We start from the raw sequence: 72,089 nt of genomic DNA, 5'->3' as shown, positions 1-72,089 counted from the left end.
ATGGAATGTTCGTACAATGTGGGACACCGGGAGAGCCTTCCAAATTGCTGCAGAAATGAGAAGATGCAACCTAGAGGTGCTTGGGATCAGTGAAACACATTGGACACAAGTTGGACAACAACGACTAACTACAGGAGAGCTCCTGTTATACTCCGGCCATGAAGAAGAAAATGCACCACATACACAAGGAGTTGCATTGATGCTGTCCAAACAAGCACAAAGAGCACTTATAGGATGGGAATCTCATGGACCAAGGATCATCAAAGCCTCCTTCAAAACAAAGAAAGAAGGCATTTCAATGAATATCATCCAATGCTATGCTCCTACCAACGACTACAATGAAGACGCTAAAGATCAATTCTACTGCACCCTAGGGTGCAGTCAATCGTCGAGAAGTGCCCAACAAAGGATCTGACCATTCTGATGGGAGATTTCAATGCCAAGGTTGGAACGGACAACACTGGATATGAAGACATCATGGGACGACATGGACTGACTGGGAGAAAGGAACGAAAATGGTGAGAGATTTGCAAATCTATGTGCCTTCAGTAAGCTGGTCATAGGCGGCACCATATTCCCACATAAACGCATACACAAAACCACATGGACTTCACAGGATCACTCTACACAAAACCAAATCGACCATATCTGCATCAACAAAAAGTTCAGGAGGACGATAGAAGACGTGAGAACCAAGAGAGGAGCACATATAGCATCAGACCATCAATTGCTGATCGCCAAGGTGAAATTGAAACTCAAGAAGCACTGGACAATGTTCAATACAGCTTTTCTTCAGGACACTGACAAACTCAACGAATTCCAGATAGTCCTCAGCAATAAGTTTCAGGCCTTTCATGATCTACTCAATGGAGAAGGAACTACTGTGGAGAGCAACTGGAAGGGGATCAAAGAGGCAATCACTTCAACATGTCATGAGGTCCTGGGTCACAAGAAGCACCATCACAAGGAATGGATCACTGTTGATACACTGGATAAGATTCAAGAAAGAAGGAACAAGAAGGCAGCAATCAATACCAGTCGAACAAGAGCAGAAAAAGCCAAGGCACAAGCTGAATACAGAGAAGTAAACAAACAGGTGAAGAGGAGCATCAGAACCGACAAACGTAAATATGTGGAAGATTTAGCAACGACGGCGGAAAAGGCTGCAAGAGAAGGAAACATGAGACAACTGTATGACACGACAAAGAAACTCTCTGGAAATCGCCGCAAACCAGAACGACCAGTCAAAAGCAAGGAAGGCGAGGTAATCACCAACATTGAAGAGCAATAAAACAGGTGGGTAGAACACTTCGAAGAACTCTTGAATCGACCAGCTCCACTGAACCCACCCAACATCGAAGCAGCACCCACGGACCTCCCAATCAATGTTGGCCCACCAACAATTGAAGAAATCAGCATGGCCATCAGACGAATCAAGAGTGGCAAAGCAGCAGGACCGGACAACATTCCAGCAGAGGCACTGAAAGCAGACGTAGCGGCAACTGCAAGGATACTCCACATTCTCTTCAATAAGATTTGGGATGAGGAACAAGTACCAAAAGACTGGAAAGAAGGACTTTTGATCAAAATATTGAAGAAAGGCGATCTCAGCAACTGTGATAACTACAGGGGCATCACTCTTCTCTCAATACCAGGAAAAGTCTTCAACAGGGTATTCTTAAACAGGATGAAGGACTCTGTGGACGTCCAACTTCGTGACCAACAGGCAGGATTCCGTAAGGATGGATCGTGTACAGACCAAATCGCAACTCTACGGATCATTGTGGACCAACCAATTGAATGGAATTCATCACTCTACATCAACTTCATTGACTACGAAAAGGCATTTGATAGCGTGGACAGAACAACACTATGGAAACTTCTTCGACACTACGGCGTGCCTCAGAAGATAGTCAATATCATACAGAACTCATATGATGGATTACACTGCAAAATTGTGCATGGAGGACAGTTGACAAAGTCGTTCGAAGTGAAGACCGGTGTTAGGCAAGGTTGCATACTCTTACCCTTTCTCTTTCTCCTGGTGATCGACTGGATCATGAAGACGTCAACGTCTGAAGGGAAGCACGGGATACAATGGACATCTAGAATGCAGTTTGACGATCTAGACTTCGCAAATGATCTGGCCCTTCTATCCCAAACGCAACAACAAATGCAGGAGAAGACGAACGGTGTGGCAGCAGCCTCAGCAGCAATAGGTCTCAATATACACAAAGGGAAAAGCAGGATTCTCCGATACAACACAGAATGCACCAATCCAATCACAATTGACGGAGAAGATTTGGAATATGTAAAAACCTTTACGTATTTGGGCAGCATCATTGATGAACAGGGTGGATCTGATGCAGATGTGAAGGCGCGGATCGGCAAAGCAAGAGCAGTATATTTACAATTGAGGAACATCTGGAACTCAAAGCAACAGTCAACCAACACCAAGGTCAGGATTTTCAATACAAGAGTCAAGACAGTTCTACTGTATGGAGCGGAAACCTGGAGAACTACGAAAGCCATCATCCAGAAAATACAGGTGTTTATTAACAGTTGTCTGCGCAAAATACTTCGGATCCGTTGGCCGGACACTATTAGCAACAACGTACTGTGGGAGAGAACAAACCAGATTTCAGCGGAGGAAGAAACTAGGAAGAGGCGCTGGAAGTGGATAGGACACACATTGAGGAAAGCACTGAACTGTGTCACAAGACGAGTCCTCACATGGAATCCTCAAGGCCAGAGGAAAAGAGGAAGACCAAAGAACACATTACGCCGGGAAATGGAAATAGACATAAGAAAAATGAACAAGAATTGGATGGAACTAGAAAAGAAGGCCCAGGAGAGAGTGGGTTGGAGAATGCTGGTCAGCGGCCTATGCTCCATTGGGAGTAACAGGCGTAAGTAAGTAAGTAATAAGTAACAAGCCGGTTACGATTGTATGAATCCTGTTCAAATTAATTAGTATTTTCTAAATAGTACAGCTATAGAAAAACAGTATTATTGACGTTTATCACCATTCCCTATCAGGTGTAAGATAAATTATGTTATGATGCTAAGTATATTTCACAACATCATTAAAACTATTATGTCAGCTTTGGTGTAATGTGAGAGTAATGAGTATATGAATTATAGCATGAACTAAGAATCCCAGAAATAACGTAATAGGATCAAGAAGTACTAGATAACCACAAACGAATGTACTGTATTTAGAATTTGAAATCAAGCATTCAACAAGTACAAAGGAATCATTAGTTCATTCAAACACCACATGTAATCGGTTACATTCGTTAGATAAATAAGTTTAACATATTGATACTGTAAATTTTATACATACGTGAATTGTTTGATTATAATTCATTTTATGTACTGCTCACCCAGTTCAGTTTATTCAAAGCTGTTTATTGATCATATAACTAAACGGTCTATAACTAAGAGTATTGTTTTTTAAGGTGTTTGATCAGTTGTGGATTTATTGCAGGTTTATATTAAAATCTTCATTTACAGTTGTCGTAAATTGTATCTTTGTGCCCTATCAAAATATAACATAACGATACTACCATTTAAAGAACAATGACGTATTGACCGAACCATTGACGCATAAACCAGTACGAGTAATTTAGAGATCTTATTGGCCCTTGAGATAACATCTTTTCACCTAACCCAACCGATTCAGTCCAGAACTCAAATATCAGCCTACTTTATATCGAATCATCTATTTCAAACATATTTGGTTTATATACAAGCACATCAGATCACATCATACCATTGTACAAGATCAAGCCAAAAAGTGACTGTGATTGTGAGAAACTGTGACTAATAGATTGAGAATAACTTGAGAATAGTAAATCATGTAACGGTAACCAATAGGTCAAATGAAAGCTTACAATGACAAGAACATAAATATATGTAGTTTAGTTTCTTAACAGTTATACAATAAGAATATATGTATAGAATTAGTCCACAAATAATTACTATCGGTTATCATTCATTTATTCTATTCCAGATATAACAACAATCCTTCTTTCTAACTTTCATCGAGTAACAGCTATCCTTATTGAATTATAACAAGTAACTACATAGAATATTTTTTTCCACTTACAACATTCAATTCTCTTATTATTTCAATCTAGTTTTCAAGTTGTATAAGACTAAATAATCCTTCTTATCGGCAAAGACGGATAGTAGCTAGCAGTGAAATCCAGAACGCGCGTTTTGTCCTCTTTTGTCCTCGTCAGCTGGAAGTACCTACATCCCAGAGTTGATGTTCCACCTCTAGCCACCATCCATCTTTGCCTATAAAGCTTGTGACTTAAGGCAATATTGAGGCAGTCCGCACAGGATGTGCATATACCAACAACAGACTGATCAATTGCAGTCCTAAACAACAACATCAAAGGGACTAATTGCTTTAAACAATGGGAAGATACGAGCAAACAGCACCAAGTGAATTTAAACTTCACCCCATTAAGCAGGTAAGTGAAAAGTCATTTTTATAGTGCAAATGTAATCATTCAACGTCAAATAAGTGATAACACACCAACCCTTTAATAGTAGCAATTTATGCGAAATTAGACAGCAATCACTCTTGTTGAAAGACTTTTACCGTTTCGACTAAATACAACCAGATGAATAAACATAATTTGGTCAATATTCTCCACATGACCTTGAAATGTCGATGGTGTAATAGTTTATTAAAAAGAATGGGTGGTCTTAAATGAATATTGGCAAGCAAAGAAATAAAATAAGTAAGGTTTAACGTTTTCGATTCACGAAACAATTTGGTGTGAGAAGGTGATAGCATAAATAGTAATAACGTGATCCTGGTTCCGATGATCTCAATAAAGATAAATGTGACTCCTTTGATACCCATATGAGAAGGATTATCACTAGACACCTTATTTTCCTGAAAATTGAATTATTTCATTAATTCATGATATGTAGATACACCTATCAGTAATCTAAGTCATCAGTATAGTTTAAAGATTAAATAATCATCATTAGTGAGTAGTCGTAACTATGTATTGTACTCTACAATGTTTAAGAAATCAATAGCTCTTCAAAATGTAGAAACTTTAAAACCTGTTGTTATTAAAATTACCTGCTAAACTGTTTGTTACTAAATAGAATGTTAATAATGTTAGGGAAATTTTTCTTAATTATAATAAGTATTTAATAACATAATTTCATGTTCGATGTTATGTACTTAAAGACAATTTACAAAGTTGCCCCACCGTACACCATTGTCTTCAGTGAGTTGATATCTCACAGTAGAGCTGGTTGAACTCCACTGGTAACGGCTTCTCACTAGAACTCCAAGAGTATCTCTTGAAGTCAATCACTAGTAAGCAGATGATTATTATCAGAAGGGGTACCGGATTCGAATCTCGCGGGGTGCAGGATCGTGGATGCCCACTGTCGGGGAGTCCCATACTAGGACGAAACAGCCGTCCAGTGCTTCCAGGTTTTCCATGGTGGTCTAGCTTTAATTGACTCATGATTTCAATCGGTGAAATTTCTAAAATCTCCACAAAACCCCTTCTGATATTAAAGACAATTAGCAGAAATAGTAAGAACTATTTGTGATTAATACTTATCAATAAGATGAATCTGCTACCGGAGTTCACATGATCGGTATGATTTGATAAGCATATAAACTAGACTTTAAATGACTAGCCAATATGGGCATTACAGTTACATGAGACCCAAGTCGAGACCAAGAATTCAGTGATAATATTTCTGACATCACTACTACATTTGGAAAGACATCTGTTCTCTCAAAATCTCAGTATTATCTTTTTTATAAATACTAACAACTGGAAAATCCTAAATCTAAGACTTTCCATAAGTTACCTTACAATATGTAACATTAAAATTGTCACATAATGATGACAAGTCACACCAATGTAATCCCATTACGTCTTAATGAATAGAATTCGATTCACTCTGAGGTTGAAAAAACATGACATCAATAATCAGTCAATAAATTATAAATGATGATTCATGCTATCAAAACGGTTACTGGTAAATAATATCATTTATACTGGCTCATTCACCGAAGAAATTTTATATACTTTATTTTAATCAAAGATAGATGGTGGCTAGCAGTGGAATCCAGAACGTGCGTTTCATCCTATTTGGGACTCGTCATTTGGATGTACCTACATCTCAGAGTTGATGTTCACTCTAGGACTCGAACCCAATATTGTTCACTTCAAATGTCATCATATTATCCACTTAACTACTGGGTTATAATACCTACCATCCAACAACAGACTGATCAATTACAGTACCAAATAACAACGGAAAGATACAAATGAACAACATCAAGTTTATTTTAATGTTTGTTACTTCTGTTATTTTGATTGTCACGTTACTTAGATTGATTTCTTTTTATATGACCTAATTCTTATTATTTCCTTATTTACTAATGAACTTGTAAGTATACAATTGAACTATTAAATATACATATAAAGAATAATTTCAGCATATTTTATTTAGATTTTATACTCTTTCATTGTAATCTATTATATTCTTATATAAGTTTTTTTAACTAGATACACGGATCTCAAAATGTTTACAAAAGACTTATCCTAATCCCAATCAAATCGTTTTATTTTGTTATAATTTAATCAAGATAAAGTTTGATGTATTTAACTTAAACAGTTGAGATCATGAGTCAATTAAAGTTAGACCACCAGGGGAAACCTGGAAGCACTGAACGGCCGTTTCGTCCTATTGTGAGACTCCTCAGCGGCGCGCATCCACGACCCCGCCTCGCGGGATTCGAACCCAGGACCTATCCGTCTCGCGCCAGGCGCTTAACCAACTAGACGCTTCTGATATTAATATTTAACTTTGTTTTTTTATTTCTATGATTATCACTATACTGTGGATAGAATTTATTTAGAACACAATTCATATGAACGAAGAATATTCTTTTCAATGAATTTCTCACCAGGTTCTACAATTATAAATCCAAATTAATAATCCATAACATTAGCTAGATTCAAGGCAGAGCAAATCATTTGGAACTTGTAATATGTGAATTAAGGATAGTTGTTTGCTATATAAAATCAATTCAGATCGTTAATGTTGGGGTTGGCTAATATGAAGTTGTTGACTTGAATCAGTTTATAAGTGAAATGGAATTGTGAGATAAATAATGATCAGAATAAATATGGTCGACATGGGTTGAGAGAGAGAGAGAGAGAATAATGGAATAAAAATCAGAAATGACGTAATTTGTAGAATAATATGAATTAGGTCAGATATAGTAGATAAGGGTGGATGGTTTGTAGATTTCTCAAAAGGTTATCAAGTGTAATGATAATAATAATAACAATGATAAAGATGATAATAAGTTTGGAACGTTAATCAAGTTACGTCACCATATTATAAGGTTGATTATTAACTAGTTAACCCCAAAGTTGACAAGGATAAAATGAGTGGCTGAACATATTTCTTTTGGATGCAAAGCTCTGGCTTTTTGATCCGAATAGCAATTGCTTCAGCCGTCTGTAAGATTCTCAGTCTGACGGAATTAGGTAGATTGCTGTTAACACGATATATTATTGCGAAAGATTGCTCCATGTTGGCTGTATGTCTTGCCTGCAATAAATGGGCTAAAAAGGAGCTGTTAACAGTTTTGACTACACCTTTGCTTAACCACACGGGGAGGTGCTCACGAGTCCGAATGTACAAATTCCTAGAACATCTGCCAATATAACTTGCTCCACAGGAGCAGTTGAATTGATAGATATCGAAAGAAGTGGCTAGTCTAGGTAATTTATCTTTCAACCTTAGAGTGATTATTGGACGTGTAGAAAACATTAGTTGTAGTTTACCTGCATGAAAAGTCCTTTGAATTGATCTACTTAACTTCAGTCTTAGCATTTCACTAGGTACATCACCTCTGAATTGTAAGCGTATATACAGAGGTTGTTTATTTACAGTTAGGCATTCTCTATGCTGTCTTTTATTGGCTATGTTTTTATTTATAAATTTCTCGGGATATCCATTCACCCTCAGGGTTGTGCATAATGCCTTTGTTTCATCTTCAACCGTATCCAGAGAGCATGGTCTTGATTCTATGATTCAGTGTCTTAATAAGTTTTTTTGTATTGCAGAGGAACAAAACTAAGAAAGTTTGTATGTTGACCCGTCCAGGCAGTTTTCCTGTTTATGTTTCTTCTTATTGATCTCTCTTTCCTCCTTGTAAGTAGAACATCTAGAAGGGTTATTCTAGCCCCCATTTTCCTTCTCCCATGTGGATTTTATGGACGAGTGAACTGTATTGAAACGCTCGAGTGTTTCTATGAAATCCGTATGGCTGTTACAAAGGATAAATGTATAATCCATATATCAGCAGTAAAATGAAAAATTGTTGATCTCTTGTGCCAGTGGGCCGTTTCCTAGTTTAGAGAGAAAAATGTCAGCCAATATGGGACCCAGGGGTGAACCCATTGAGACACCATCTATTTATCTGTAGATTTCACCATTGAATTTGAAATGTACATTCATAGTACACTTTAGTAATAATTCTTTGATGATCTTCACAGGGATTGTCGTTTTTAGTTCTTGTTCTCTAAGTTGTTCACAAATATATTCTACAGTTTCTCTGAGTGGGACATTCGTGAACAATGACATTACGTCAAAGGACATCATCATTTGATCTTTCGTGTTTATTTATTTTAAAGAAAAAATGTCTCATCTAATAGATTTGAAAAAAATTAATTTTTATTACAAACTGAAATCAAGTTGGGAACTTTTTAAAACTGGAAAATATTAATTGACTAGTTTATCCTTATTTAGGTTATAATAGCATTGAGTATTTATAATATCAAGTAAGGTGAAATACAAACCTATATAGTGGTCTTGATAAACGTCATATTATTGAGTCATTAAGTTAAAATCTTATAGTTGAGATCATGTGTTAATTGAAGCTAGACCACCATGGAAAACCTGAAAGCACTGAATGGCCGTTTCGTCCTAGTATGGGACTCCACAGCAGTGAGCATCCACGATCCTACCTCACGAGATTCGAACCCAGGATCTTCAGTCTTGCGCGCGAACGCTTAAAAGCCAAATAATTGAACCGACATCTAACGGTGATATAAATTATTTTCACATGGTTACTAAATACAGAGTTAAACGAAACTGCAAAACATACTTTAGTTTTAAAACACACATAATTATTTTGACGTTCGAGTCCCGGGGTGAACATTAACTCTCGGATGCAGGTACATTCAGCTGACCAGTCCCAAATAAGAAGAAACGCGAAACAGGTATTTCCTGCTGTTCTAGTAAAAAGCAGGAACCGGTTCTGTTATGAGATAGTAACTCACTGATGACAATGGTGGATGGTGGTGCAATTTTGTGGATTAGTTGAAGTTAGACATTAACAGCGTTCGATGCCGGTTCAGTGGTCTGGAGGTTAGGCTTTCGTGCGCGAGACCCATAGGTTTTGGGTTCGAATCTCGTGAGGTGGGATTGTGGATGCACACTACTAAGGAGTCCCATACTAAAATGAAACGGCCGTCCAGTGCTTCCAGATTTTCCATGGTAGTCTAGCTTCAATTAACTCATAATCTCAACTATTGAAATTACTACAATCTCCACAAAAACCTTTCTGAAAATAAAATTAATCACACACTGATGTCAGGACTGTAATTTATATATCCAGCTATCGTTATCTTAAAAAAATTCACTGAATGATTTCTAAACATTTCACCACTAATCAATCCCCTTCTTGCTTATTTTTCTTTGGTTACATCGCAATTAAAACATGTCGATGAAATGAGTCGCAAACTGAAATGTAATCAATTTCGGGATATACATCACAATGAGATATTTCAAAGTAATTTTGTAGGATACCATAGTTTTTCATTGAAGTGCTTTCATAGCGATTAATGACAACGTTAAAATATGTATATGTAGGATGAATTATTAGAATGTATAGTACATAATCGAGTGATGACATTTTGTAAAACACAACTGGAATGATGGTGTTGACTTCCTGAACATCAGGAGTTAGGCTAATGAAGAGGGAAAAATATCTTTTGTGATATACTACAACTAAAAATAAAGCAAAAAAAGTTAAAACTCATTTAATATATTTATATGCTTGAAGGTTAAATGTTTTTTTAGATCAATCAAAAACCAATGAAATTGTAACTGGGCTAATAAGTTTAATCTTCATCAATCATATCGGTTAGTACTAAATTTTTATTACAAAAATAAATTGAAAGAGATGAGTTATTTGAACAATATTGGATTGTTATATTAAGGCGAGTAAAGAAAGATATGATTTACAATCACTGATGAGTTTTTCGATTTAGTATCTATCCCTTGTAGCTAAACAATTACAAACGGTAATAGGAATTATTAGAAGCCTTTAGTATAATCTGTTATATCCTAGTGAAGAATAGATAAATAATGACCGTTAAGAGTTATTTATGAACTGTTATTACAAATATTCTTATCATATAACTATTAAGTAACTAGATTGTATATATTTGTATTTGTATTATTATAAGCTTTCATTTGATCTTTTAGATACCATTGTAAGGTTTACCATATTTAACATATTCTTAATCTAATAGTTACAGTCTCTCACACTCACAGCCACATTTGGCTTCGTCTTGGATAATTGTTTTTTTCTTATTTTACGGTGTGATGCAATCTAGTCTGCTTGTATATAAACTACATATGTCTGAAATACATGATTCATACAGTGGAAGCTGAGCTTGCGTTCTGGACCCAAAGAGGAGGGGCTAACAGAGGAGAAACAATAAGGACTCAGAGTTGAATCTAGGCTTCTCGTACTGATTAATGCTTCATTGGTTAAGCACAGGGCCAAGGATGATAAGTCAATGTTCTGATTGGCGATCATGTCACGTGGTAATTGACGGTCTTTAGAACGTGACATAATCATTGTCTAAGAAAACGCTCATAATATATATTTGGAGTTTATTAATCTCAACAGAGCCTATGAATATCACAATTGATTGATCACTGGGTGGTGATCAATGTCATGTGTGTCAAGTCCTTCTTGGTGCTGATCGAATGCTATCAACCACGTTGAAATGTGGCCACCAGTCCAGATGACTCGACATTGCGTGCACTATATTGAGATTAGATGGTGGTTGGAGGTAGTCCACAGGAAACCTATAAATATAACTAAAATTCACTGGTTTCTGTATTGAACTACTTATCATCAAAAAGTTTATACAAAAAATATATATATATACCAGCCTAGATGTATGACTGAAATTCCATCTCAATGTTTAGGTAAACTTTGCACAAAATAAATGCCTTCCAAATACAAGTATTAATTATCAACCTTCATTTTGGCACAGTGTAGGGATAAAAAGTGGTAAGCGATTGAAATATCATTGTAGGAAAAAAAACTGTTAGAATTGTACAACCAGAAGTAATCCAGAAATATGAATAGAAATATAATCTAATAATTTTTTTGTACATTCTTGTAGTGTAAATTGTACTTATATATGACCATAATTCGTGCAAGATGATAATCACTCTCAAGATGCTTCATTTTATACATGATCAATCAATAAATGCCAAACTAATTACAAATTACTGACAATTGAATTAGTAGGAATAAATGTAGCAGTTAATCATTATGATTGTCATTACAACACATTAGATTCATGACATATATTTGCGTGGAACGGTTATGCATTTTCTTTTTTAGAGTACTATGAGTGATTGTTCAATAAATGTCTGGAAAATGTTTGTTCACCTTCATTAAAGGGTAGATAGGTATTGTGAATCGTGAGTTGGCTACTCTAAATTCTACCGACTGACTAGCTTCAGATATCCCAGTTCGACCCCAATACTGTTCCCAATCTCCAATATATCAGAACACAAACCGTAGATGGAAAATCGTTTATGGGGTCAGGAGCAGCAGAATAATGATTTACAAACAAATGCATATTTATACAGTTAGGATTACTATAAATATTGACCAACAGAAAGATGACACGTTAAATAATATTGACCAATAGGAAAATGACACGCGAAATAAATATTGATCAGTAGGGAAACGACCAATAGGGAAATGACACCATTTAACGTTCAAGGGTAGCGTTAGACTTAACCGGATAATTGTTTTTGGGATATTCTTCTGAGTATCCCAACAATAGGACTTTGTCCAAAATATCAAAAGTATTATAATTAGACATGTGTTAAAGCAGTATACAGAGTATAAATTGTTTAAGAGAAAGTAACTATTTACTCAATAGTTAATTTACTGTTCTATACCTTCTGCTAAATATTGTTCTTTAGTATGTTCTAGATCATTTTCACATAATCATCATATTCCAAGATGAGATGCTAATAGAATTTGACAGAATTTTTTAAGCTTTTACATATATCATCAAAATTATGTTTGTTTCATAGCAGAAAATAGTAACTTCTGATGAAGTGAATTATCTTTTGTTATCAGAAATTCTAGCCATAATTCATCAAAAACTACTAAACAGTGTGTTTAAGTGTAAATAAGCTTCAAAGAAAAGCAAGTTTATAATAAACTGATTTTAAACAAAGTACATTTCATATCAGAAGGGGTTTGTGGAGACTTTAGAAATTTCACAGATTGAAATCATGAGTCAATTGAAGCTAGACCACCATGGAAAACCTGGAAGCACTGGACGGCCGTTTCATTTTTGATATAAACAAATTGATCAATTATCCTGTGATTATCCTTTGAATTATACATTTACATGATTTTGAACTGCTTAAATTATTTTGTTACACGAAGAGTGCTGTAGATGAGACTAGAATTTATGGACAACCTTTGAGCGAAGTTAGACTGACCTTGAGAGTGTCCACCTGATAACTAGGACCAAATGAGGGTTATAAATTAGTGTGAGAAATTCGAATTATGATTTACAGTTGATGGTTAAGGTTAGGAAATAGATTTAGGGTTTTCATCACGAACTGACATCAGCTATAATGCCAAAACTCTATTTAGCCAAATGGATTGAGTGAATTTCGCGTCAAAATCCGAGACCTGTTATCTTATATCTGATTGGTTCGTCCATTATACCAGTAAAAATGTTTATGAAAATTGTTGTTTAAAAAAGATATTTTAATAATAACGTTTTCGTCAGTGGTCATTGAAATCACTTATTTTTATTCAAAAAGGCATTTAAGTATAACCATAAAGGCTTACATAAGACCTTAATAATTCATTTCTGGCATATCAGTATTTGTATTTATTAAGAAGTCGTTAAATATTGTCATGTAACAGATGAATGAAGATATGAATTCTGAAACTTCATGTGATTTGTATTGCTATTAGAAAAAATGTGGTTTATCCTACGGTTGGTGTTTTTGTTTACTGAGTTTTGATCAGTGACTATCCAAACTTAGTAGATTGATGAATACGCATCGGGCGTTCAAAACGAAGTCATTAGGTTTGAATCACAATGTAAAAATTAATACTAGGATCCAGGTATATCATGTGACCAACAAGTTACAAATAGGAAGGAACCCGTGTCTTGAATCCAATTGATAGCCATGATTTAATTGTCATGCAAAACCTCGTATACTTTGGTTTCATTTAGAGAATTCAGTAATTTATCTTCATGAAGTTTAATTTCAACTAAATGCATTTTTTATGGTTTAATTCAAGTGCCCTATTGAGTAGAGTGTCATGTCACGTACATTCAAATAATCAGGAGACCTCGAATGATTATGAAACGTGGACACTAGTATTGAATTAAACAATGGGAATAAGTTTTTTTTTAAAAACCCACTGTTACTAGTATTAACGTTTGGTGGATTAAAGCAATTTACTATTTTCTCGTCTTTCTGGCTTCAGAAATCTGAAGAAAGTTAGTCGGAAGCATAAATCCAGGATGAGACAGATGACTGAGATATAAAATACATAGCAATCTACAAGAATGGTGAAAACATCATCACATTAAACGTCAATTTAAGAAATATGCCAGTTATTTTACAAAAGAAGGATTATAGTGAAAAACATTTCTAAAATTTGAGATAGTGGTAAGGATTCGTAGTTCAGAGAACTAAATTTCAAATTCAAAGTTTAACAATTCACTTTCTTCAAATATGAAATGTAAATTGATTTGCTGATAAAACACGATCTGAAAATATCCAAAGAATTTGTCAACTTCATTTGAATGGCAACCGTATTTAGACGATTTTTCTTGTCTTGAACTTACAGCGCCAGCTATCTAGAACACCAGTCCACCAATTCATTATCCCTAATTTTAACTTTCGAATCACATTATTTGAGATTGAAGACTAGAAAATGATTAGAACAAATCGCGGAATGGATCAAATGACTTAAGGTAACAACTTAAATAGCATACCGACCATTAATATCTACTTATTACACCTCAAAAAAACAACAACTTGAGTTAGTATAAAACTTAGTAGGAGTATGATATAACGAATGAACGTTAAACGCTTACGAAGTTCTTTGTCTTAGAATAAGAGCTTGGACAGAATTGGAATTAATTAGCCGAGTAAGCTTCGATTCTCGCCAGATAATTTGATTTTTTGTGAAGTCCAAACGAACTAGTTTCAAGAATTTATCAATTTATTTAACCTATTACCTAGGTGAGGTCATCCCATTTTTTACGCAAAACCGAGTTTACTAATCAGTGATACTGGACCATAATAATTAGTTTTGAATGAGGTAAGAATATTGTATATCTTTGACCAAAGCTACCTTTAAATCTTCACTAACATATAGTAAAACCATTAATTTTAAAACAAAACAACTATCATCTATTAGCGTTATGAACATGTATATCTGCATGGAATGTGAATGTATTATAAACTTTATAAGCTTAACCAACAACACCGTCTAGAGTTGTATGCTGGTCGGGTTAAGATAAGGAAAAAACACACATAAACGACTGTCTTTTGACTGATAGGCATTCTATAGGACAGTATTTCCAAAATACATTTCACATGTTTGAAGTTTGTTGTTAAATATGAGGTTACTATGATTAAACTTAATGTAAAGACATAGTTATTAACCTAACTTGTTATGCTCACTCTAAAAAATGACACTTCAGTAGATAAAGAAGTTACTAATATGATTTGAGAAAAACGATTTATAAATCTCTGATACTTTAGTGGCCCGAGATCTGACTTCATTTGAATCATCTGAATGATTGTTATTGAAATACACATGTCGCTTACACTTGTATGTAATTATCGACTTAGATCGCGTTAGTGAATAATGGAATTAAATAAGTCAAATAAGGGAATGGATTTCTAAATGCGTATATTTTGTGCACTCATTGCTTTGAACAGACAATTAGAGGGACGATGCGAAAATAAGAGAATGAAGCGAAATGATTTGCTGTGGAGAAGGTGTGTGAGCCAACTCCATTTAGTCAAGCGTTAATCGATATTTATAGCCAAATAAGCTACAGACATGAGATGAATAGGATAAGAAGTGCACACATACTTTCACATAAAAACAGTCATGGTTGATAAGCGAATAATTGACAAGATCAAAATGTGAATCAAGAAGAATGAATAAATTGGTGTGTCCGGAAGCTAGAATAAGTTATGTGGGCTTAATATAGTAAACGACACTACAAAACCAATAAATGGAATAAGGTATAATACTTTGATTATTGTGTAGTTTCTATGCCAAAGTTAATTGTTGGCATCTCTTTGTAGGTTTTAAATTAATTACTTAAATAAAAACGTATAAAATGTAGTCACTTGAATTCCGCTATACTATTAACCATGAAGTGCACTAAAACTAATGAAACTGTAGTGGAGGTGAACACAAGTGAGGACATCCTAATTACATTTGACAAGAAATTACAGAGTTACTTGGTAAAATAGAAAAACCATACTATAATACTTAATTTGCAAAACGTTCAATAATTGTCTCGAATTTCTTTGTTCTTGCATTTCCATACGAATTGCTTTCTATTCCCGCTCTTCCTTTCTTGATCTTCTCCATCTTCTGCTGCCAGACTTTAGATTCCTGACTCGCGTCATATACTACTTATATCAATATAAGTAGCACGCACCACAAAACTAGCAAATGAACATATAAGAAATTTCCATCAAAGATTTGTCACTAAGAAGTAGGGGAACGCAGATGTATTGGATAATAGTAAGTTGATGATTATAATTCCTTCCATTTTTCAGGGTTTTTTTCCAATAAAGGGAAGTATTTATTTGAGAGTATACCAATTTATATTAGGGTCATGAATAAGTCTTTGATCGTTGCACATAGTTTTCATATTATTTGTTTACAAATCCATTGAATGGTCAATGAATTAACATTTTGAGTAGTTTTCGCTTTATAATGAATCAACAAACTTCCATTTATCAGTCTTAAACATTTTACCGGTCTCGTTTACAAAAAATATGCATTAGGTAAGTAGTATTGCGTAATATTACATTTTGGATTATGCACCATTAACTGTATCTTAAGTTTACTTTTCAACTTAGAATGATCTAGCTCATGTGTCCAAATGCATTAAAATTTACTTACATTGTTTATCCTGATTAATAACAGAATTGTTTGATCAACATTTGGTAATCAAATCCAAATAGAAACATTAAGTTAACTAGTTGAAGGGTTGAGAGATGCATTAATATCAGTTAGACTGTACAAACGCTACATAAATTACCAGATGTAACTATGTATTGTTTGATTTGACATTCGTTTTTTTTGACTAGTCATTCAATTCATTTTAACAGTTTTCTCTATGATTGTTAATAATTGTCATATAAATATAAGCAGTATTCTTGATGTCCTATACAGGTGAATTATACTATTGTTTGCTTATTTATGTAAATGTATTGTTTTTGGTACAATATCATCTATTAATTGTAATTTCATCATATTATCAATTAATGTTTAGCAAGAGTTGGAAACTGAATATTCAAGCTATAAACTAACATCACTTGGACACATTTAATGATAATGATTCGAGTGTTTTCAAAGTCTTGATCGTTGATGTAACACTTCATTAGGATCATTTCATTCAGTAAATCCTTATCATAGACCTTTCTAATAACATTTTACTTATTTCTATAAGTTGGTATGTGCGTGAACGATGTAAAGTGAGCGAAATTAATTTATCGGTTTACACTAGTCTAGTGTCAGATTTTAGTGTCTAGTATTATACCAAGCCCATATGGGTTATTCTAGATCCCGGAAAGACTAATTTATTTGCTCTTCTTGAGTAACATCTTGACCTTACTAACCTTGACTGTTTTTATATGAGTGTATGTGTATATTGTTTACCATATTCATCACTTGTCATTGGCTTATTTTTGTTTGGCTATAAATATCGAGTCACGCTTGTTGAACTTGAGTCGGCTCACTTACCTTCTCCGGTCTGCCTCTCGAAGTCTCTTCCTCGCCTCACATTTGTGATGTCTGTCTGAAATAAATTCGTTTCAATTTACTCGTATTCGCTTTTTTATTATTGTTGTCACACAAACGGGATTAGCCAAGGTGTAATGAACGGAGTTAAATGGAAGATTTACATTAATGGAACATTCATATATTCATTCAAATTGGATTCAGATCAATGTGTCACAGAAAATACTTTGACTATTTCAGATTCCAGATTATTCCAGAAGTTGTAATAATTCAAATTTATTATGTATGGGAAGACATTCATTGTTAGCTTAGTTGTTAGTGATGAATTAATTTATAATTTATATAATGGCCATTACCTAATGCGATTGAATTTAACTAACGTTTTTATTGGATACCCGTATTTTTGTTTATAGGCCTCAATAAAAATCAAAGAAAGATAATAAACAAAATTTCTAAATGTGAAACAAGTATATTTTATATTTGAAGTAGTTTTATTTAAAGAACAGAGTTCATTTAACTGGCTAATTCTGTGAATACTTTTAACATAAGTTAACAATATCTGAAAAACTTTCACAAACTATTTATTTCACTGATTGAAATCATGAGTCGATTGAAGCTAGATCACCATGGAAAACCTGGAAGCACTGAACGGCCGTTTTGTCCTAATATGGGACTCCTCAGTAGTGTGCATCCACGGTCCCGCACCCCGCGAGATTCAAACCCAGGACATATCAGTCTCGCGCCAGGCACTTAACCAACTAGACTACTGAGCCGGCATCCAACGGTATTAATGTCTAACTTCAACCAATCGCAGAGGGCGGGATCGTGGATGCGCACTGCTGAGGAGTCCCGTATTAGGACGAAACGGCCATCCAGTGCTTCCAGGTTTTCCATGGTGGTCTAGCTTCAATTGACTCATGATTTCAACGAGTGAAATTTCTAAAAATCTTCACAAAACCCATTCTGATAAAAACGATTTATTACTGAATAATACAAGCCATTTATAACCTCAAACCTGACTGGGTCAATAATGTCCAAATGTTGTAGCTATCATGACTTAACTGAAGCTTAAAAGTCGTACTACAGATAATTTTTTTGACTTAATACTATGTTGAAATTACTTTTTAACTCTTAATCTGGTTCATATTTCATGGGTTATTACACTATTAAAACTATTGGGAAATCTATCTGAAAATTAGATGTTAGTGACCATACAGTCATTATTATTTATCAGAACAGTTTTTTTCTAGAAATTTTGTACAATCAAAAGTAGATTCGCAGTTTACATTTAATTGACTACATTTCAATATTTTAAAAAAATGAGTGAATTCCAAATAACACATAATAATTTTAGTAGTTGAGATCATGAGTCAATTGAAGCTGAACCACCATGGAAAACCTGAAAGCACTGGATGGCCGCTTCATCCTATTGTGGGAATCCTCATCAGTGCGCATCCACGATCCCATCTCACGAGATTCAAATCCAGGTAATAATTACTGAAAGACTCTCCTGATACGTTATTCATTTTGCTAGGGTTGAAGCTATCACGAATTCACTTGATCTGCGAGCGAGAAAACAAGACTCGGTGACCAAAGACCAGTAAGCTAGCTACTGATACGTCCCAGCACCGCTAACTAGAGGGAGAAGTCCAAGCTTGTAATACGGAAGTATATTCTACAAACAGCCAGAAACGAGCGATAACAACAAACACAATTCAAAACGTATATATATAGTACAAAACCGTCCTTGGGGAAGAGTTACCAAATAGTATACTAAAAGACGCAACGGACCAATATCATTTAAGATATTTCCCAGTGGGAAATACGACATGAAGGTGACAAAAGCGCCTTTGGCGCGAAAACAAAGAAATTTCAAATTTTTCCAAATAAAATTACAAAATTAGGTCCTTTCCCAGGTGAGTTCTGGGGATCTAACGTCCCCAACACATTTCGTAGTTTTATTCTAGACAAGAGAATAGGAAATTTCCCTTGAAAAGAACGAGTGAAAATTAACTTTTTTTTTAATGAATGTAAATCAATAATTGATTATCTTTTACTCTAGGGATTATATAACTAATAAGGGGTATGTATTGTTTATGAAAAAAGTTTTTGTATTTATAAAACTTCATCTTTGTTATTGTTGCTGTTGTTAATTGACCTCATAATTCACTGATTTACTAATGTATAAATGTTTTTGTTTTCTGTGAACAAATGACAAATAAACATCTTACAATGTTTGCGCATAAAATTTACCTGGTAATTAACTCATATTGGAATATTCAAAGCTCATTCATTGAAAGTTACTTCAGGTCTACAATGATATATATGTATATCATAAGAATAATAGAATTCTTACATCGTTACATAATCTGATATTGCAAAATGTTAATCGTTTACTTGTAAGTTTTAAAATGGAGCGTTTCTTTTCATCAAAAAGTAGGTGAATATCTAAGCGAGTAATATTTGATTAATTTAAAAAACCCATAGAATATTGAAAAAAAATGAAAACGTATTTGAGCGTACGACTGCTTTCAATGAATTCATCTTGAACTATGTATCATGGATGATGAGAGTATTTAGTAACGTAAATGTAAAGTAGTGGATTTCTTGTCAGTGTCATTGCAAAAAGATACAAACTGAGTCATTATTTAGGTCAAATATCCATATAACAAAGGCTAAATGTAAGATGGGAAGTAATAATGTAGTGAACAAGAACACGAGTAAGGCAATCAAATGTATTTGAACACGAAATTACAGAATATCTCACTAAAATCTGAGAACCATACTGTAAACAGTTAATTTACAAAATATCACTCAATTATCTCAAACTTTTCTGTTCCTATCCTTTCCTTCTCGATCTTCTACTGAAATACATTATATTCCTGACCATCGTTATGTACTACTTTTGTGGCTATAAGTAGCTCACACCACAATGATCTGGAATAAATACGATAATATACCACAAAGGTTAAGAAATTTCATATCGCGTTCTGTTTAATAGCAATAATAATCATATTATGTGATTTAGCGGCTCTTTTTTCTCATTAGTAACGTACATTTTTTGCGGAAAAGGAAGAATTAGTCCCTTTGGATGCAGTGAGGGTAACTAGCTGACTAACTGATATATACGTTGATAACTTAATCGTTAGTAAGTTATTCTAGATTTGTTGTTCATGAAGGACTGATTCAGGTGATGTGTAACCAATCGACACTGAGTTTCTTTTTAATAAACCTATTTTGTTACAGACCGATTGTGCTGTAGCCCTTCCAGGGTTACTGCTAGTCCTAAACACGGATATAGGAAAAGGGTTGAGCATGGGGTCGACAACCACGGATCGTAGGAAATAAACTTGCCAAATCAATGATATCCAGAGAAAAACAATTTAAGGCGCTTAAATTGCTCTAAGAGTTAAATGATCTTCATTTAGAGGAACTATGTCGCCTCATGGTAAAAGTTGAGATTCTTCGGAACCCACGAGATCGTTGTTTCTTCCGATAATCAGAACAACCAATATAGATATTTATAATGTCTGGACAGTGGGGGAGACTGAAGGGGGAGATCAGTCAAGTGACTGCAGAAATAAGGAGATACAACTTGGCGGTTCTCGGAGTAAATAAAATCCATTGGACCCAAGTTTAACAGGAGAGGTTAGTGTTATATCCGAATGAAGGATAGATGAATGGTAACTGTTAAGAGTTATTTATGGACTGTTACCACATAGGTATTTATGCGATAAATATTAAGCTACAAGAGTATATCTATATCCATATTCTTTTTACAGTTTCCATTTGATATATTGACCATTGTTATACAGTGTACCATTCTTAATTTATTACCAATCTATTAGTTAGTTTCTTATACTCACAGCCACTTTTGGCTTGATCTTGTATAATTATTATTTTTCATTTGATGGTGTGAAACAGTCTGGTCTGTCTGTATATAAACTAAGTATGTCTGGAATATACGATTCATATAGCGGAGGCTGATATTTGTGTTTTGGACTGACCGGTGGGGTTAGACGAAAAACTATTAAGCAGAGGGCCAATAAGGACTCTTAGTTGACTCTAGGCTACTCGTGCCGGTTAACGCATCATTGGTTTAACACAGGAACAAAGTCACAGAATTCGGTATTCCTAATAGGGACTATGTCACATGATATAAGACATAACAATTTGGCAAAGTAAATATTGAAAAAAAGGTCATAACAATTAGATTCGGGAGAGAATATGTTGTACTCTGATAACGTAGAAGAAATGAATGTTGTCTAGTGCGATGCACCCAACAATGATACCAATGAAGAAGATAAAGGTCAGCTATATGAGGGACTGCAATCAATCATAGCGAAGTACCCAAGAAAGGATCTCATCATCCTGATGGGAGATCTAAACGTCAAACTTAAACTCTGTCTTTCTAGTTGAAGGACCTTCATTCAGAGGATTTATGGCACCTCATTGTGAAGGCCGATATTCTTCAGAACTCACGAGGCCGATGTCCCTTCTAACAACCAGAGCAACAATTAAAATATAGGCACATGGAATGTCCGGACAATGTGAGAGACAGGGAGGACTAGTCAAATAGCTGCGAAAATGAGGAGACATAACTTTACAGTGCTCAGAATATGTGAAAACCATTGGACTCCACCTGGATGGAAAAGATTAGATTCGGGAGAGGTGCTGTGTACTCTGGTCATGAAGAAGAAAATACTTCGCACACACAAGGAGTTACACTGATGCTGTCCAAAAAAGCACGTAAAGAGCTTATAGGATGAGAACCTGATTGACACGGGATCATCAAACCATCCTTCAAAACAAAGAAGAAGGGAATTAGGATGAATGCTGACCAATGTCATGCACACCAATGATAGCAAAGATGACAATAAAGGTCAGTTCTATGAGGGACTACAGTCAATCATAGCGTAGTGTCCAAGAAGAGATCTGACCATCCTGATGCGAGACATAAACGTCAAAGTTGTTATGGATAACACAAGATATGAAGATATCATGGGACGACATGGACTGACTGAAAGAAGTGAACGACAACGGTGAAAGACTTGCAAATTTATGTGCATTCAATAAAATGGTTATTGGTGACACAGTATTCTGCCACAAAAGCGTACACAAAGCTACAAGGGTGTAACCAGATCACACTACATAGAACCAGATCGACCATATTTGCATCACCAAAAAACTCACAAGGTCAATGGAGGACGTGAGAACCAGGAGGGGAGCTGACATAGATTCAGATCAGCATCTACCTGATCGTTGCCAAGATGAAACTGAAGCTAAAGAAACACTGGACAAACAGCATTGCAAAGGTTTAATACAGCCTTCGTTCGACCTACTGACAAACTCAATGCATTCAAGATAACTTTCAACAACAGGTTTCAAGCCTTACAAGATCTAATCAAAGAAGACACTACTATGGAGCACAGTTGGAAAGGGATGAAAGAAGCATTAACTTCAAAGTGTCAGGAGGTTCTGGGTAGTAACAAGCAATGTCGTAAAGAATATATTTTTATCGACACCCTGGTCAAGATTCAAGAAAGGAAGAACAGAAAGACAGCAATTAACTACAATTGAACAAGAACAGAGAAACTCAAGGCACAAACTGAATGCACAGAAGCAAACAAGCAAGTGAAGTGGAACATTAGAGGCATCACACTACTATCACTACCAGGAAACGTTTAAAACAGAGTGTTGTTGAACCAGATGAAAGATTCAATAGACGTCCAGGTTGGAGATCAACAGACCGGATTCCGTAGGGGTCGGTCGTTCACAGACTTAATTGCGACACTACGAATCATTGCTGAACAATCAATTGAATGGAACTCAACGTTATAGATCAACTTCACTGACTGTGAGAAGACGTTTGATAGTGTGGACAGGAGGACCTTATGGAGACTTCTTCGACACTATGGTGTGAATATCTGAGAAGATCGTCAACATCATCTGGAAGTCATACGACTGACTACAGTGCAAGGTGGTGCATGGCGGACAGCTGAAAGATGAACTGCAACTGATGACCGGTGTCAGACAAAACTGCTTACTCTCGTCATTTCGCTTTCTTCTGGTGATTGACTAGATTACGAAGACCTCCATATCTGTAGGAGAGCACTGAATACACTGGACACCGTGGATGTAACTAAACGGTTTGGACTTCACAGATGACCTAGTTCTTCTCTCCCATACACACCAACAAATGCAGGCCATGACAACCAGTGTAGCAGCAGTAGCTTCTGCATCAGTAGGCCCCAACATACACAATTTAAAAAGCAAGATCGTGCAACTCAACATGGAGAAAACCAACCCAATCCCACTTGATTGGGAAATTGTGAAAAGGGGTTGAAAATTTCACGTGCCTGGATAGCATCATCGGTGAACAAGGAGAATCTGATGCAGATGTGAAGGCGGATTGAGGACAGCATTCCTTCAGTTGAAAAACATACGCAACTCAAATCAACTGTCTTTAAGCCAACATCAAATTCTGAATCTTCCATACGAATGTCAAGACAGTCAGTTCTACTGTACGGAGCTGAAACTACTAGCTGAGAACTACAGTTACCATCAAAGTGGTACATATTTTTCTAAATAATTGTCTACACAAGATACTCAATGTCTGTTGATCGGACACTATCAGCAACGGTCTAATGTGAGAGGGAACAAACCAGTTTTGAGTTGAAGAGGAAATTAGGAAACGATGTTGGAATCAGATAGCACATGCATTTTCAAAATCATCAAACTGCATAACGAGGCATGCGCTAACATGAAATCGTGAAGGGAAACGGTTACGTCCTTGATCTGTCTACCCACTTTTCGTGCTGACGATAACTTGATTAAGATAACTGCATTAAGACCTTCACGCAATAGGCTCACCGGATTAACCTTCAGCCTAGTACGCGTGACTACGCGTGAGTGGATTAGAGTGAAGAAAATTATTCTATCACCTGATTGGTTGGCTGACAAGCACGCGAGTGAGAGAACACAAGTCGACTGGAACAACACTCGATTTATTCTCAATTCCGATCCCGTTCCCGATTTCACATCAGTGTATAAAGAAACATGAATAAATAGATGACTAACCCGACCACAACATACAATAATTAGGAAAATACAATTATGCCGAACAGCTGAGAATTAGTGTAGAAAATAGAGTACAGAATGTTGTGTTTAGATTAGAATACGTTTGGAACAAAGTGAACTATTGCAGTGAATCATACATCAAATGAAAGCTTATGATCTGTAGAATAGACTAGCTATAAAAATAAATGTTAATGTTTTACAAGCTTTGAATGAACTGAAATAACGTCATTAAAAATAGCTTCTGTAGTTTGTCAAGGCTTCTTATTTCTCTGTTCACATCAGAAACAGTAAAACGGAAGATTAAAGAACACACTGTGTCAAGAATTGGAAGCAGATATGAAAAGGATAAATAGCAAATGGAAAGAAGTAATAGTAATTGCACAGGATAGAGTTAGATCGAGAATACTGGTGAGCGGCCGATGCTAAACGATGGGAAACTGTCGTAAGTAAAACAATTAACTAAATAAATTAGAATGGCACTAGGTAAGCTACAGTTAAGCTGATGTCTTAACCAGAGATTTTCAGAATCAATATGACTCTTTGAGGATAGATATATATATATATATCTCAGGTCTATATGGATACTGGTTATTTATTTCAATGCAGGATAAAGAACAATACCCTATGGATAAAACGTAAATGTTTGTTATGCATAAGTTGTCGAGTTGTTAAATAGATTGATTTTAGTTGTAGAATTCTGATACGCTTGCATTTTTCTTCTGTTAAATACATTTTATTGTTTGCTAATGGTAATAGATGCTATTAGATAAACCCAGAGAACCAGAGACACATACATACATACACACATACACACAAGTATGTATTCGAAAAGATACTTGATGAAACAACAATGAACCATTGAAATAAACATCCCAAGGTAGATATTTTATGACGGTTACTATTCCTATGCATCATACAATATTTCATTATTCACAAAAATAATCCGATTTTTGAAAATAATAGTTGTTAACTGAAAGTGATGAGAAAATATGGTGGGGTTTAACGTATGACAATTATTATTATTTTAATTTATATTCAAGGATTCTAATTGACTGGAAATTATGCATTACTACTGAATTGTAATGTTATGATATATGTAAATTTTTCGTGTTGTTGACAATCTTACTATAAACAATCTAATTTTGAATGTGATGTATTCTAGCGTACAATATATTGATCATATATATATATATATATATATATATATATATATATATATATAACCTAAAAAGCTCTATTTCCTTTTCTAGATGTACCAGAATGAGATTTCTAAACTGCTTTAAAAAAAAGAAATTATGAGTTTACATCATAGACTGAATCACGAATACAATTTCAATGAATAATCGGCAGAAAGATACTAAGGAAAATAAAAGAGAAAATATAATTTCTCCTTGATTATACAAGTTAGATTAATGTAGGAAACAAAAAAAGTAGCAAGTTGGTGAATGAATGATAGAATGAAAACGGATAATATCTCTAAATGTTGCTTCCTTGTTCACCAATGTACCATTAACTGAGAGTTTGTGTCCCAACAACTACTTGAAAAACAGATCAATATTGAAATTCTCAAGGTTAGACTCAAACAATTATTCCTAAAATGTGCAATGAATTTCCATATGATAAAAAAAATTGATGGTATAGCGATGGGTTCACCTCTAGGTCCTATCCTTGCTCATTTTTCTCTTGAGAAACTAGATAACGGATCTCTTAAAGAGGTTATCTATAAGTTTGACGTCATTTGTCGTTATATTGATGACACTTTCATTATTGTCGATCGGAACATTGAGAAATGAAGAACTCTTAGAGCTATTTAACAATAATCACTCAACAATCAAATTCACGTGTGAAGAAGAACTTGATGATAAACTACATTTGCTTTGCTTTTTGCTAAATAGAAAAGAAAACGGTCCCCTCAGTAGAAGTGTGTACAGAAACTGTCCTTCAGCAAGCCAGTACACACATTTCTTGAGATTTGTACCCTTTCATTATAAGAGGAAACGCTTTAAATATCTTGTAAATTGAGCTGAGAAGATATACTTAGTCGATACAATAAACAAGGAATTAGGGCTCATGCATAATATGTTGATTGAAATGAGTTATCCAAAAGGTTTTCTGAAGAAATAATTGCATATAACAAATAAGATAATATAGATATCAACGGCTAGTACGAAATCTCTATTTTGAAGCTGCAATTCGATGGAGATATAGCTGGTGATAAACTACAGGATAGGCTGACTAGAGCAGTTAAGAGAATGTTTAATGAAGCTAACCTCTGTCTATGGTACTCAACCCGATCTATCGTGATTCCTCCACTAAAAGATAAGTTACATGGTATGCCACTTCTATATTTATCTAGAAATTCAGCTGCTCCTGTGAAGAAGGATATATCGAGTACACTACCAGACAATTGAGCCAAAGAGTTAGTGAACACCTCCCTTCGTGGTTAGGAAAAGGTAATATCAAGACAATATACTGCTCGGTTCTATCACACTTGATCGATGGAGGTCATGTAGTAGACAGAAATACATCATTTAATGTTATTTATCTTATTCCTACTAATTTTCCTCATGATATTCGATCTCGTCTCTTGCACATAGCAGAAGCTATAAGAATTTGAGCCAACAATCCAAGTCATTGTGTTCATAAAAAATTTGTAACACCTTCATCTCTCCTTTGGCCTTAATAAATCATTTTATTCATTATTATTCTCTATACTCTTTCTTCGTTTATTTTTCTCCAACTTCAAGCTTCGCGATCCAATTATCTGAACACTTATTATAACATAGTCTTATAGATTTTATGAATGAAATTTCAGTGTCTATATTTTTCTAATCATTCACTTATTTCCTGTTATGTAACACTGATTCAATCCTTCATTATAATTATTATTATCACAACTAGTCGTACTCATTGCTGGACCTGGGGTAGAGCAGTAATGCCTGAAGCCAACCTAAAAACCACATTGCCTCACGATCAATTAACCGCAGGTTTCGGTGTTGGGCTGATCCATGTTCACTCGCAGTTACAAGGGGAATCCTTGTTAGTTTCTCTTCCTCCGCTTAGTGATATGCTTAAGTTCAGCGGGTAATCACGTCTGATCCGAGGTCAGGGTCAATTATACAATTCGTGCGTGATACACACACCATCGGTACAAACCATCGACCGAACCATAGAGACAAGATGAAGTGATTAACGTAGTATACGGTAGGTACGATTTTTCCTGAGCGTGTATAATATCATTAAGCCACAACTCGAGCACAAACCACCGCAGCATCTCAATCAAGTCATCTAGACCGGACTAGGCTGTGGCCGGATTATTAAGACAGAGCCTTTGACCAGCAACTCGCGTTGATATACGGGTATACACGCCGGCAGGCACTCACCCAATCCACGACTTAATGTGCGCCGTGACAGATGAAAAGCTGACTCTCGGACAGGCGTGGCCACAGGATATCCCGTAGCCGCAATATGCGTTCAAGATGTCGATGTTCAAAGTAGTATGCAGTTCACATTAATTCACACAGTTGGCTGCACTCTTCATCGACACACGAGCAGAGTGATCCACCGCTCAAAGTTGTAAGCCAATAATCCCATACATTGGTTTCCCAAATACATAGAACTAATGGTTAACGCTGCAGCTTAGGATATTTACCACTAAGCCAGCTTACATGCAGTCCAGCACGAAGCCAGGTGCATGCCAGGCAGAAACCCGTGAATGGCAAGCCAAACCGGATCGCTTCGACAGTGTAAAAGGTTTGAAGTAGAAACAACTAGTCCTGCTTCGGTTTGGGCACCCGGGCAGTATCACAGCCCTCACACATATCAAATGAAATCTGTGTGGCGCATATGTATTTGGTGCCCCTAAATTACAATGAGAACTACTGAAATTCTATAAAAATAGTTATCAGGAGGGTATATTAATTTGCATGAATTGATGAATAATTGAAATACTAATGAATATTTATAAATCAGATGATGGAAAATGAATTTGGCAGTGTTAAGTTATTTTTTCATTATAGATAATTGAATTGTAGTTAATAATTACAAAACAAAAATCCGGCAGTAAAATAATTAAAACTTCATGAATAGAAGTGAAGTTGTAGATCATCTGTATTTAATTCAGTGATGCAAAAGTAAATTACATGTGTTTGGCATGAGAAGCCCAACCGAAATGTCAGTATGCTCTCTTGAAAAGTTTTTTAATTATAATGAAATGGATAATATATTTTTATTTAATTTCCAACGAAAATACATCAAGACTAAATTTTACCAACGAATAATATTTCTTTTCAAGAATTTCAATTGAAGTTAGATCACCATGGAAAACCTGGAAGCACTGGACGGATGTTTCTTCCAATCGTGGGACTCTTCAGCAGTGCGCATCCACAATCCCACCTAGAGAGATTCGGACCCAGGACCTATCGGATTTTAACCGAATTCTTAGAATAAATCTATATATAGCAATTATAGGTGCATGTTTAATTAGTTTCAAAGATATATGTAATAGTTGAATTAATGAGTTGATCTAAGCTAGACCATCACGGAAAGCATGAAAGTACTGGAAGATGATTTTGTCTTAGTATGAGGCCCTTCAGAAGTGTGCATCCACGATCCCTCACACAGGATTTCAACCCAGGACTTCCGGTCCCGCGGGTTCGCGGATGCACACTGTTGAGGAGTCCCATAGTGAAACGAAACAGCCATCCAGTGCTTCCAAGTTTTCAATGGTGGTTCAAAATCGACCCATTCATGAGCTCAGTCAAAACTCAAGAATCTTCTCAATCCTAAACTGTTAAAGAAATCAAACCAAATATCACTCGAAATATAAATATTACTAAAAAGTTATATAACCAAATATTAATTTTATTCGAGTAAATATTTTACGTCAGTAGAAGGGTTGAACGTGAATATTATGATTCGAAAACAAAATCAACTGTCAATCAAATGAAAATGATTCAGTGAAGCGATATTTTGTTGAAAACACTGGTATAACCAAACTACCAATTTATTTATTTGTTAGTTTACTGAATATCAGCATAATAGTTATTTAATTTAATTTAATGCCTACTAATACTACGACTACGACTACGAATGTAGTGAAAGAAGACCTGGTAGAGAAAATCAAATTATTGTTTTATGCAAAATTTGACATTGCATGTCTAAAATGTGATAATCATATATTAAACACATCTTTGGCACATCCTTCTTCAGTTGTCCCTTACATACTTTATTATTTTTCTAATTCCGTTTTTATCCCGATTTTCGTCCGTTTCCCTTTCAGTTCTCTTCATTTCAGTCTTCTGCTGGTGTAAGCATTCCATATCCTATTGGCGCTATATACTACTTTTTTTTGTTCACATAAAAAGCGCACACCACACTACTACTACTTTGCCTGTAATTATGTTAACAAGTAATTTTAGCTTTTAAATTCTGTCAATTTGCTTATTAATTGTTTATATTATTTCGGTATGTTTTATATTTCTGTGCATAACTATAACCGTTCTAGTTGAAGAGAAATAAACATTCATTATAGATTTCAATATATGTATTCTTCAAAAGAATTTCAGATTCATTTATTATAGCAGGATCTGATGAGTGTTAGTTGTGAAATAATCTATTTTCACAGATATTGTACAATTTCCTACACCAAAATACATCATTCCAAGTTTTAAAAACAATATGAATCTCAAAAGTTGACGGTCTTTTCAAATTAATTCAGTTTGATGTTAAATGATAATAATCACTATGATGAAATTTGTTTTCATTCAAAAGAAGAATCAATAAATAAAATCAAATATATGGAATAAATTTTGTATAAAAATTAATTTCCATGCACTGAAACCAAGGAAACTATGTTAGAATGAATGTTAAATAAACAATATCGATATATTTATCAAATTAAAATATGTAAATGAAATAAAACTATCGATCAGTACGAGGGTGACGATAAAAAATTATTTTAATTGTTGAATTCATGAGTCATTTGAAGCTAGATCACCATGGAAAACCTGGATGCACTGAACGGCCGTTTCATCCCAGTATGGGACTCCTCAGCAGTGCGCACTCACAACCCCACCCCCAGCGGGGTTCGAACCCAGGACATATCAGTCTCTCGCGCGAGCGCCTAACCATTAGACCACTGAGCTGGTATCCAACGGTGTTAATGTCTAACTACAACCAATCCGCGAAATTGAGTGACAGACTCACCATTGTCTTCAGTGAGTTGCTATTTTACAACAGGTATTTCCTGGAGTTCTAGCGAGAAGCGCTTCAAATTTATTTGAATAAAAAAATTGAACATACGAAACTTACATTGCGGTTTATAGTAAGTGAAAAAGAATATTGAAAAATTCTCTTTTGTAAATATACTCTTGACTTGTGTTGATATAATACAATAAAATTGTTTCATAATATACAGATATTCTCCTGTATATAGTACAGTACTTCACTGTAGTCAATTAATCGACCACGTATATATTTTTTAGAACATTATTATTATGATTATTATTATTATTAATGGCTTTCTTCAATATTGTATTTTTGGTACAGTGAGGGATTCTCAGCGCAAAGTATTTCAACACGTTTCTTGCGTAAAAAAGTGAAAGAGATTGATAATAGCATACATATATACATAAGTTAAATAGATAGACTATCTGGAATTAAATGAAATGCTTTTTTAAATGGTGGTTTGAATCTCCACAAATTTTATTTAGAAACATGTTTAAGAATACAAGTTGTTGACTACTTCAGCCCTAACAACCTGTTCGTTACACTTGATATTTGCTAGATAAGGTATTTTAGAGCCTTTATACCTTTGCTTGCGTGTATAGATTATAATGTATTGACTTCTCCTTTAACCAGAATATACACGATAAAAAAGATACGAATGAAGTGAATGATTAGTATCTGATAAGATAACATTTGCCAGGAGTTTGCAAGATTTTGGATATCCATCTACAACCATATTGATAATAACCTCAAAAGACTCAACACACACTCTGATAACTGCCTTCAGCGTTCTCCGCAATATAACAGTCTTTCCTCAAACGCCCGGGAAAGGATAATGGAGAACAGTAAAGAATAATAAGTAATATGCAAGAATTAAAAAATTGTAAGGGTACATGTTGAGTAATCCCGAAATCATGCAGCCTTTATATGTAGTAAGTCAGACGGAAAACTTTGTTCGATGACAACAAAACATGAGAAGATCAAGAGAGATGAGAGGAAAAATTTACACCAGAATAAATGATTTCTTACTGTGCTTATCAAAGAGTCGCCAATAACACAAGCTTTATGGGATTCCAACAGGGTGTTTACGTGCCATTAGTGTCTCAGGTTACGGCTAACAGTTTTACATTTAAACGGATTAAATATGAGACCATTATCAAGGCGCGTCCTGGATTCCACTGCTAGCCACTATCCATCTTTGCTTAAAAAGCTTGTAACTTAGGGTTATAATCAGGCAATCCACACAGGATACACATATGCCAACATGAGACTGATCAATTGAAGTCCTACATAACAACTTAACAACATCAAGTGAATGTAAGAAGATGTTTTTCAAAGTATTTTCAGAAGTTATTTCACAGTAAAATCTGACTAAAATATCTTGAATGACTTGTAACATCAAATGAATTTTAACGTTTATTTTACACAGGTAAAACATAATTACAGTACTCATATTTATATTTATAAGGATAATAATAATTTGGTTATTCAAAAAGGGCTTTTTTATTTTTTCAAAAAAACATTTGTTTTCCAAGATTTCTCCCTTAAATTTCTAGGGTATGTTGATTCGATGAATTTTACTTTTATCTAAATGAAATAATAATCATGTCCATTGAAAATTATTACTTCCGGTCAATGAATATTTCAGACTGATCCATAATCATAATGCATTATTTGAGTTATATGAATAGTACATTTCATGTGTAGTGTCGCTTACTGTGTTATAGCCCATAAACCTTATTCTAGCTTCTGGACAGGCCAATATCTATTCTTTCTTCTTGAGTCATATTTTGACCTTATTAATTATTCCCTTATTAATCTTGACTGTTTTTTATGTAAGCGTATGTGTATGCACACGTCTTATCCTATTCATCACATGTCTGTAGCTTATTTTTGTGTGACTATAAATATTGGACAATGCTTGGTTAAAATGGAATAGTTGGCTCACAAGCCTTCTCCATCGCGCGTTATCTCTCTCGACTCTCTTCTATTCGCTTCGTTCCTCTGATTGTCTGTCCCGATCAATGATTGTGCAAAATATATATGTAGTCGAAATCCTTTCTCGTATTCGGCTTATTTAATTCCGTTATTCACTGACGTGATCTATGTCCATTATTAAATAGGAGGATTGATGATATATATATCTCAATAGCAATCAGAAATGATATCACTGGAGTCAGATTTTGGGCCACTAAACATGTAATTTAGTTTAATGATTAAAATCTTGATAAAAAGCATGTTATGAAATATTTCTTAACATTTACAAAGTATAAATTAATACAATTGATTATATAAGAAAATAATATTTAGATTAATTCAATTATTATTAAATTAGACAATTTGTTTTAGGAATATAATTCTTCAATTTAGTCTGAGTATAAATTCTATATGAGGTTTCATTTGTAGTATAATTGACTAAGGGTCGTATTCCTATAGTTGAAGAACATATGGAACGAAAAATAACTGTTTGTAAGTCAATATCAAATTCAAAATCTTCTATACGAACTTCAAGACAGTCAGTTCTACTGGACGGAGCTGAAACTTCTAGAACTACCACAACCATTATCAAAAATGTACAAGTATTTATAAACAATTGTCTACGCAAAATGCTGAATGTCCGTTGACCGAAAACTATAAACAACAACGTACTATGGGAGAGAACAAACCAGTTTTGAGCCGAAAAGGAAATTAGGAAAAGATGTTAGGAGTGGACAGGAAATGCATTTTGGAAATCATCAAACTGCATCACGAGGCATGCGCTAACATGGAATCGTGAAGGGAAGCGGAAAAGAAGAAGATCAAAGAACAGACTGTTTCGAGAATTGGAGACAGTCATCAAATGGATAAATAGCAAGTGGAAATGATTGGTTGAGTAAGAGTTGGATAGAGACTGCTGCTGGTCGGCCTATGTTCCTCAATGAGTGTTAATAGGCTTAAATAAGTAATAATTTAATATAAAGAATAAGATATCGATTAAAACTGGTGATTACTTTACAGAGAAGATAGTTCTCAAATTACTACACAAAAATATTTGAAATCCTGAATACGTTGAAATTATTTTGAAAGATATATAGTTTACTAGGACCTGAATTAATATGATACCATGAAGGTTGTAGCTTTTCAGATAAAGTCCTACTATGTTTGTGATATTTTTATTTCAAAAATATCGGGGTAAATTTAAGAAAAAGGAGTTATATTTTAAACTTACAATGAAATTACTTTTTAATGATTTTGTTAGTATCAGAAGGATTTCAAGATATTTTAAGAGGTTTTACAGCGCTCTATTCAGATTTATAAAAAGTGATTTCTAGTTTTAGGTTGCAAATGGTTCACAGAAAACTACTCAGTTCTTTCATTGTTTTAATACCTTCACTTTATTTGTCATAACTTTAATACGAGATAAATCAGTCATTAGCACTGTGGGCATCTAGTGAAAGCAACTAAGTAATATATATTAGTGTTCAGACGGTTAGAATTAGAAACACTTTCAGTAGTGGCTTGAGCAAATAACTATTCTGTTAGTAATATCGTACGGTTTTACTTAATTATCTAAGTCGTCTTTTATTATCAGTAACTCTGGTATTATACAAAGTACTAATAATATGAGGTGATATATTAAAAGGTAAAAGTTTCATTAACAGTAAATAATTTAATACTGAGAATAAAATGACTGTATCTATTAAAAGCAATGAGAAAATATTGAGTGTTAATTCTTCTACTCTAATGGGACACTTTTTACATTCATTTAAGATTTTGATTCGGCAAATCAAACACGCTCTACAAATAATGAAAATATCATCCATATAGATGGAATCTCTCAATTATTGGGCATGAAACAATCAGCCAAGAGAGGACCCAATGGAGAACCCATTGGAACTCCATCCATTTGTCTATAGAAATTATCGTCAAATCTGAATTGCACATTGGTCGTACATCGTAGAAGTAGTTCTTTCAGATAATACGTTTTAAGTGAATATGAGACATTTTATCCACATTTTAGTTTACTATGGGGAGTTTGTGAAAGCTAATTATAGGGATAATTAGAAAGTCCAAGACAAACACAAAGCTTATCATCATTATTTAAGTTTTTGGACTTGAATCCTGGTGGGATTAGAAGTTAGCATTATTGAAAAGCCTCATAATAGAGTAGAGTATATGACTGTATCTCATGACTTTCAAAGAACATTAATCAGACAATTTTTGACAGATGAACATGTTGCATACTAATCTCAAACACTTTCTTGGTAACAATTTATTCACATTTCGTGTTGTAAACTATAAATTAGCTGATTCGTGGCATGATGAAATCAATTTTTGATGAGTACTTTAAAAAATCCATCAATGTTCAAAATTTTTTCCCTATACATTTGCTTAAGCTGAACAAAAAATGGGACTACTTTTTCTTCATGATCTAAAAGTTTCTACATTGAATTGTATTTAGATTTAATAACATTGTTTTGTAGATAGTGAATAGTGAATTAAAGGTTTAGTTTGTAGTGACCTACTTTTACCAAGAGAACGCGATCGATTTAATGGAAACAATCATTATTATAACCAATTGTACCAGTGATTGTTTTACTGTGCTCATTTGTTTAACTGTGCTAAAGACAGCCATATTACTGCTCCATTATCTTCCGATTGTGACCTTGCGCGGGTTCGGTTACGCTCGGTAACCACGCTTGTACTCCTTAGGTACGATCTCGGTATCCTTTCGATACCACAAGATCGACAACAAATATATCTCGAATACAGCCATCAACTGCTTTCTGATATTTGGCTTACGGTAGATTTTATCGGTTAACTGGCACGTAGTCTTCTTGTAGTGGTGTTCATAGTCAATCGCGACTCGACACCTCGCTACAAGTTAAAGAAAATAATCATTTCAAATGGTAACTGATTATAATGTATAAACCAAGTTGATCTTAAATGCTCCTGAAATGAAAATTGTACTATTGAATATTGTATTAATTAGTCCGGTCTATAAATTATGTTGATCTGAAATATGTAAGATATTTACGCAATGTATTTAAAACAATCTGACTGAATAGTCAATAAAATTTCTATGTAGTGGATTAGCTTCGTTAATCAATCACCTTAATAACAGTTATTATATAAATTTTAACAGTGTTTGAAATCAAAAGGCAATAAGAAGTGGCAACTACAGTTTATTAGCGAATAGCACAAATTACAAAGTTACAAGAACAGAGAGCGAATTTAAGGCAGAGAGGCGAATGTGTGTATACGAACAAATACACAGGCAAATTCATAGTCAAATCGAATCAAAGCGCAGCAAAGCAAGGCAAAGGCTAAAAATAGGATTCGAGTACATATATACATGGGAATGGACTCGTCGATCGACATTTAAGTGATTAACATTTCAGGTAGAGAGAGATTCGTGCGTAGGCTGTCATGTGATCAAGCGTACACGTATATACAGACAAGATAGTGATCATAAGAGTACAAAGAAATATGTGAATCTTTACCATTCGAATAACATTATCTGTTAAGCTAATAAAAGCGCTTATCAAAATTTAACCATAATTGAAATTAGTTGTAGAAGACTTGCTACATCTTCTCACAACTTAAATCCGCTTACGAATACACATAGCTTGTTATTCTAACACACGTTTTGTTACAAACCACATGTCCCATACGCACTACGTCAAATACTTACTTTAAACATTCTTAAAATGATTAGATGACCTGTTCAGTATATAGTTAACCGGATACTATGTACCTATCTAGATTCGATAATTCTGATATTTGATCATACTTTCTTGAAAAAGCTTGGATTAGATTATCGAGCGGAAAGTTAGATTTACTTAAAATTCAATCGCTGAAATTGTTATCATATATTCTTTCTCCTTAATGAACCAAATTAGTTTCATTAAGATATACCCTAATAAGTAGATGTGTGTAATCATTTTATTCAAAATGTACTACATCATATTGTTTCCGGTCTACTCCATTGTCTCATTATACTATCGAAACTAATTTTGTTGTTACAAAGATTAAATCTTTCAGATAATCGTTATTCAAACATAATTATTTGCCTGATTGAAATCATGAGTCAATTGAAGCTAGACCACCATGGAAAACCTGGAAGCACTGGACGGCCGTTTCATCCTAGTATGGGACTCCTCAGCAGTGCGCACTCACAATCCCACCTCCTGAAAATTCGAACCCAGGACCTGTCAGTTTCGCTCCAGGCGCTTAACCAACTAGACCACTGAGCTGGCATCCAACGGTGTTAATGTCTAACATCAACCAATCGACGAAGTTGCTCCACCGTACACCATTGTCTTCAGTGAGTTGATATCTCACAGCAGACCTGGTTGAACTCCACTGGTAAAATCTACACAAAACTCCTTTTGATAATAATTATTTTTCATTTGAGTTTTGCTTCATCACATCAACCCATTTAATATTATTATTCTTTTATATATCAGACTGATAGTTATTGTGTCCTATTATGTAAGAGAAAGAAATATTTCGTTAAAATCTTTCGTGATATCTCTTCTACATATGTGAAAATGTAAATAAATTACCAGTTGTCATTCTGATAACTAGATAACTGTTCGTGTACAAACATGTAACTAACGCGAAGACTAAACACGCCAAATGGAGAAAATGTCTTATCTATTCATGGATACAATGACTCTAATCAATAAGCTTTAAGTAGACTAACTTAAATATCTGTAAATTAGTAATAATAGTTTCTATTCTTTAGAAATTTTATTAGAAGTCTATGGTATTTCATTTTTACATGTATTATCAGTGTTAACTTCATTTTCATACAAAGGAAAATATGTTTATAGGAAAGACAAGTGAAGAAATATACAAATTTCTTTTTAGAAAAAAGAAACTAAGATAAGCTTCATTGAAGTTCAGTTACATCTGATCGTAAAGTGATTAACCGGACAGTAGGTTTACGTGTATTATTAGTATTATTATTAGCAAATTTAATCTCCCAACATGGTGTAATGACATGAATAAAACTTCGACGAAATTTAGCTCCCATTACACAATAAACAATAAAATTAACACTTGAATTAACTACAACTAAAAAATTACGTAATTCTGATAATGCACACCAACCATATGGTAAAACTTTTGGTGATACAATACCAAAATAAATATTAAATACTAATGCTGGTAATTGACATGCAATAAATACACCGACTACAACAATAATCATACGTGTTATACTTTTATCTGCTTGTATTGCTAATCGTGTTGGACCATATAATGTAAATGGAGTTTTTAATGATTTACATGATTTACAATGATCACTTCGTTGAAATCTCATTGGAAATTGTTTAGTAATTGATTTGTTTGATATTGTAGAAGTTTTTGCATAAATATTTGAATTCACATCAACTATTGTATTAGTATTACTATGTGGATTATCTAAATATTGTGTTGAATGTAATGTTTTACATACAGCAAAATCAGATCTACGCAATGCATACATTAAACGAATATTCATTACTAATAAGGCAATTAATGGTAATAAAAACATTACTAGTATATATCCCCATGTATAATAAACAAGACGAAATATTGAATGCCAATCGTATTGTATTGAATATTGTGAAAAATTTGATTCTTTTATTAATTCAGTTGTATTTACAGATTGTGTTGTAATTTCAAACCATCTTGGTATATTATAAACAATTGCACATATCATACAACAGCATACAACTAAACGAGATTTTGGTACAGATGATAATACATTTGCATGTAAAGGATAACATCCAGCAATATATCGTTCCACTGTTAAACTAACTGTAATCCATATTGCAGAAGTTTGTGCTGTTAATGCAATTGGATAAATGAAATGTGCTTGAATAAGTGCATAAATACGATGTGCTGTAGTTATATTATTGATTTTTGTATGATCCGTTATATTGTTTACTAATTTATTTAATGTGTTAACATGATCTACTGTTGAGGAATTATGCATTGATAGTAAAAATGATGAATTATCTTCTTCAGCAAAAGGATATTCAAAAAATAATACAACAGCACAAACCAGTAATAATATATCAAATACTGATAAACTGATTAAATAAATTGAAACTGGCGATTTCATACGTCGATTTCTTAATACAATAATAGATAGTACATTGCCAATTATACCCAAAATGACGATAAATGGTGCAATATGTGTGTTGAGGAATCGTAGACACAGGCTGAAATAATAAAAAATATTTATAAGAAACAATGAAATAACTGGAAGAAATTCATTTGTCTTATAGCAACTATCGTACAACCAATTTTGATTATGGTTAATTCCGGTTAAGCCCTTTTATTGACTTACTTAATAGACAATGTTATTTGAATAGTAATAATTCGTCTATTTCTTTGTACTTTTATGATCACTAGATCACATGACAGACTCTAGCTAAAATGTTGATCGCTTAAATATCACTCGATGATTCATTCTCTTCCCCATGTATATATGTACTCGAATCCTATTACTAGCCTTTGCTTTGTCTTGCTGTGCCCTGGTACGATTTGATTATAAATTTGCCTATGTATTTGCTGAAATACATTCATTCGCCTCTGCTTCAAATTCGCTTGATGTGCTTATAGTTTTGTGATCTACGCTGTCTGCTAATAAACTGTAGTTGCCGCTTCTTGTTGCCTTCTGATTTCAAACACCGTTGAGATTTATGTAATAACGGTTATCAAGGGGATTGATAAACGAAGTAAAGCCATTACAGTCTATTATATTAATAAAACATTTTCTAAACATTGTTTCTTACATGGTAATCATACCTGGAATTAAAATTGATGTTATGGTTTAGTTATTTCTTCAGTTTTGCGTTTATAACTCATGGCAGACAAAATATCAATAGTTGTAGTTGTCAAAACGTTTTCCATCAATTTAGCGAATATTACGAGTATTAGGTTTGACATACAAAAGTGTTCCAGACTGGGTAGAAATATTAATCTAATAATCCAGTGAACTAATTTTAATAAATACTTTTCCGAGTAAGTAGAGTATTTAAAGTGAATGATCGTTATCAGTGAAGTTTTCATCAAGCTATGCAGTTATAAGTTCAAACATGATAACTAATATGTTATGCGTCCACTCTCTAAATCTTAGGTTCTGGGTTAGCCTCCCGTGTATACGGTTGGTAGTGAGTGATGTTGAGGAGTCCCATACTGGGACGAAACGGCTACTCAGTGCTCGTAAGTTTTCATTGATGGTTTAACATTCATGATTTCAATGAAACTTAACTATCTCCACAACCCTCTACTTAGTATTATTCTACAATAGAAAGAACATTAACATTGGCCTTATTCATGGTATAAATTGAAAGTGACACATATCACGTCAATTGATTCTTAAGTACTACAAATTACTATCAAAACAAACTCACATCATTAGTATTTTTAAATAAGTATTGTACATGACGGATAAAAGCAAATAACCGCATTAAGGAGACGAGTTGTATTCAACAAGTTAAACTGATATGTTAGAATACAAAATCGTTATTGTGATACTACTACTAATGTAATGAACGAGAACACAGGTGGCGAGGATCAGATGCACAACATTACAGAATATCTTGATAAAATCTGAGAATCATACAGTAAATTCTTCATTTGCAATCTGTCAGACTAGACTGTTCCTTCGTTTACACACCAATCACTCTTTGTTCTTGTTCTATTTTGTTCAATCTTTTTAACATTCTCTCGCTAGGTATTCCATTTTCGGTTGGTGATACATACTACTTATATCTGTCGACATCAGTTGCACACACCACACTACTACAAACAGTCTCATATAACAAAAAATGTTTTCGTCATTTCACTTTTTCTTAGCATTAATATAAAATACCCGGATATGACATTGTTTCTAAATTAACCAGAATGTTACTGATAAAAATTAAAAGGACAAAGTATCATAATGTATCATGAATATAGAAAAGATCATACATCAATGAATTGATGTCTTTTCTCTTCATATAGAATCATAATATTCTTTACGAATTGTTTTGGTGTTATATGTTAATAGAAGGTATTGTTATCGTTAAAAACACGAATATAGAGGAAGTTGTAAGCTATAATGAAAATGATAGATAATAATACAGGTTTTCTTCTACAATGTAAATTATTAGAACCATATTATGCCGACTAAAATATTCAGAAAAATAACTGAATGAAATATGGAAAAAACAAAGAAATCAACAAGATTTTGGGTGAGACTATAATTTATGGACGAACCAATCAGATTGAGGATGACATGTCCTAGATTTTGGCACAAAATCCATTCACCCATTTGGCTAAATAGAGTTTTGACATGATAGCTGATATCAGTTCGTGATGAAAACCTTGAATCTAATTCTTAACCCCAAACCATCAACTGTAACTCATAATTCTGATTCCTCACACTGTTTTATTACCCTCATTTAGTAGATAGACACTCTCAAGGTCACTTTAGCGTCTCTCAAAGGTCGTTCATAAATTATAGTCTTACCAGATTGTGTTTATAAACGATTGGTATTATGTAACTTTTGTTGTTGTAAATACGTCTTATTCTTCATTTCAATAATTTTTTACATTTAATAGGTATTAATGTCAGTCATTATTATAAATTTATGAACAATATAAAACAAAGCTAAATCTTATAATGTTTAATAATTATTTAATTGAATGTCTAGGAGATATTGTAATGAACGAAAACACAGATTGGGATGACCAAGTGTAGGTTAACTCAAATATGATAGAGTTATTTGAGGAAAAAAGTCCGTTAATTATCTCAGACTTTATTGTTCCTTCATTTCCATACCAATTACTCTTTGTTCACATTCTCTTCTATTTGATATTCTCAACCTTCTACTACCAGGTAATCCACCTTCGGTTGATGTTACATACTACTTATATCTGTCGACATAAGTAGCATACATCACAATATGTTCAATTTATAACTGGCTTTTCTGTTAAAGTGATGCTAGTGTTCGAAAGAGTTGGCAGAAAACCTCTGACATCAGTTTCGTGCTAGCTACATTATTTAAGGTACTGATGTTCTGTTTTGGAATTGTAAAAATCATCACAGTCTGAGACTTTATTATTGAGCTTTTCAAACCTTTTCTACTGATAAGGTCATTAGCTAGTGACCAATGTCAATTTTGTCATGCCTATCAACGCAGATCAAATTCTTTCATTCAACTTGTGGTGTATTCACTAGTCTGAATATCTTTTCATCTCATGCACTGTACTGAAACGTTTGGTGGCTGTAGTCGAGTCAGTTTGATTAATAATAACATTGCAATTTGGTCGATGAAATTTTTAAGTATCAAATTACAAGACATATGTGATATTGGCCACAACCCAGTTATCAATCAATTGTACAAAGAACCAGCATCAGCCTGCAAATCAATAAAAAACATATGTTCTAGCTTACAGTTGAACATATCAGGTGATAGTCATATAAAACCATAAACTAAGTCATACCAAGAACCATTTGGCATAAGTCTTTAGTTCGAATCCAATGATCTACGTTTTCGGCTAATATTAGTTACCAACACTACCAGGTTCAGTGCAATAGATTAAACACGTTTTATTACAAGTATATTTGGACAATATTAGTAGACACATTTTATTAGAATTTCTCACATTTCAAGGACTTTAAACAATTTTATCAAAGAGGGATAAATATCAAAGCAAAATCAATAGACAATGAAATCAAATAGACTAGTACTCCTTCGATTTTACTGTAGGTCTAAATGGAATAAGCTAAGCAACAACATATGTCTAATTGCAAAAATCGCTAGAACCCCAACAAACAATTTATCAAGAGAAATTTAAGAATATTGAAACATTTAATAGGCTCATCTAAACACTCCATTAAATCTCACATACAATCCTTAGAAAAGACTAGGGAGATTTGAACCAACAACGACGAACTGATGATATCCTTCGATGTAGCAGCCTTATTCACTTCGATTAAAAATTGCTTAGCAAAGGAAACTCCACCCCTTCTCCTCATGAACGAAACAAATCTCAATAAATAGATGGAGCTTCAAAGTAAGAGTTTACTAGAATTAATCGATTTATGCTTAATAACACATTTTCAATGCAACAATAAAATTTACGAACAAACGTAAGGAACACTGATGAGGTCACCAATAACAGGGCTTATTGCAGAAGCAGTGATTCGGAGACTGGAAGCCTTGGTCTTATCAGAGACCAAGCCAAAAATTTGGATTTGTTATGTTGATAACACATTCGTCATCATTTAAGGGGACGTGTTGTAAAACGCCTATAATCTGATCAACAGCGTCTTCGATGACATAAAATTCACAATGGAAAAGGAGTTGGACCACAAACTTTCATTCTTAGGTGTACTGATCACCAGAACCGACATAGGATAACTGGAGAATCAGGTACACCGGAAGATAACACACACAGATCAGGTTTCCAACTACAGTAGCAAAAACCCAGTAACTCACAAAATCAACTGCGTACAAACTTTATTCATGAGGATGAAAACACACTGTAGAACACTAGCAGGGCGGAAAAATGAAGAAAAGTATGTAATCACTATACTTTGAAAGAAAAGTTATCCACACAGCATCAAAAAATATCAACCCGAGTCATCAACATTTACGAACTCATGTATAGAGACCAGCAAACGGATCATTCTACCATATTTAAAGGCCGAATCATAAATTACAACTAGATTACTGAAGCTGTTGGAAATAAGTGCAACACAAAAACCAGCAAAATCACTTCAATCTGTCCCTTGCAGACCAAAGAACGAAATGACAAAAAAAGAAAACTGAACGTCATTTACATAACAAACTGTTCGATTTCCGAAAAACACTATACCGGACAAAGGAGACGCCCCCTATTTGTTCACCTGCATGGACATCAATTAGCGGCCAAACTCCATGACAAATCTTCGCTTATATCAATGCGTGTAGATAGCTGTGGATACACATTCGACTAGAAAAAGGTTGAAATCTTGGATAGAGGACGTACTGAAAACAATATGGGAGTTTTTGGGATACTAAAAACACCAGAGAATTGTTAGAAGCTTGGCCAGCAACCAACAAACATTGCGAAATCAATCCAATCTATCGATCAATTGGAAAAATCATGGATAAATATAAGATCAAGACTCAGATCGAAGGAAGATAAAATCAAAATAAAGAGGTAGATAATAACAGGGTAAACGTCAATAATAACCAACCAACATCGAGGTTGATAGGACAAGCTGTAAATCATATATGGAGAAATTCGAATATTTCATTCCTCTTGGAAGATTGTGTTGATGATGTTGTTTAAAAAAACAATGAAATCTCCACGAACAAACCATCCAACTCGGAGCATGAAAATCCACCAAAACAAACGAATATACAAGTATATACATTAAACACAATGATTTATACCATAACTTTCTTTATAAACTAACATCAAAACTCAAGTGTTATAAGAAGCTCTTAGGAAGCGAAATGTGTGTGCTGGTTGTTTTCGAAGTGTTTACAATGACAGACCTGATTCTTTCATTCATCTCCTTACGAGCTCTAAAGGGAGCAAAAACAGCTATATCAAAACAACATCCGCCGATTCTGAGTACATATATATTTATATAATCATTAACAAAATGAGGAATTATTTGACTCATTATTTTTGAATGCCATTTTTACTCGACATTAATCTATATAACTTGACATAGCGATTATATAATTACTTATATAAGACTTGTATTAATAAGCTTATAAACACATACCACTTTTCAGTAAAACTATCGCCCTATTTATTTGCCTTTTGTTCAGCCAAAGTTTGTTCAAGTAATCCTATTTTAAATAGTACATTTTGTAATGATTATTTATGAAGTATATGCTTTAGTGGTTATAGTACATAAGGATTTTTATTGTGAATAAATGAGTACAATCAACTGATGTTTATTATTTTGATCAGTCACTTTGATCAGCCTATCACAAACATTTAGGTCTATGTTTTCTTATAAAATGATAAATGCTAAAAAATTAATCTGTACTTGTATAGATAATTAGAGTTTAAAATAATTATGTATAATGTGCATACATTCATTGGGACTTAATAGTCATATCATTTATAGTATACAAGTGGTTTTATGATTTGTCACCCGAGTTTATAGAAGTGCGAAAAGCCTGATTCATATAAAACTGAATATTGCATTATAATTGAGATCACGACTAAAATTCTAGTATGGGACTCCTCAGCTGTGCACATCCACACTCCCACACACATGATTCAAGCTCAGGACCTTCAGTCTCTTACGTGAACGCCTAACCTGTAGACTATTTATTTTAGATATATACAACACAAACAGAAAAACACGAGATTCAAGTAGTTCTATCAATCTTCATACTATTGATTATATTTAGGAATGACGACCATTGAATTCTGATCCATAGTCTAACAGTGATTTGCTCACCTTCAGGATTTAGTCATTAATTCAATGTCTGTCTTCGAATTGAATGTGACAGACTCAGGAGTTCCAAACTAAATTGAAATAGCCATCTTAAAATTCTTGCTTTTCGACGATTCTTTAATTAAAATCAGTCTGTGACACTAACTTTCTTCAAACGCTAGTTTCCCAATAAGATCACAGTTACAAATGTTAGTCAAACAATAAAACATCATAGCTCTTTAAAACAATAGGCAGATTCAAGTATGGGTTTTAAACAAAAGAACACAAATGTAACGTTATTAAATCAATTAGAAGTCAATAATTTGTGGAAGGATTATTAACTTATCTTTCATTATTTTAATTGAATTAACATCCATTTCGCAAATTATATCCGCGCGACCATCGTAACCAATGATTGGAGACTCTGGGCAACATCCCTCAGAATTGATCACGATGGCTTAGGTGTAAGCACTCTTTGTCTTCTATTAAACCGTGAGATTAAAAATTACTTTATACCTTTCTTTCTATAAACTAATTCTTCCTTACTGTTTTTATCCTCATTCACAATGTTTCTTTTATATATATTACTACCATTGAAGTAACTTCTTCTATGATTTTGGTGTTCATCTTATTGTGCTAATGAGGTAATGGCAGCTTGGACCGATGTATAATTTGTGCCTGATCCTTCGTTGTAGATGATTGACTGACTCACAATATAGTTTAATTTTCAGAATATGACAACCGCTCATGTTATGCACATTTTACAGATCCTGTTATGTAAATTTTTTCAATTATAAATCAAATTAAAATAAGATTCAGTTCAGTAATTTTTATAGTCGAAAGGAAACGCCTACGTGATGTTTATTAATTTAAACATCTAAAAGAAAATAGATTGATTTCATTTTCTGACATGAACATGATTTATAATGATAGAAGGTTATGTCGGAAATAGTTAATGTTTACAATGTACTTTAGTCGATACGAACTTAGTTGGTTAGCATTTTATTAAATGAAAGTATCAGAAAAGATTTACTGCTTTCATTAGAGATACTCATTTTAAAAAAATAAGTAGTAGTCTGTGATAGAAACTATAGAATTCAAAAGTTTATCATAAGTATCACCGAATTCTTATTCATGACCAATAGTGTCAGAGGATTCTCGAAATTATCATGAAAAGTTGTGGCTATTGAAGTTCTGTTGTATTGAATTCGAGACAAATATCACCAACGTCTATGAATAATGATAGGGTAGTTTCGGTGACTGATTTAAATTGTACACGAAAACCATCGTAAGCTGGTTCGGTAGTTATAAAGTTAGGCACTTAGGAGACCTGATTGTTTTAGGTTCGATCCGTGATAAGATGCTAGAGCGCACTTCTGGAGAATAATTTACTACGACGAAACATTTTCCAAACGCTTCCTAGTTTTCAGTGAAGTAAACTATGAAATTCAGTGATTTCCGCAACACCATAATAAACAAAATTTTCTTGGTGGAAATTTCTTCGATTGAAGTGAATTAAGTTCACTGTTGTGTTCAGCAGTTTGATCTTAGGAGTATCGGAGGACATCTCAAAGAGGTTTAATAAGCACAGTATGTGTTTATTTCACTAAACGATAGTAAAAAATCAAGGCGGCGATAACGAAAGTCGACCAACTAATATATCAATTGTAGTTCTGCATAAATAGGCTTGACGACTAAACAATTGAAAAGAAAAACGAAAGTGTCGAATCAAGTACTATGATTTAATATTTGTTTAACCATTATTTTGTCGAGCGTAACAAAATATAGGCGCGTGTGCAATTAGATAATTATTTTTTTTATATCCACATATACTTCTGACAGGTTCAGTTTAGTTACTTGCCAGGACGATTATTGTGATCCACATTATAACCTAAGTCAACATATGCTCATAGGATTTAATTACAAATGATTTACATGCATGTACATATTTTTGTATATCGTAATTTGCAAACATTTAAATTCAAGTGAGGCGAATTCGTATTAAAACGGAATTCAATATTTAAAAATGGTTGGATAACTGTTAAGTACAGAGTTGTTTTCATGAGAACTTTTGTCTCCAAAAGTTTTAATGTACCAGAAGACGCTAGGGGTAGGTTATCAAGGGAAACGTTGAGATTATTTGATTTCAGTCATCGAAACTTTTACGTATATTATTTCATTTTCTTAAGATGTCTTCTGCTTATTTAGAACCCAACTATCACAAAACTAATTGTTTCAAATATTGGTGTAATTTCTTTAAGTTGAATGAATCTTTCGCTTTTGTAATCGACAACATCATGAAAGAAAACTTGATTTTATAACTACACTAAATGAGCATTAACTTCTTTTAGTAAACTGAGATGTGAATGATTTCCATCAGATATCTATTAGGTTTATCACATATATAAGGATGCTCTTGTAGATTGAATTTCCGATTTTGAAATTATTCACCATGATGATGATTATTTTAATTGATTAATATTGTGTTGCGTGTGTGCTGCTGATGTGCTACAGATGTAAGTAGTATGTAACACTAATCGGAAGTGGAATACTTGGCAGCAGAAGGTTAAGAAGATCGAAGAAAATAGAGTAAGAACAGAGAGTGATTGGTGTGTAAACGAAGGAACGGTCAAGTCTGACAGATTGCAAATGAAGAATTCACTGTATGACTCTCAGATTTTATTAAGAGTGTTCACATACATTTTGCCGTCCCCAATGATGTTTTCCTTCACTTCAATATAATTACCATTAAATTAAAATGTTAAAACAAAATGATCAGTTTGATTTTTATTCCAGTGAGAAATAATTCATCCGGTATTTTTACAAATTTTTATTTCCAGATGACTGGAACAACAGAATTGTGAACGATTTTTTCACAACATTATGTGAGTAGTTTTTCTTCGTTTATCAAATTCAAATAATTTCAGTATAATCAAGTGGTAGAGATGACTATAGAATTTTTGAAACGTTATTTCACTGGGATCACTCTTTGAATTTAGTAATTTCCTCGCCAAAGTTTCCAATGATTCCAGTTTTTCGTTTTTTTCTTCTTAGAATTTATGATTCTATTGATTAGCATATGTTTTACTATGATATTTTAAGGGTATTTTGTTCCCTGAGTTATACGATCCAATGATGAAACTTTCATTATTTCTTCAGTACCTACCGCAATAAGAAGTACCTGACAAATAACTAGCTTCATAATATGTTGACTTATGATTTGATTAGCTATTGTCCACAGGTGAGCGGTTATTTTTTGTGTGTTGGTTTTACTACAATATTTTGTTACCCTATCTTCAAAGGTCTTGGAACAAATCTTCTGCACAAAGTTTTAACTTCCTTCTCAATGTAATAATCAAAGAAAAAGAGGGTAGAAACTAGTACCACTTATTGTAATTGAAGTCGAAGTTTAGAATTATTACTTTGCTTTGTAGATACTTGAATACTGTTAGTACCGTAGTAAACTAATTACTTCTATTATTCACACGACTTAGAACGAAAACTATTTTGGAGCCATTGGATTTTTTTATATTTACCGGTAATTGCTGTAACAAGTGGATATTAGGTGATAGTTAAAATTTTAGTCAAAGATATAATGTTTATTATTTTAGCGCCTGGAAGCCGATTTAAACTAGGCCATCATTGAAAACCTTGAAGCACTGAACGGCTGAGAATTCTATATTGTACCAATCTATAATATTGAATAAAGCCATCAATAATAATAATAAGTTTCGTCGTAGTATGGCACTTAGATAGACTCGCTGATTCAACTTTTAAAATACTAAAATCTCCACAAATCCTCATACTGAAAATAAATTAGTGTCACATATGATTGAGTATAATTCTTCACCTTCCTTTACGATTACCTGATTCACTTTTTTGATGTCATTAACCGATCAAAGTTAGACCATCATTGAAAACGTAGAAGCACTAAACGGCCGTTTTGTCCCATTATGGGACTTCTCAGTAATGTGAATCCGCGATCCCGTACACGGTATTTGAATACAGGACCTTCGGTGTATGCAATTAACGCTAACAGATATAAGCATTATGTAGCAGCAATCGGGAGTAGAATGCCTGTCAAAAGAAGATTTAACTGAAGAGAATGGAAAGGGAAAGAGAGAGCAATTGTAATGACAACAGAATTGGAAGAATCATGAAGTATCTAAAGAACGACCAAAGGAAGATGTACAAATAATGCATTTATTGTATGGTTTTCATACTTTACAAAGGCACCATATAATTTTGCATAAAACAGTAAATTGGTATTCCCCATCTGAGTTCTCGTTCACTACAATAGTTGTACTACAAAATAAATGCTTATCATACTGAACAGTTGATATCTATGGTTTATCAGATAACTAACCACAATATGGAAGAAAAAAGTAATAACTCATGATCCCTTAGAGATACTTTTATGGACGAATCTTTTAATTATATATATATATATATATATATATATATATATATATATATATATATATATATATATATATATATATATATATATATTTAACGATAAAAACAGAATACCATATTTTGATTAATTGCAGTCTTAAAACATCAATGAGAAGATTCAAACAAACAGTATATGTGAATTAAAACTAAAATTTAACCCCACTTCACAACTCAGCGGCTATCTGAACTCATTAGTTGAATGGATGGTGCGATGGAGGTTGGAGCAAATAGTACTGGGTTTAAGTCCCGAAGTGAACATCAACTGTGGAAAACAAATGTGTTCATCTGACTAGTCTCAAATGTGCGTACTAGATTTCACTGCTGGCCACCATGCATCTTTGCTTCAAAATAAGATGATCTGGCTCTCCTATCGCAACTGCAGCAGCAAATACAGGAGAAAACGACCAGTATAGCAGCAGCCTCAGCAGCTGTAGGTTTCGACATACACAAAGGGAAAAGCAAGATTCTCCGATACAACACAGCATGCACCAATCCAGTCACAATTGACGGAGAAGATTTGGAAGATGTAAAAACCTTTACATATCTGGGCAGCATCATTGATGAACACGGTGGATCTGATGCAGATATGAAAGCGCGGATCGGTAAAGCAAGAGCAGTATATCTACAACTGAAGAACATTTGGAACTCAGAGCAACTGTCAACCAACACCAAGGTCAGGATTTTCAATATAAATGTCGACACAGTTCTACTGTATGGAGCGGAAACCTGGAGAACTACGAAAGCCATCATCCAGAAAATACAGGTGTTTATTAACAGTTGTCTACGCAAAATACTTCGGATCCGTTGGCCGGACACTATTAGCAACAACGTACTCTGGGAGAGAACAAACCAGATCCCAGCGGAGGAAGAAATCAGGAAGCAGCGCTGGAAGTGGATAGGACACACATTGAGGAAAGCACCCAACTGCGTCACAAGACAAGCCCTCACATGGAATCCTCAAGGCCAAAGGAAAAGAGGAAGACCAAAGAACACATTACGCCGAGAAATGGAAATAGACATGAGAAAAATGAACAAGAATTGGATAGAACTAGGAAAGAAGGCCGAGTGGGACAGAGTGAGTTGGAGAATGCTGTTCGGTGGCCTATGCTCCAATAGGAGTAACAGGTGTAAGTAGGTAAGTAAGTAACAATAGTAATTGATGTGTTTTCTAAATGACCATAGAGTGTTTACATGGCAATATAAATGATGTACATAGAGTTTCGATGTACTTAACCACTGTTTGTAAAAAGAAATGAATTGAAAGTACAATCTTACTATTCACATAAAGCAACTTAACAAAATTAAAATTATAGTTATTAAGTGAAGTTATTTTTTTAGAAAATTCACTCTTTTTGTGCTTAAACACAAAGTTCAAACGCATGAGAATTATCATCAAACGATCATCGTGAATATTTAAAATCCATCAAACCTAACTTAAATAGTGGATAGCAATAAAATTCAGGGCGAGCGTTTCACTTTACTTGAGGTTTGTCAGCTAGTTATAAGTTCAGCTCAATGTTATTATTTACAACAGAACTCTAACTGAATATCGAGGTAATCCGTTCAGGATGTACATATACCTAAAAGAGATTGATCGATTAAGATCTTTATGAACAATAACGGGAAGATTTAAACAACCCTTACCAATAAATAAATAATATAACTTCAAAAGTTTTCAGTAAGCTTTGAAATAGTATAAAAATAATTTATTGTTATATTAGTTGTTTGAATATTCCCATTGATGTTTAGGACTACAATCGATCAATCTCTTATTGACATATTTGCATCCTATGGGAATTACTTTGATACTGCCTTAAGTCATAAGCACTATAGGAGACTAATCAATTTTATTTTTAAACATCAATGGGAAGATTCAAACAAACCGATACAGTAATGGGTTAAAACTTCACCACACTGCGCAAGCTGATGGCTATCTGGACTCAGTAGCTAAGTGAATAACGTGTGAGCGATTGAAGAGAACGGTGCTGAGTTCGAGTTTCGGAGAGAACATCAGCTCTGGAATGCAGATACATCCAGCTGACGGGTCCCAAAAAGAATGAAACGGGTATCCTCGATTCCACTGCTAGCCACCGTTATCTCCGCGTTTATAGTATAAAAATATTTTGCGAAATATTATTTATTATAAAATCACACTTCAAGTGAATCATATAAAACGGAATATTTTCGACACGTAGGCTTTTTTATGGAAGGAAGTATTCACTTTATTTACAGTTGTATACAAAATAAAGACACATGGAAAAAACTATTTTACTGTTTTTCCTACTAACAGATTTTTTTCAAACTTAGATTTCCCTCTTGCTTCATCCCCATATGCATATGAAAATAACATTTGGTCAATCATATTAGTTTATAAATGAATTATAACAATGATGCTTTTATTATACACATGATGAAATTGATAACGATAGTAACTGTAATCATAAAATTACAGGTAATTTACAGGTGATATAAACAATAGAGTCTGTCTAATACATTAAGCACACTTGTCAAACTTTCTATCAATGTAGGCAAGTAGGATTATCAACTATAATAATATGATAGGATAGATTATTTGGATAAATAAACTTGAACATAAACGAAATAGAGAAAATATGTTGGAAAGAGAAACAAGTAAGTAAAATTGGGAAGCTGATATATGTGTTGAGTTTAGACACATTAGAACTGGTAATGAGAATTTCAACAATATTCACTACTTATAAAACATGTTTTCTGAAATTAGTAGAAGCATACAAAAAAGGTGAATTATTTCAGACTATTATAGGGCAAATGATATGATAAAGTCTGAATAGACTTCATCCGATCCTCTTTAAACTAACAAAAAGGACTAATTACACCTTAACTAAGTTACGGAATAGAATAGTTGATGCAAATATCTCCAAAAAAGGAAATTATTTGAGGAGTCCCACAATAGGACAAAACGGCCGTCCAGTGCTTCCAGGTTTTCCATGGTGGTCTAACTTCAATTGACTCATGATTTCAACTGTTGAAATTACTACAATCTCCACAAAACACCTTCTGATACTAACTATTTGATTATTGTTATTGAAGAACCTAAAGCATTTAGTTAGGACTGACATTAGACTGTAAAGTATTAGAAAATACTATCAACCTTGAAAATATCTAACCGGATCTCTTTATTCCTCTTTTCTACATCTATACAGAACACCTCTCGATAATTGCGTTTTATAGGTATTGTCATGTATCAACTATTGAACTCTGAGTTTGATTTTTCAAGTTTTCAACTGTTCAAATATTCCCATTATGTTAGGACTTTGATAAAAATCTCACACGGAGCAGTTCAGAGAGCTTTTGGTCAATGAAAGTCACAATTAATGATTCCCCTTCAACCGGTGCTTATATTAAGAACAGAAGCTGAATAACTTAGAATAATCACCTTGCATATTTGATAATTCCGCTGCTTCTGCAGATCAAGCTAAATTACCTTATGTTTTAGGGATTTTTATTTTCATGGCTAAAGAAAGTTGTGGTTCAGATGGATATTCTACTGAATTATGGATGTGAACTTATAACTTCAGAGTTTAATGAGAATTTATTGAACAGAATACTAGTTGGTTGTTTTTGTCATATAACGATCTCGATTTGGTTACCATTGAAAACCAGTAAACGTGAATAAGATCATTCGGTGACAGAGACAACTTACAGGTTGAAGCATTTTAAACAAAACTCTTCTTCTTCCATATATCTGTGTTTTCGAGTAATTTTTTATCAACATGAGTGAACATTCACTGTGGTTAGCATAGAAGTTGTTTAGAAGAATGAGACGAAGAAAGTAAAATATATTTGATCTATTGAGGGATTGACAGAAGGTTTGAACCTAATCGGGAAATCCAAACGTCTTGGTTACAACTAAAAAATAATCGTAACTAATGGATAATGACTTAAGATGACAGGACTCATTGTCAGATGCTTTATTTCAGACATCTCAGTAGTTGATCTCCGTTAATTAATTTTCCATGATTTTTATTTTTTCCTACCGAACCAAATCGTTAGTATTAAAGAGGTAGGTGGGTTTTATATAATTTACAACTCTTTCGACTTCGGGTGTGTACTTTTTTCGGTAGCCACACACTAGAATGAAACAGTTGTAAAATGCTTCTTTGTTTTTGATTGTTATTTAATTGAAACCAATTCGGGATTTAAACTATAAGTATATTCTTAACTTTCGGCCTTTTCTATCATGATTATTGATATTAATTATATTATCGTTTATTTTCATTATGCTTATTTCCTACTTTCTGTATTGACGTGGATAGTAAAATCTTGTATTGTCTCAATGATAAGATACGTTCTACATTTTCAATAATTGAATGACTGACAGATAACCACCAGAGAAATCGCAACAGTACTATTATTATTCGTCCACGGACCAACTTAATTGTATGAATATTTGAATGAGAATTATCGCTCATAAATACACGGCTGCACATACACTTAATGTAATCCATAGTCATAAGAAGTAATCAGTAATCCCAAATATGATTGATATGATCCAAGATCTGTATTCAGAATAATCGCATAATGTAAATATCAGTATGAGCTGTAAACGTGTAGTGAGCGAGAAGATGGGTGGGGAAAACCAATTTATTGTTTAACCCAAAATTACAGAGTGATTTTATAAAATATGATAACCACACATTTTATACAATATTTGCACATCTTCCTTCACTTATCCTTTGCGTGCTTCATGAGTCTTTCACCTCTGTTGTCATTGTAATTGCTCTCTACTTTATCTTTCTATTATTTTCAGTTGAATCTTTTCAATCTTCTCCTGGCAGGCATTCCATTACCGATTTGTATTACATACTATTTATATCTGTCAACATAATTAGTATACACTAGAAACGTAGATAGGAAATATATTAGATTACTGATATCACGTCAGTTGATAACCGAGAATGAGAAGTGTGTGCAGCATTATATTTATGACCGATAATTAGTGTATCATATCAGAAGAGAACAAAACGGTTACGAAACAACAAGGTTAGATTTAATTAACAGTTATACAGTCAATAATGGTAATTGCGCAAATTATATGAAACTATGACAAGTGTGAATAATAACAAAAACTACTTACAAGACAATTTCATGTTAACTATCTCCACAGGAGTAAACAGAATATGAGACAGACCATTTAATACAATTTTTTTATCATCAATTACAGAACTGCAAGAAAGTCTATATATTAGTTCAGTTCATCATAATAAGCACCCTTGAATTTAAATGTTTGTTAGTTAACTGCCTTAAATGAAAAGAGGAAGGTCAAAGAACACATTACGCCGAGGAATAGAGACAGGCATGGGAAGAATGGAAAACGATTGGATAGAATTAGAACGGAAGGCAGAGTGGGTTGGAGAATGCTGGTCGGCGGCCTATGCTTGATTGGGGGTAACAGGCGTAAGTAAGTGAGTAAGTAAGTTAACTACTTAGGCGTAGATGATATTGGGAATCTGTGTAGTTTTAATTCTAAACAACCAGTGCTACTTTAGAATAGTTGTTTGAATTTAGCCGGTGGATTTTATCGACGTTATTTAAAGTAGACATTTCGATAATACAAAAACTATGAAATTTCATTTATTATCGTTGTACAAAGGATCAGAATTCAGAGAGAGAGATCGAGGGAGAGATATCTAATTATTGTGATACAGGATAAATTTTTTAATCAATAAATAACCCCAAAAGTATTATAGCTAACCAATAATAATCTTAAGTAAGCATTCCTCACTTAAGTTCAGCCCCCAAATGCCCTGGTACGTCAGGGAGTGAGGAGAGTCAGCTCTTCCTCTCGAAATGCTCTCAAGTGGCCACGTGCATACATCCACTGTCAGAAAAGTCCTACTCACTACCTTTTCGTGGCGGGGGTGTTCTTTACGAAATTGAGAGGACGAAAAGCGAATGTCTGGCGCTTTAACCGGGTTGATAGAAATGGAGGATCCACCTAGGAGAGTTGGAAAGCCCTGATTCCAAATCAGTGGTGTACATGGGCTCCAATATCCTGAGGGAACAAATGGTGTATGAACCAATTGTTGGCCACTGGCTACCATGGGAGTGAATCACCTGAAGTTTCTTCACTGCTCTGTGGATCAGACTTTTAAGTCGAAGGCTCTGGGTATGGCACTCTAATAAAACCACTTGCTTCGGTTCGGGCACCCGGGCATTATCCCAGCCCTCACATAAATCGAATGGCGCGTATGTATTCAGTGACCCTTTGTACCAATATCTATGTGGTTAAATAAATAAAAATAGAAAAAATAAAGTAGAAGTTCACTATATCTTACATAACTATATCTATGACTTAAGTTTACAGTATATCGGGTCAATGACCAGTAGAAATTCGGTCGTTTATTTCTATTTAATATCAAGTATTTCATATTATAGGTACACTTTATTTTCCAAAAATTGTGTAGTTTTCACACAGAACCACCTAATTTACGCCATTCTCTTTTATAGGAACTGATATTCTTTTTTTATAGCAAAGTCCTTCATTCGATCAACCATCAAAATAAATGTTTTCATTAAAATAAGCTATGCTATTTATTCTATGAATGAATAATATATTGGCCTTAAATAATAACGTTAAACTAAATTAGCCGTTAAAAATTAATCGAATAAAGCCTTCATATAGAGATACTGTGAACAAATAATGTGATTCAAAGTTCAGTATATTTCTTCATTAGGACACTTTGATTCACAACTTAATAAAATACTCTATTGGTAATAATCAAAATGAGTATTATATTCAAAGGAATTACAAAACACTCATGTTTCTTTAATTCACCGTAATTGAAATATTTAACTCCGCCAAAGAACACATTACGTCGTGAAATGGGTGAATAAACCTGGAAAGAGTTGGAAAGGATTGCTCAGGACAGGGTTGGATGGAGAATGCTGGTGAGCGGCCTATGCTCCTTCAAGAGTAGTAACAGGTGTAAGTAAGTAAATAATTGAAACATTTAAATTATCGTAGAGAAAATATCTTTTTTTGTTTTATTTATTTGTTTACATTAATTGATTTAGATCATGAATCGATTGATGTTAGTCCACTATGGAGAAACCTGGAAGCACTGAACATCGATCGATTCATGATCTTAACCAAAAACGTATCAACCTCTACAATCCCATAACGATAATCATATTCATTGATACAAAAAATGTTATTCAACTTTTAAATAACTACAGTCAGGAATATAAGTGATTGTAACATCACGATCAAAGTCAAAATCTTCAATGCGAACGTAAAGACAGTTATATTTGTTGTACGGAGCTGAAACTTGGAGAACTATCAAAACTGTCATCAAAAAGTACAAATATTTATAAACGATTGTTTACTCAAGATAAACAATGTCTGTTGATTGGAAACCATTAGTAACAGCCTACCATGGGAGGGAACAAACCAAGTCCCATCTGAGGAGGAAATTAGGAAAAGACGTTGAAATTGGATAGGATGTACATTATGAAAATCATCAAACTGTATCGTGAAGCAAATGATAACTAGGAATCGTGAAAGGAAACGGAAAAGAGGAAGAATAAGGAACACATTGTGTCAAGAATTGGAAGCAGACACTAAAAGAATGAATAGCAAGTGGTAAAAACTGGGAAGGATTGTCAAGCACAGAGTTCGATAGAGAATGGTGGTGGACAGCCTATGCTCCTCTACGAGAGGTAACAGGCGTGACCGTTGGAGAGTAAGTGCAACGTCATGGTTATAGATATTGGTTAGGTTGTTAGTTATTGTACATTCTGAAAAATATTAGTTGATAAATATATTCTTTTAAACAGATTGTTAAACTGTTTTCAACTATCAATGACCTAGTTTGAATAAAGTAGAATATGTGAGAAGTTGTCGATAGCCTGAAGGGATGAACAAGATAATATTTACATAATCATACAGATGTCCATTATATAATGAAATAAATAAAATATACTATGGTAACTATTGAGTGAAATAACTTATTATTCACTTATATTAAACAGATAAAATGTCATAATATTTTAAATATTATAGTTGTCATTATTATTATTATTATTAATGGCTTTATTCAATATTATATTTCGGTACAATATAGAAATTCTCAGCACAGGGTATTTCAACAAGTTTCTTACACAAAAAACAGAAACAAAGACAAAAAAGGGAAAAAAGGTCTAAAAAAAGGAATCTGAAAAACTGTACTTTTCAAATTAGAGACATGTTAAGAATGCAGGTTATTGACTTGGTTAACTCTAACAACCTGTTCGTCACAGAGTATATTTTCTAGGTAAGATATTATTGAACTTTTATACTTTTCCTTGCGTGCATGGATTTTAATGTAATTACGTCTCATTCTACCAGAAGATATGCAAGGAGAAAGATAAGAGTGAAGGGGATGGCTAGTATCTGATAAAATAACACCTGACAGGAGTTTGCATGACTTTAGATATCTATCCACAACCATATTAATTATGACCTCGAAAGATTCACCACACACTCTGATAACTGCCTTTAGCACTCTTTGCAATACAGCAAAATTTTTTCTCAAAAGCCTGAGAAAGGATAATGGAGAACAGTGAAAAATAATAGGTAATATGCAAGAATTAACAAATTGTAAGAGTAAATGACGAGTAGTCCCAAGAGCATGCAATCTCTTTATGTAGTAAGTCAGACAGAAAACCTTCCTCGACAGCAATAAAACGTGGGAAGACCAAGAGAGATTAGAGGAAAAGGTAACACCAAGATAATTGACCTTCGACACTGTTCTTATCAAGGAGTCTCCAATAACACAAGCATTATGGGATCTCAAAGTGGTGTTTAGATTCCATTCATGTCTCGTGCTAAAGTTAACAGCTTGACATTTAGACGGATTAAGTATAAGACCATTACCAACAGACCAACAATCAATACAAGACAAAAACTCATTCATTTCTATGGGATGTAAAGAGGAAGAGACAGACATACATACAGTGAGATCATCCGCATATTTCACAAAAGTGTTTTCTGTGGAAGATGGCAGATCATGCAGAAAAAAGAGAAAAGAAGAGGTGAAAGAACAGCTCCTTGTGATACACCTTCATGAGACAGTAGAGACTCCGAACACTTTCCTCGAAATACAGTGTACTACTCCTTTCCAGAGAGGTAGAGACATAGCCAGTTGGTTGTCCAGCTGTCAATGTTGACGCTGATTAACCTGTTAATTAAACGTTGTCTTGGTATAGAATCAAAAGCTGAAGTATAGTCAAGAAAAGCACATCGAACATACTTCTTACCCTTTTCTAAGTTGAACACTATATTGTGATGCAGAACAGCAACAGCATCCAAGGTGCTTCTTTTTCATCTCTAAGCAAACTGATACAGATCAATATGCTCTTTTATCGCAGGCTGAAGTGGAAGTATTAATATTTTTTCCATGGTTTCGAGGAAGGGTGAAGTTATTGCAATAGGTCTAAATTTTACATTCTTATCACCAGATGCTTTCTTGGGTACAGGGATTATCTTCATCTTTCTCCACATTTTCGGTATAAGATTAAATGAGAAGGATCTGTTAAAGATAGTCGTGAATGGATAATATAGGACGTCAGCGCATTTTTAAAAAGGAGGTTTGGGATACCATCAGGTCCTAAACATCGGGATGAATTAAGTGACTGGAGACATCTTCGGACATCAGTTTCAGTGAAACTAGGAACACAGCTATTATTTAAACCTGTGGATGAAGGGAGCATTACATCAGATGACTGGCGTACAAAAGACTTATTTAAGTCACAAACATTCAGCTGGTTATCGCTCCTAGATGGTCTGTCACCTGTAAGTTCTTTAACGGGTTTCCACATACTTGGAGAGTTTTTCCAAGACAAGATTTTTTGAGTAAACATAGAGTTGAGACGTCTAATCTCTAGATTTATCAGACCATTTAGCTTACGAACTTTATTAGAGTTTTTCTCCTTGTACATTCTTTCTTTCACCCTCCGTAGTTGTTTTAGTTGTGTAGATGTAAGTCGATCAAAACTTACAAAAATGGTTTCAGTGGGATAACAAATATCAAAACAGAATTTAAGATAACAAGTGATAACATGAGTAGTGATTTCCAGTGAGTCATCTGTAAATAATTCCCAGTTAGTCGTATGAAACACGATTTTCAGGTTTTGGATATTTTCTGAGTAATCCCTATATTTGACTTTCTTGGTTTGATGTAGAGTGTACTCTTCCCATGCTTTTCATATACTTTAGGTAAAACACGAATCATACAGTGATCCGAGCTAGACAATGGAGCACGTTTACGAGTCACATTATACCCACATCATTAATGAAAACGAAGTCTAAATGAGCATCCAAACGAGTAGGAAAATCTACTACATTTTGGTGACATAGTGACGTAAGGAAACTACAGTCACATGAATTGAAATCACCACATACAACTGAAAGTGAATCACTGAAGGCAGTAACAGCAAATTCAGTGAATTTATCAGCGAAAACAGATAGCGCAGATGATGCACAGTCTGGAGTCACGTAGATATTAGTAACATAAACATATCTGTATTTATTCAGATGTTTTGGACGACATCTTAGAGTTAGACAGTCGGTAAAGTCATTTGAGAACTTGAAACGCGCATCAGTTCACGTTTACAAACGTAGCTACACCGCCGCCACACCTCTTCTTATTGTTTGATCGATCCTGACGATAAATTTTGAAATTACGTAATGTTACTAGGCAGTCGTCCTGTAAATCATTTAACTAAGATTCTCGAATTGTGATGACACCATAATTACGATACATATTTCGACTTAGTAGGAACTGAAGATAGTCCACTTTGTTGATTAGTAATCGGCAGTTAGAATTTAGCAGCTCGGGAATCGACATACGATTAATGTTCATTCTCTTTAACGCATATTACCAACCACCACGATGTCTTTTATAGTACTTTTTTGTAACTTGTGCAGCGAAAGGTCGTGGGCTGTGCATAAAAGCGCCTGTATAGGTTATGCGATTAATGGACACAATGAGACGTTAAATTAAAATGAAAAAAACAGATAACTTGTTGAAATAATCAGATGGCAGAAACAGGTAGCCCAGATATTCAAGCAGGCCGCCGCTAAATTGATGGAGTTTTGTTCTCTGAGCTAGATGGTTTGGTCATGGACCTTTCATCGATCTGGGCTACAAATCTTCTCCACCATTTTATAACTGTCATATATATACATATATTAAATGATGAACTCCATGAAATTAGAAAGATGGCATTAGTAGCCTAGTGATTACCAGTTATTATGTATAAAATCCAAGATATGAAATTCTTGGTTTTAATCCTATTTAAGTTCGTGTCTGAGAACGTCTGAGTAATTCAATTGTAGTATACATAGTCTCTCTATTCAAACAAGAGATTGATAATTAAACTGAATAAATATCCATTACATCAGTTTAGAAGCAAACTTCACATTAGTCCAAATCATCATAAAATGGATTTGTATCATTTTGTTTTTCGACGGTTCAAAAACATAACTAGGTGACTCTCAGGAAAAGGAAAAAAGTCGTCTGTCTAATCTATTAAATTATTATGTTTTATTAATACATTTATGTGTAGTAAGTATACTTGTTAGTCATACTTGATACATTGTTTGAATAGGGCGAAATCCAACTACTAACGTCCACTATGACAACTATAATAAACTGACAGTTAAGACCATTTTTGTGGCATTCTCTCGAAAATAACATTTATCAACAAAGATTAACCAAATTAGGTTACAAATGAATGTTAATAGAAAAGTAGTGCAAATCCTTACTGATAATACTTTTGTCTTTTTTTCTTACGTTACTGTAACCAGTATCTTAGATTTGCAACGGGATATATTAAAAAGCCTAAAATGTATTCTCTATAAAGTTTTTTATAAATTATGAGTGTCATCAGAAGCCTAATTAAAATATAAATTAACATTTTTCCCATACAGTACATAGAAAAGAAACATTGAGTAACGAGAATAAGTAGTAGACTGAAGGTCATGGGTTCGTATCCCGTATACGGGATTGTGGATGCGCACTGATGAGGAGTCCTATACTGCGATAAGACGACCATCGAGTGCTTTCATGTTTTCAATGGTTGTCTAACATTGATCCATTTATGATCTCAATGAAAATTCATAAAAGACAGTTAAAGTCTGGACCGAGTGAAATATTTTATAAACTGCATAACTTATAATAAGATATAATTATTAATAACGCTTATTTTAACTCTCTGAATTGACTAGTCAAACATAAGGAATATTTAGGAGGACAATAACTCTCACTAATTACATAATCAAGTCATTCAGTTAGGAACGATTTATGAACTAGAAGACAACAAACTGTTTGTTGTCAGTAACTTAATAAGCATGATTCAATTATTTTAAACATACAAATTATTCGGATCTATTTATTAGAACTAGAAAGTTTAAGAATCAGGAATCCTCCTTTCTTCTAGTCAGTTAACCTTCCAAAAGTAACTTCATTTTCCAGAGATTTTAAAGAAAATAATGAAGGAATAATAAAGAAAAGATCACCAGAAAAAATGGGTCGATTTCGTATATAAATATACTTGATAATTATTCTGTTAGATTTCATCAGTGATACATTTAGAGACTTAGCCTTCAATGCATTCTGTTCATATAAACGTAAATGTTCTAGTCATAACTCAAAGATGTGATTTATTCTTTATTTTGTTGAGAGAAATTAACATTAACAAGTATTCTTTATTTTAGAATTCACTATTATTTGTAAGTAGATGAACAACTGTATGACTACATTTGGACAACTTGAAATAAAATTAAGCATAGGCTTCTAAATTGGTTATATGGAGTTAAACTTACAAACTATCGAATTCCGAGTCAGATCTCTGGAGTTTAGGGTCTTTCTCAAAGACCGGAGATCTTGATTTCTATTCCCTGTGAAACTGTAGATACGAATTGTAGAACAGTTCTAAACTAGGATAAAAATAGATGTTCAGTGTTCTCTGATTTTTACTAGTTGCTTCACTAAGGTCAGTCCATGATGTTTACTACAAAATTCAACTATTTTCTCAACCACCCTTTATAATAATAATTATTGTTCTTTCTTAATATTGACTATTCTATCTATTAATTACTCAGCTGATTATTTGTAATTGTTTTCATTAAACAATTATTAATCTGTAATATTATTTTCAATCATATTTCGCTTGATTGACATTGGTATCTAATTCTTAATGTTTTTTTTAATATTATTGCCATTAGCATAGTTTGTATCCTTCAAATGTTAATGGATTCTTTAATAAGCTGAATGAAAATTGTGTATAGGAAAATAACCAAACTAATAATAAGACAATAACTTAAGAATAATTGTTGTTTAAAGAAAATTTACCAAATCATTTGATACGTTACCCAGGAAACATAATCAAAGCATTTCATTATTAGACTTTATATGGAACTTTTAAAATTATCTAGAATTTTAAACTTTGTCTATTTCAAAATGCTAGTCATAAAATCTGTATATTGAACATTTGGGATATGGTCTGTTATGAATACAGTGGTCTGGAGTGCTGTTAGAGGTATGAGGGCGATTATCACTTCCCGGTTGCCCGCACTGTATAAGGGTTCTTCTGGAGGTACCTGAAAAAAAACCGGATTAGAGGTGGTCTTAGTAACCTGAGAGCGTGACCGCAGTGCCCAAGGGACAACTGCTTGAGATCGGTCACACATGACCTTTTTATGAGTAATTTTTGCGTTAGCTCCGTACTTGTTGAGACCTCAATGCCGGAGACGGATATCCGTGGGATAAGGCGGGATGTGCATTTTTACGGTCGACCTTTTCTAACCCCACCCCTCCTTGTGGGAAGGCAGCATCGCTGTCATGCTGATTGTCTGAAGGAAACACCTTACTGCTGTCACACCTCTATACAGTCAGCAGTACGACTTCGCCTTCGGACCTTGGGTTTGTTGCTTTTAGTCTTACCGCTCTTCAACCGACCTGTCTGACATGGTAGGACCTTGAGGAACAGTTGTTCCAGTCACTATAGCTCAGTCGCTTCATCACGATAAGCAAGCCCGACCACCACGCCAAGGTAGCAACAACGGTCGGCGAACATTCGGAATTAGGGTTGAATACTCAAAAAATGAAATATTGTTAAATCAATAGCGTTAGTGACCATGAAAATATCTACAACCTAAAATAGGGTGTTACATATATTACTTTCCGTTGGATATTTTTCGTATTCAGATTCACATTATAGATCATAGGGTTTACTTATCTTGTGAAGTTACCTGGAAGATTGTTAAATGTTAATAATAGTTGCTTTTTATTCGAACTGAAATTCCCAAATAAAAATAAATTTATATGTCGTTCACTCCAAATTACTGATTTTATTCAAAACAGACATTGTTTGATGTAAATATATCAGGGACTGTTAATTATCTTTGTTGTGCTGTTCTGTTAGGATTAGGAATGTATCATTTTGACAACATTTAGAAAATTAAAGATAAGTCTTCCAAGTTAAAGATTATTTTTATTTTATTTGAGCACATAGATATTAGTACAAGAAGGCAACAAATACATATGCGCTACACAGATCTCATTTGATTTGTGTGAGGGCTGCGGTACTGCGTGGGTGCCAAAACCGGAGCAGGTGGTTTTCTTAGGTGGCCACACCCGGAGCCTTCGACCTGAAAATCTGATCCACAACGCAGTGGAGCATCGTAAGGAGATGCAGTCCCCTGGTAACCGGTGACCAACGAGTGGTTCATACGCCATTTGTCCCCTCAGGATATTGGAGTCCATGTACACCACTGGTTTGGAATCAGGGTTTTCTAACTCTCCTAGGTGGACTCTCCATGTCCACCAACCCGGGTAAACAGTCGAACATTCGTTTTTTGTTCTCTCAATTTCGTAAACAACACCCTCGCCACGAGAAGGTAGTGAGTATGACTTCCCTGGCAGAGGCTATATACGCGTGGTCATGTGAGAGCATTTCGAGAGAGAGAGCGGACCCTGCTCATTCTCGGCTGTACCAGGGCATTTAGAGGCTATTATTTAAGCCGGCGACACCCGGTATTCCCAGCCAGCCAGCCACCCATACAAGTACTGACCGGGCCCAGCATTGCTTAACTGCGGTGATCGGACGAGAACCGGTGCTTTCAATGTGGTATGGTCGCAGACGGAGGAAATTAAGATATAAGGAAGTTTTGAGACTATCACTTGCTTGGAAATATTCAAGGTCAACCTGTAACTCATATCAAGTATCACAAAATCTTTCAGCTTGTCTAAGTGCAGTTACTACAATATGCTCAATAGTACGTCTATTACTTATTGAACTATCATGTTGGATCATTTGAGTAATATATAATAAATTTCTTTTTATTTTCATTGGTGAATGATAGGTTTTGTTCATTGATATGTATAATTAACGTCATGAAAAAAATAACTAAAATACCATATTGATTAATAATTTATAGTAACGGTCATGAGTAAATTAAATGCCTATAATATTACACCATTTTATTAAAATTACCTGAAGACATGTGAGAAACAATGGTTCTAACTTTATGATTTATTACTTTTAAACTCTCTTAATTTCAAATAAAGTTAATTAGAAACATGTTTATTTATGGAATCCTCTTGATGCATTGAAACCATCTTTGAGACTGAAATCAATAAAATCATCCCATATTCACGAAACCATATCACATACAGATGTATATAATTTATGTAATAGAATCTTAAAGGATTATATTTACTATTCAAATAATATTACATCATCTTTGGCTGTTTAACTTGTGTGATACGCTTAATTCTTGTTTTGGTAATCTCTACTCACTTAGTCTAGTGGCCCGATTTATTTTTGATAGACAGAAATCAATCAGCTGTTAGAACAAAATAACTGAAATAAGTTTATTGTAGATGACTGAGTATCTAAAATACCTTAACAAATTCACTTGGTATTGTTTAACTTGTATCTTCCCATTGAGGTTTAAGACTGCGACTGATCAGTCTGCTTGAGCGTCTGGGCTACCTGTTCCTGCCATCTAGATATTTCAACAAGTTATCCATTTTTGTTTGTTTTGATATATCATTATGTCTGTTAATCGCATAACTTATCCTGGTGCATTTCTGAAAAATGTACAACCTTTCGTTGTCAAAGTTACAAAAAGATCAATAAGAGATAATGTGGTCGTTGGTAGTATGCAGAGAAAAGAATATACACTATTCAGATGTTCATTTACTGGACTGCTAACATCTAACTGGCGATCACTCAATATTTATCGTCAGGATCGATCAAGAAGAAAGAAACGGAAACTTGTTGAAATACTTTGTGCTGAAAATTCTATATTGTACCAAAAATATAATATTGAATAAAGCTTATAATAATAAATAATAAATAAATAAATAAATATTGGCATATGCGCATGCTGTGCGTATGCCTCGATATTGCCTTAATTCACAAGCTTTTTGTAAGGAATGATGGATAGTGGCTAGCAGTAGCTGAGTAGATAACGCGATGGCGTTTGGAGCGAGTGGTACTACGTTCTAGTCCCAGAGTGAACATGAACTCTGAGATGCAGGTACATTCAGCCGACGAGTTCAAAATAGGACGAAACACGCGTCCTGGATTCCACTGCTAGCCACTATCCATCATTGCTTACAAAAATACCTTAACAAATATTTTATCTCAAGTTATCAATGACTACTCATTACAGTCACACATACTACTGAATATAAATCCAGAATATTTGTCACACGGTATTATTGAATAAAATTGATGAAATATTAAGAAAATAAAAATTCTGTTGCTATGGTTAATAACAACCATACACAAATATAAATCATTTAAAAGACTTTTGTTTTATACTCTCTTATGTATATACAATGGTGGTATCGTTTTATTAATGGAATATATATCATAAGATATTACGTCATTATTCACGTTATTAAACAAAAGATCACGCAGTGATTTATCTCTTCTCGAAGATTCATTTTCTATAGAAGTGATCAAGATCATTCTCATATTTCTTTATATTCTTATTCCTTAAAAATACATCCGATGTTGTTTTGCTTTATTTTTTTTTACATAAATTAGAATACATTTCTGTTCATTGAATACTGAAGACAAACAAACAAAGAAACAAACAAAAGGAACAGTGTCATGCATGATCTATTTCATAATTCATGCATTTATACAATGAAACTAGGATAAAAACCATTAGACAACATTCAGCTTCGATCATGTTTTTGAACATTTTCTAGACAATTTTGTCAGAAAATAACAAAACAAATTTGTACAATGTCTATTAGTTTATAAAGAGAAAAACAAGTGGTGAAATATGCTAAAACGAAAAACAAAACTATTTGTTAAATCGTTTATATGGTTATGTTAATTAAACAGATAAGTGATTTATGTAACTTGAGATGTAAAGTTTTCTTTTTATCATGGTTTTTCTAATTAAAGAATTTTCTAATGATAAGTTTTTAGAACTATAAATTTTTTGTTAATATTAAATGTATGTTGTAAGCAAAGATGGATAGTGGCTAGTAGTGGAATCCAAGATACGCGTTTTGTCTCATTTGAGACTTGTCAGATGGATGTATCTGCATTTCAGAGTTGATGTTCACTCCGGGACTGGAATCTAGTACCGTTCAATTCAAATACTATCGCATTATTCACTTAACTATTAGGACTCAGTAGCTATATGAAAAACGCGAGGGGGTTTGAAGTGAATGGTATTGGGCTGGAGTCCCGGAGTGAACATCAAATCTGAAGTACAGGTACATTCAGCTGACTAGTCTTGAATGGGACGAAACGCGCGTCCTGGATTCTACTGCTAGCCATCATCTATCTTTGCTTATAAAGCTTGTGATTTAAAGCAACATCGAGGCAATACTCACAGGATGCACATATGCAAATAAGAGACTGATCAATTGAATTCTTAAACAATAATGACAAGATTCAAGTAAACAATACCAAGTGGTTTTAAACGTATGTTGGTTTCAAATTTGTCAATTACATGTTCATTTCATAAAGTGCTGACAAAATTATTCCGTGATGTTAACATTTGAAATTACAATTGCTTTTCTCTACTTCTTACAATTGAAAAACATATAAAACTCAAAACAGCTGTCTACAAGCCAACATCAAATTCAAAATTTGTAATATGAATGTCGAGGCAGTTCTATTGTCAATACTTGACGAACTAATACCACTATCATCGAAAGTGTACGGGTATTTATAAACATTTGTCTACTCAAGATACTTAATGTATCTTGACCGAATAGCATCAGCAATAATATACTATGATAGAGAACAAGCGAACATCCATCTGAAGAGGAAATTAGGAAATGACGTTGGGATTGGATAGGACATACAGTGAAGAAATCACCAAACTGTATCACGAGGCAAGCGCTTACTTGGAATCCTGAAGGGAAACAGGAAAGATGATAGCCAAAGAACACATTGAGTCGAGAATCGAAAGCAGACATCAAAAGGATGAATGACAACTGTCAACAAATGGGATGGAGAAGCTAAGACAAAATTGGTTGGAGGTTTCTGTTCGATGGCCTGAACTACTCTACGAGGGGTAACAGATGTGTGTAAGTAAGTGACTTTCTCTGATTCAATTAAGATTCTTAATAATAGTTTAGGTAAATAATGAGGTAGGTTTAACTAGAAATATACTAAATTTAATTTAATTTGGTCTCACTAATTACTGAACTTTCAGCTGAAACGGATGGTTGACAGAAACGATTTACTATTTAAAATTAAACTGCATCGTAAACAAGTTGTAGACTGCTATTTATGTAGCAGTTTGTAAAACTTTAGGTCCTGACTATACGGAAGACATTATATATAAAAATTACTTTTGAGTAATTCTAGCGACTGTTTACCAGTGATTTTTAAATGGATAAGTATGTTTTCTTTGACAAATCAATCAGATTACGGAAAGAAATCCAAAAACTGGTGATGGACATGTTGTAAGAAACAAGTAAAATCTGTTTATATGTTGTTACTAAAACAAGTAATATAAATTGGCATATCAAGCGAAAGAATGGCAAAAAAGTTAGCAACTTTAAATTGATGACCAGTTCATAAGTTCAAACATGAATCACGAATTTTCGAAGTAAAATTTTATGATTCCGGACAATTAAAATCAAAGAAATGATTACATCAGTGTCAAACCGTATAGCCAAGCAACATTTCCCAGTCTACTCATTATGATTACTAATTCCTAATCTTAACCTTAAACAATAATTTCAACCGGGACTACTAATCTTAATCTATTTTGAGTTTTTCATGTGATTAATTATTCATTTATATCACCTACATTCCCATTGACTACAAGTGATTTTGTTTTCTGAAGGTTTGTTTCTACCGTATTTTGCTTTGGAAAAAAAAACAACTGAATTTTTCATGGAAGGAAATTTTACTTGATTGTTACTTGTCATTGAAGAAAGTTCAACTACTGATATTGTTTTTACATACACTTTTATGAAAGATTTGAATTCTATCTTTACTTTATATGGTTAAACGTTTATGTTACATATAATGTAAAACATAATTAATATTATAAACGAATTTTAGACAATATAACTATATTGCTGTTATTAGCAAATTAAATTAATAACTAATTCGTATGATGCGATCGTGGATGTGTACTGCTGAGGAGTCCCAAACTAAGGACGAGACGGCCATTCAGTGCTTCCAGGTTTACCATGGAGGTTTAACTTCAATTGACTCACAAATTCAATTATTAAGTTAATGACTATTAGTTAAACAGATGACCTTACATTTAGTAAAATTAACAATTTTCAAGTTGTGAAAAGGTGGTAATTCATCAAAATTGGATTCTCAAAAAAACAAACAAACATGAAACTGGACAAGAGAATATACGATAAAAATAACAAAAATATGGTGTGTTTTTTAACATACTATTTAGTGTTTAAAATGTAAGAATACGAATTTTTCCATGGAACTTCGAAATACAACTTTAAATTCGGACAATTTCAAAGCAAAAGATCTCATATAGTGTCGATCCTCAACATATCAATGGTTGGTTATACACTCTTACGAAATCTATAACTAAGAAAAAATCCCAGCTATCACTTATTTCCTAATATCTAACTATTTACCCAAATGTCATTAACTTTGAATATCTGTAAAAGCTAACTACTACATAAATCACTTATTACCCAAAACAGATAATTAGTTATTTTCTTATCATTTCAGTGGACAGTTGTTATCTGTTTGAGAAATAAGATATAGATCAAGAAGAATATCACCAACTATAGTAGAACCATGTGATTATCATGTGATTACCGTTACCAGTGGAGTTCAACCAGGTCTGCTGTGAGAAATCAACTCACTGAAGAAAATGGTGTACTGTGGCGCAACTTCGTGAATTGGTTGAAGTTAGACATTAACAACACTGGATGCCGGCTCAGTGGTCTAGTTGGTTAAGCGCCTGGCGCGAGACTGATAGGTCCTGGGTTTGAATCTCGCGGGGTGCGGGATCGTGGATGCGCACTGCTGAGGAGTCCCATGCTAGGATGAAACGGCCGTCCAGTTCTTCCAGGTTTTCCATGTTGGTCTAGCTTTAATTGACTCACGATTTCAATCAGTGAAATTTCTAAAATCTCCACAAAACCGCTTCTGATTATAATTATTACTGACTACAATTGCAAATAATATAGAAGCATTTGCTTTCTGCTTTTTTTAGTTAAATTTACATCAATTGAATAGATTGTTTTAATTTGTATATCTGTGCCTTCTTTCAAATGTATAAGAAATTTGACTTTGTTCATACATAGAAAATTTCAAATTAATTTCATTTTGTAAAGCATTAAACAAGGAATTCAACTATTTGGCACCAAGTATTTCAACATTTCACCAATTAATCATTATGATATTCTTCAAAACTCAATAATAATAAATAATGAAATAAGATGAAATAACAAAAACAAACACATAAGAAACTTTATAGTTGAATTCATAAGTCAACTGAAGCTAGATCATCATGAAAAACCTGGAAGCACTGAGCGGCCGTTTCGTACTATTGTCGGACTCCTCAGAAGTGCGAATCCAAGATCCCCCTTCTTGAGATTCGGACCCAAGACCTATCGATCTTGCACTAGAACGCTTAACCACTACATCACTGAGCTGGCATCCACTAGTGTTAATGTTTAACTTTAACCAATCCACGAAATTACGCCACCGTCTACCATTGTCTTCAATAAGTTACTATCTCATAACATATATAAGAAACAATAACCAATATGCTTTTTTTCTTATTGATAATAATAAAACAATTCAATAAAGCAAACTTACATATCATCATTCATTTTCTTCAATTATAATTAACCTTGATAAGAATTATCAGTAGTAATATCTATATATAAGTACTATATCCACACCAGTAAATATTTTTTCCAAAAAATATGATTCACTTTAGTAAATTAATAGAAATTTCCATTTATTATTACTATAAGTTATCCAACATACTATAAAATTAAATTAATAATCATGTAAGATATTTGAAAAATAGTAAATTATGTTTAATTAGACATCTGATTGGCTTTTCAAACGGACCAATCAAAAAATCATTTTAGTCAAGTTAAACTGTCTAGGTTTTTTATTATTATCATAATGAGGTTTTTGTGAAGATTGTAGTAATTTTGATGTAAGATAGACCACCATGGAAAAACCTGGAAGTAGTGGATGGTCGTTTCGTTCTAGTATAGGACTCCTTAGTAGTGTGCACCCACGAACCCCGTCGTGGGATTCGAACCCGGAACCTTTGGTTTCGTGCGAGAACAATCAACCCACAGATCACTGAGCCGGCATCCACCAGTGTTAATGTCTAACTTTAATCGGTCTATGAATAACCGCGCAACCATTCATTCATTGTCTGAGGTAGATACCAATCTCTACCTGACTCCACTGGTCACGACTTCTCACAAAGAACTCTAGTTTTTGACACCATTTTCTGCAATAACGAATTACTACTTGAAAACAAAAAACATTTTATAGGTTAAATTATAAATGTTATTTCATCTACGTATACAGGAACAGATAATTGTTTTGTGTTTACCAGTTATTTTATTTCTAAGTTATTGTATCATTAAGTCAATACAGATGATTAACACGTGAACATCTTATGTGTTACTATTTTTATTATTTAGACATAAATATAACAGTTAACATTTAAGAAGTTTTGGAACAAAAAATTTAAAAAAATTTGTGGGATCTAGTAAAAGATACAGATGTATGTGGTGAAAAATGCAAGTTATTCTTCAGAATTGTTATACAATTACAATTGATATACACAAAGCTTGTTCTTAATATACCAACCTTTTAAAGTTTAATTCCTTTTTTATAACTTTAACTATTAGCTACGATATGCTAGTAGTTTACAATAGAAGAAAGGATTCTGATTGAATGTGTTTGAATACAAGGTAATATGGTAGATGGTTAATTAGTAATTTATTATAATGCATTCAAACAGTTCAACATTATTTAAAATTGCTCTATAGCTCA

At 33.8% G+C, this 72,089-nt stretch overlaps 1 protein-coding gene across 1 annotated transcript; it reads right to left on the bottom strand.

Annotated features, from left to right (window-relative positions):
- Nucleotides 1-37,283: 37,283 nt before the first annotated feature.
- Nucleotides 37,284-71,024, bottom strand: MS3_00002286 (uncharacterized protein). Its single transcript, XM_051209859.1, has 2 exons — nucleotides 70,881-71,024; nucleotides 37,284-38,877 (listed from the first exon to the last, which is right to left on the bottom strand). Exons 1-2 carry the CDS (start codon nucleotides 70,892-70,894, stop codon nucleotides 37,560-37,562), a joined length of 1,332 nt encoding a protein of 443 aa, XP_051075331.1. The 5' UTR covers nucleotides 70,895-71,024; the 3' UTR covers nucleotides 37,284-37,559.
- Nucleotides 71,025-72,089: the final 1,065 nt, after the last annotated feature.

This window comes from Schistosoma haematobium, chromosome 1 (genome assembly GCF_000699445.3).
Source record: "Schistosoma haematobium chromosome 1, whole genome shotgun sequence".
NCBI classification, from domain to species: domain Eukaryota; kingdom Metazoa; phylum Platyhelminthes; class Trematoda; order Strigeidida; family Schistosomatidae; genus Schistosoma; species Schistosoma haematobium.
The sequence above is the reverse complement of the archived record's forward strand: the minus strand, read 5'-3'. Positions and strand labels throughout refer to the sequence as shown.